Source organism: Cervus canadensis, chromosome 24 (assembly GCF_019320065.1).
Source record: "Cervus canadensis isolate Bull #8, Minnesota chromosome 24, ASM1932006v1, whole genome shotgun sequence".
NCBI classification, from domain to species: domain Eukaryota; kingdom Metazoa; phylum Chordata; class Mammalia; order Artiodactyla; family Cervidae; genus Cervus; species Cervus canadensis.
The window spans coordinates 8,887,634-8,951,947 of NC_057409.1; the positions used below are offsets into that span (position 1 = coordinate 8,887,634).

Below are 64,314 nucleotides of genomic sequence, written 5' to 3' on the forward strand. Positions count from 1 at the left end.
GCTCTCAGCTTTCTTCCTAGTCCAACACTAGTTTAAAAAAATAGTCATTTTATTCCACCTCGCCACACTACAACATGCAGAGGTTCTTAATATAGAATCCGTGGATGGACAGTGGAGAATCTCAACCACCCCTGAAACTTTAGTGTATCAGTGTACATGTTTGTGGGGACAGGGTCTAGAGCTCTCATTGGATTTTTAAAGAACTCCATGTCTTTTAGAGATTCCTAGCAAAGATTCTGGAGGGCGAATACCAATGTCTTAAGTTCCTGTTCAGCCTCAGCGTTGATGTAACCTTGGGTAAAACTCAGCCTGTGTTTCGTCATGTGTAAAATGGGGATAGTAATGTCTACCTCTCTAGGTTAGCTGTGCAAGTTAAATGATATACTGACATTATAATTCACAATATATATGTCATATATATAAACTTCTGTATAAAACATATATAAAACTTCTATATAAAACATACTGTATAAAACTCATAACGTTAAAATGCATAAAAGACTATAAAATGTCAGAAAACAAATGTGAGTTACGATGAAAACCACTTTGTAACTTTTTTTTTTTAACAATACAGTGAATTGGGTACCTGAGTAACCCTCCTGATGAAAACTTTAAAATATTGCATAAAGGGGTACTTAAAAATTGACCTTTAGGTGTTGCTGAGCTGCTATGAAAGCAAGTGAGTGAAATCACTCAGTCGTGTTTGACTCTTTGCAACCCCATGGACTGTAGCCCACCAGGCTCCTCTGTCCATAGGAGTTTCCAGGCAAGGGTACTGGAGTGGGTTGCCATTTCCTTCTCCAGGGGATCTTCCCGACACAGGGATCAAACCCGGGTCTTCCACGTTGCAGACGGACGCTTTACCATCTGAGCCACCAGGGAAGCCAGGAATATGCCCAGCCTCCAAATGAAGTGAAACTGGGAACTGTGGAGAGTGGGGAAGTAAATGCCCAAATTGTCCTTAACCCTCAGGATGCCTGTCAAACCCTGGAGAAAATAATGTCCTCCTTTCCTATCTGGAAAAGATATATGGGAGACAGGAAGTAACTCCAAGGGCCCTCCCAGATGGAATTCTAACAGGCAATCCTGCACTGCGGACAGAAGCTTTACTGTCTGAGCCACCATGGAAGCCTCTATGCTGCTGTTCAGTCGCCCAGTCATGTCTGACTCTTTGTGACCCCATGGACTGCAGCACACCAGGCCTCCCTGTCCCTCACCATCTCCCGAAGTTTGCCCAAGTCAGTGTTCATTGCATCGGTGATGCTGTCCAGCCATCTCATCTCTGATGCCCTCTTCTCCTTCTGCCCTCAATCATTCCCAACATCAGGGACTTTTCCAATGAGTCTGCTCGAGCAGACTCCTGAAATATGATACAGTTCAAAGGCATCATTTCTTTGGCATTTTGCCTTCTTTACGGTCCAGCTCTCACAACCGTACATGACCATTGTGAAGACCATAGCCTTGACTATATGGAAACCCCTATAGGAAATCCCAAAGGATTATAATTACAATGCAAGTGTCAATGCAAAGTAAACTCTGACCCTCATAAGGGAGGAGATATGTAAGTTTCTGATATCAACTCTGGCCAAGGGAAGAGGAGAAAATAAAAATTCTCCTTTAGAAATTCATAATTTACAAATCAGTTTTCTTATAAAATTGGAAGTTAAATCACATAACTTCTATAATCCTAAAACCCTGAAGTGGAAAATTTAATTTTAAGGGGGGTGGGCTGATGGTACCAGCACATTATTGACAGAAATAAACACACATAGTCTATGAAGGAACTAAATTTCAACACAGGCCTCAATTCTCACAAATTTCCAGGCAATTTGGGCAGCTCAGGGTAAAAAAAAAAAAAAAAAAAAGTTGCCAAACACATGAGGTTGTGGGCACCATAATGGAGAACAAGTAGAACTGAGATGTGGTGGAAACAGATCTTCAAAGATATTGGAAGTACCAGACACATAATACTTACTATAAACACACAATGTTTACTGTATTCAAAGAAATAAAAAAGAAACTTGATACTGTGTGAGAACTAGTATATTTGAAGAAAGAATCAACTTTCTTTAAATGTAAAAGTATGTTAATTGAAATAGAAAATTCAGTAGATAATAGGTTAGAATTGCTGTTGTTGCTATTCAGTCAATCAGTCCTGTCTGACTCTTTACGACCGCATGGACTGCAGCAGGCCAGGCTTCCCTGTCCTTCACCATCTCCCAGAACTTGCTCAAACTCATGTCCATTGAGTCAGGGATGCCAACTAACCATCTCATCATCCTCTGTTGTCCCCATCTCCTTCCTTCTATCTTTCTCAGCATCAGGGTCTTTTCCAATGAGTCGGCTCCTTGAATCAGGTGGCCAAAGTATTGAAGCTTCAGTTTCAGCATCAGTCCTTCTAATGAGTATTCAGGATTGATTTCCTTTAGGATTGACTGGTTTGATCTCCTTGTAGTCCAAGGGACTCTCAAGAGTCTTCTCCAACACCACAGTTCAAAAGTACCAATTATTCAACATTCAGCCTTCTTTATGGTCCAACTCTCACATCCATACATGACTACTGGAAAAACCACAGCTTTGACTGGATAGACCTTTGTCAGCAAGGTAATATCTCTGCTTTTTAATATGCTGTCTAGGTTTGTCATAACTTTTCTTCCAAGGAGCAAGCATCTTTTGATTTTATGGCTGCAGTCACCATCTGCTCTGATTTTGGAGCCCCCCAAAATAAAGGCTGTCACTGTTTCCATTCTTTCCCCATCTATTTGCCATGAAGTGATGGGACCAGATGCCATTCTTAGTTGTTTGAATGTTGAGTTGTAAGCCAACTTTTTCACTCTCCTCTTTCACCTTCATCAAGAGGTTCTTCAGTTCCTCTTCACTTTCTGCCATAAGGGTGGTATCATCTGCTTATCTGAGGTTATTGATATTTCTCCCAGCAATCTTGATTCTAGCTTGTGCTTCATCCAGTCCAGCATTTTGCAAGATGTACTCTGCATATAAATTAAATAAGCAGGGTGACAATATATAATCTTGAGGTACTCTTTTCCCAATTTTGAACCAGTCCATTGTTCCATGTCCATTTCTAACTGTTTGCTTCTTGACCTGCATACAGTTTTCGCAAGAGGCAGATAAGGTGGTCTGGTATCCCTATCTCGAAGAATTTTCCAGTTTGTAGTGATCCATATAATCAAAGGCTTTAGCATAGTCAATGAAGAAGTAGATGTTTTTCTGGAGTTCTCATGCTTTTTCAATAATCCAACATATGTTGGCAATTTGATCTCTCATTCCTCTGCCTTTTCTATATCCAGCTTGAACATCTAGATGTTTTCAGTTTAAGTACTATTGAAGCCTGGCTTGGAAAATTTTGTGCATGACCTTGCTAGCATGTGAAATGAGTGCAATTGTGTGGTAGTTCGAACATTCTTTGGCATTGCCTTTCTTTGGGATTGAAATGAAAACTGATCTTTCCCAGTCCTGTAGCCACTGCTGAGTTTTCCATAGTTGCTGGCATATTGAGTGCAGCACTTTCACAGCATCATCTTTTAGGATTTGAAATGGCTCAGCTGAAATTCCATCACCTCCACTAGCTTTGTTCATAGTGATGCTTCCTAAAGGCCACTTGACTTAGCACTCCAAGATGTCTGGCTCTGTCTTAGAATTGCTGCGATAACAATTACAAGAGTCTACAACCTCCAAAAAAATAGAAGCAAGGGTTAGGGAGATCAATCCAAAAAAACAATGTGTTTTAAAAAAAAAAACACAGAGGGGGAAAGTACAACAAATATAGTGCATATTACAAGATGAGAGAAATAAATAAAAATATATCAATCTCAGTGAATGAGCTAAATTCTCCAATTCAAATAAAAGAACAAAAGCCAGCAATGTTCTATTTACAAAAGACAGATCTAAAACATATGAACACAGACTAACAAAGTTTGGAAAAAGAAATACTAGGCAAAAAACAAATAGAAAGGAAAAAATAACTATAGTAAGATGAAAACCAACACTAGAGATAAACAGGGTCACTACAGGATAATAAAGTTCAGTTCACCAGAGAGAAAGCACATTTATAAGTTGGTATGCTCTAATAATACAGCCTCAAAGTATTTCTCCTACAGGGAGAAATGGACAAATCCATCATCTCACAGTGGAATATTTTAACATATATCACAAAATTTGTAACAGTAATTGATAGGTCAAGTGAACAAAAATTCAGGAAGGACATGGAGATTTAAATAGTATGATTAATAAACTCTATGTGTTCCAGTCATCTCTTTGTCCCCACTGTCTATCCCTACTTCACTGTTTTAATTGCTGTAGAATTAAATAAACCATCTCTTAAGCTCATGCTTGTCACACAGTGAGTGCTTACTAGATGTTAGTGATAGCAGCAGCTTATTGTGTAACTTTGGTCGAGCCACTCAACCTGTGAGCCTCAACTACCACTTCGAAAAGTGGCCATAATAATAAATTATTTTCCCAAATTTCTTTGCAAACGGAATGAGCGTAATGTTTGTGAAGATACTTCATGAAATATGGAGGAAAACATAAATGAAGGAATCATTGCTCTCACCAGTTAACTGGTATTACAAAGCACCAAGTTTCAAGATAAATAACATGAGAGCACTCACCAGCTAGGGCAGCGGCCCTAAGGATGTCCAGAGGGTGCACTGTTAGGCTAAGCAGTGGTGTGGACCCTTGGGCTCTTGGAGCTGGGAGCAAAGCTGGCAGATGGAGGCCGATCAGGAAAGCGTCTAAAAGGGCGAAGGCTGCCCTCTGGTGGATATTGTTGTTCAGTCACTCAGTCCTTGAAAGCTGGTGTCCATCACAAACCACCTGGAGCCCTCAAATTCACTGCCCCGTACACAGTCAAGGGGCAGCTCCTCCAGGAGTCCTCTGGCCCTCTTCCTGAGGGAATTCGGGAAGGAAGTTAGTGGGAAGAGCCACAGCTCCCACTGCGGCCGCCTCCGCTGCCCATGCCACATTCCCCTCAGCCCTCAGCGACCGTGAGTGGCTCACTTGGTGGCGTGACCCAGACCCTCAGCGTGCCGGAGCCCGCGGTCACCATGCCCGTCTCAAGCCGGGGTTATCTTTGTTGTTGTTGCTGCTGCTGTTGGTCAGCTGCTCAGTCGTGTCCGACTCTTCGCGACCCCGCGGACCGCAGCGCGCCAGGCTTCCCTGTCCTTCACCATCTCCCAGAGTTTGCTCAAACTCGTGTCCATTGAGGCAGTGATGCCATCCAACCATCTCATCCTGTCGTCCCCTTCTCCTCCTGCCTCCAATCTTTCCCAGCATCAGGGTCTTTTCCAGTGAGTCAGTTCTTCGCATCAGGTGGCCAAAGTATTGGAGCTTCAGCATCAGTCCTTCCAATGACTATTCAGGGACCTTACCTGGCCACTTACAGTTACAACTGGCCTGCGGAGTACCAAGAATCAGCCAAGTAAATTATCTGGGATCCACACTTATTCCTCCGTGCCCCCATGGAGCAGCCTATTCATAATCAGGTTGAACACTCCTGCCAGGATAGTAAGCTCACTTCTTGACTGCTGGTCCCTGGATACAAGGAATCCAAAGCACCCAGGAAACAGACATAGCTTAGAATTCAGTGTAACTTTTTTGGGCAAAAGTGTGCCCCTTTTGAGAACCAGGACCCTTAACCCTGCAGATTGGCCAAGCTGGTAAACAGGAGGTCTCCAGGGGATTATCAGAGTAGGGGTAAGTGGAGTCACACGTGCTTCACCCCTGCGGTTCCTGTATGCCTGTATTCTTCCTTATGGGGACATAGGTCCATGAAGGTCTTTGATTCAACCCAAGCTTTGGCGCCCCTGGAGAAGGAAATAGCAACCCACTCCAGGACTCTTGCCGGGAAAATTCCAAAGACAGAGGAAACTGGCGGGCTACAGTCCATGGGGTTGCAAAGAGTCAGCCATGACTAAGCACATCGGCACATGCTTTGGAGCAAGTACTGCCCATCAGAGTCCCATTTGGGCTAGAACTACTTTATACCCTCACCTCTCTCAATCACTAGATGTGGGCCACCCCCCACAAGGATGTGACCTTGCAGAGGGGGACTCCCAGCAGCCGAGACAGACCTGAAGGAGGTGACAGCCATAGGCAGTCAACTAACTGCAACTAACTGGGGGGCGGGGGGGGCAGCGAGCCCTTCCCCAAGGGCACATTATGGGTAAAGGACTCTGATTATCCACATGTCCAATCCCCCTCCCCCACCAACCCACACACATTTTTCCTTAAACTTGCTGTCCCCATGTCCCAAGATGATAGAATAGTTCTAAGAATCACATCCAGAGAAGGAAAGGGGCCTTTTCCTCCAGTGTCTCCTTGAGAGTGAGAACCCCTTCCGATAACCCTTCATCAGACTTCCCCTCTTGTGTCACTGACCAGAAAGGGAAACTGCATGGTTCTGGAAGGCCTTCTGGGGCCTACAATTCATATCACTCTGGTCCCAAGGCCTATCCTCTCAAGAAACTCTCTGGTCCCCTTCACAGTCCCTCCAGGGGCTCTTCAAAATTCATTCATGAAATGAATGTATTGAGCACCCCCTGGGCACTAGCTACTGTTCCAGGTGTTTAGGATGTATCAGTGAACCAAACTTACATTCGTGTGTGTGTGTGTGTGTGTGTGTGTGTGTGTGTGTGTATGTGGCGAGGGGGGTATTTATGAGCACAAACAAGTAAATTATTCAGTATGTTAGAATGTGATGTTTTTTTAAAAATCAAAAAGAAGCAAAGAAAAAGTGCTGTGCTGTGTTAAGCTGTGTCCAACTCTTGCAACCCCATGGACTGTAGCCCACCAGGCTCCTCTGTCCATGGGATTCTCCAGGCAAGAATGCTGGAGTGGATTGTCATTTTCTCCTCCAGGTGATCTTCCCCACTCAAGGATCAAACCTAAGTCTCCTGCATTGGCAGGTGGATTCTTCACCACTGAGCTGCCTGGGAAGTCCCAAAGGAAAGTAGAGCAGAGTAAAAAGGATCGACATGGACACCCTACTACATATAAAACAAATAACCAACAAGGACGTACTGTATGGGCTTCCCTGGTGGCTCAGAGGGTAAAGCGTCTGCCTGCAATGTGGGACACCTGGGTTGGATCCCCAGGTAGGGACGATCCCCTGGAGAAGGAAATGGCAACCCACTCCAGCACTCTTGCCTGAAAATATTCCATGGACGGAGGAGCCTGGTGGCCGTAGTCCATGGGGTCACAGAGAGTCGGACACGACTGAACAGCTTCACTTCTCACCTACTGTATAGCACAGGGAACTCTCCTCGATGCTCTGTCATGACCTGTGTAGGAAAGGAATCTAAAAAAAGAGTGGATATGTGTATAGCAGATTCACTTTCTGTACAGCAGAAACTAACATACCATTGTAAATCAACTATACTCAAACAAAAATTAATTTTAAAAAAAGGATTGGGAATGCTGCAGAAAGGGGCTAACTGAGTTAGTAAACAGTCAGGGGAGGTCTCACTGGGTGAGATATCAATAAAGTCCGAAAGGAAGTGAAAGAGGCATCAAAGAGGAGACCTAAGGAGTGGGCATTCCAGGCAGAAGATCAAAGGCCCTGAGGTGGATGTAGTCAGCATGTTCAAGGAACAGGCCGGAGGCCAAAAGTACCTTGGGCAAAGTGAATGAGAGGGAGAAGAGTAGGACATCGGGTCAGAGAGCCAGCAGGGCCAGGTCATGGAAAGCCTTGCAAGTCACTGAGGACTCTGGCTTTCTCTCGAGTGAAATGAGGAGACTTTTTCTGGGATTTGAGCAGATCAAGTGATAGAATTGACTTACGTTTTTAAAGGACTGATCAAACTATTATGCTGAGAGTAAACTATTAGGGATGAGGTTAGAAAAAGGGAGACTTAGGGACTTCCCTGGTGGTCCAGTGGTTAAGGCTTCACCTTCCAAGGCAGGAGGTGTGGCTTCAATCCCTAGTCGGGGAGCTGGGATTTCTCAGCCAAAAAATCAGAACATAACAGAAGCAAAACAGTAGCATATTCAATAAAGATTTTTCAAATCTTTAAAAAAGATCTTTTAAAAAAGAAGAAGAAAAAGGGAGACTTACAGACTATTGCAGTAATCCAGCTAAGAGATGGTAATGGTGTGGACCAGGGTGGTCAGAGTGGAGGAAGATAGAAGTGATTAAATCTGGGGAGTTTCCATGGTGGTCCAGTGGCTAGGACTCCATGCTCCCAATGCAGGTGGCCCGGGTTCAATCCCTGGTCAGGGACCTAGATCCCATAATGTCACAACTAAGACCCAGCATAGTCCAATATATAATTAAAAAAAAAAAAAAGATTAAATCTCTTGTCTTTTGAAGATGGAGCCGGCAGATGTTGCTGATAAATGAGACATGGAATGTAAGAGACAGAGAGAGATGTCCAAGATTGCTCAAAGGTTTTGGCCTGAGCAATTAATTGGAAGGACACAGAGATAGAGAGGGATCAACTGAGAAAGGCAGTGGTGGGAGAGATACGGGTGAACAGGAGATAGATCAGTAGTTTCGTTTTGCACATGTTGATTCTTGGGTTCCCAGATATTAGCATCCATTCAAAGCTAATGTCCAGTAATCCGTAAAAGGTCTGGATTTCCCCGCCGCCCTTTCTTGGAGGAAGATTCCCAGCATACTCTTGTGGCAGTGCCACGAAGTCCTCCCTGCAGGGACCTGGCCTCCTAAGACTGCGGGTCTGTGAACTGGCTTAGATGTGGAAATTAGCTGACAGGTTGAGATGCTCTATTGTGACAATTTAAGTTAGGCTTCTGGCCCTAAGACATGGTTTTGTTGTTGCTGTCGTTTTCCTGTTATGTAACTCTATCATATTTATTAAGTTGCTTATCTGTTTCATTCCTAGAGACACTCTGATCAAAGATCGCTACAAGCCAAAAGATTGTAACTACCACTTCACCCTGCCACAGGGAACAGGGAAGGCCCCCACCTCGTCTCTGGCAGTTCAGCCACTTTTCCTGTGTTCCTCTAGGATCCCGTCATCTCCAGTGAAGTCAGGGAGCCCATTTCAGGGGCGCCTCTTTCAATGTCCAAACCACAGAGGACATCTCCCGTAACACTTGTCGAGGTTACTGATGCTGCTGTCTCTCATGCTTATCTCAACACCTAGGTGAAAAACTACCCTCTGAGTCCCCTTGGGAATGTACTTGGTGGGAATAGGGGGTATGTGCAATTTCATGTCCTAAATCTTCTCCAACCTTCCTATCTTTTTAATATGTATTTTTATTTGTTTACTTGACTGTGCCAGAGTTGTATCACACCAGATCTTGGATCTTCATTTCAGCATGCAGGATCTCTCTTTCTCAGTTGGGTCATGTGGGATCTAATTCTCCCACTGGGGAGGGAATCCAGGCCCTCTGTGTTGGGAGCACGGAGTCTTAGCCACTGGACCACCAGGAACGTCCCAACATTCCTATCTTTTTAGATATCAGACATATTCACCAGGTAAATGCTAATATCTCAGCCTCACTGAATACAGGTCACGTTGAATACTAAGTTCAGTCAACTGAATAAGCCAACTATGAGAGCTACTTTCAGCTGCAAGAGATAACATGTTAAATCTAGAATCTCCACTCAGAGCAGTAAAATCAGCCTGAGCAAATGTTGCAGTCTTTCCTCCCTGACTCCACCGCAGCTCTACTCAGTTAGATTCTCCAAGGGTGAAGGCCTGGTGTAGGTCTTGTTAACTAGCACCCCAGGGAGTTCCCTAGAGGCCCAGTGGTTAGGACTTGGCACCTTCACTGCCAAGAGCCTAGGGTTCAGTCTCTGGTTGGGGAACTAAGATCCCCCAAGTCGCCCAACATGGTTAAAAAAAAAAAAAAAAACAAGCATTTCAGGTAAACTTCACGGACCAAACTGGAATCCACCCTAGGAATAGTTTTGGGGGAACCAATGGTCTAATCCACTTTCCTCCTTTTAACACATCAGAACCTAAGGCCAGAGAGAGAAAGTGACTTGCTCCAGACCAAAAGTGAGTTCATGTCCAAGTCAAGACCATAACTCTGGCCTCCTGACTCTTTATGGGAATTTCTGCTGCTCTTCTAGGCCAGCTTTACCACGAACCTGGAGGGATCTGGTCAGCACACCTGAGAAGTTAGGGTGGAGATGGGTCAGAATGATGGGCAAACCAAGGCTGCACCTACTCAATGCTACAGGCACTGTGAGGAAGGGACCTAGTTTGGGAGAGAATGATGGGTTTCCTTCTGGTTGATTTTGGTTGTAAGTGAATCAATCCCCCCACCCCCACCCACCCACACACACAAAATGTACTGGCTTACACAGTGTAAAGCCCATATGTAGGTTTGCTTTAGACATGACAAGATACGGAGGCTCCACTCATCAAGTTTGGTTTTCACTATCTCTGCTCTCTGTTGACTCTGTCCTCAGCAGGCTGTCCTCTCAGGGTCCTGTCTGCCAGGCTTCTGCACATCAGAGAAAAGCGGGAAGTTTTGTTTCAGCCATCGAAGCAGAAGTCCCTCTGCTATAATCAAATTAAATGAAGTGCTGTAAGCCAAAGAGATGTGATAGATTTTTTGACCCAGACCTAGGTCAAGTGCCCCTCTGAGTCATGTTACCCGACTCTGGGAGCACAAGGACTGAGAGTGGCAGAAAAAGTGGCCAAAGATCGAGGCAAGAGTGCCAGGAGAAAGACGAGTAACTGCTGAAAGGCAAAAAGTACAGATGTTCCCAGGCCTAGGCATGATGGGGAACCTGACAATGGCCATGGAGAAGGTGACAGAAATAATCCAGTGGTGATATTAAGGTGTTGGTTATAATGCTATGGTGATATGAGAGGTGGTGTTTATAATGTCCACCTCTTGGGGTGTCTGCCCAGCCTTCAAACTCCACCTTCTCTGGGAATTGCCCTCCTCACATATAAAAGGGTACGTCCTGGACTTCCCTGGTGGTCCAGTGGTTAAGAATCTGCCTGCCAGTGTAGGGGACACAGGTACGATCTCTGATTCGAGAGGATCCTACATTTTGTGGAGCAACTAAGCTTGAGCTCTACCACTACACAGAGCTTGAGCTCTAGAAACTAGGAGCTGCAACTACTGAAGCTCGCACACGCAAAGCCTGTGCTCAGCAACAAGAGAAGCCACTGCAATGAAAAACCCACACACGACAACAAAGAATAAGCCCTTGCTCACCACGACTAGAGAAAGCCTGCTCAGCAACGAAGACCCAGCACAGCCAAAATTAAATTAATACATTTTTAAAAATAAAAATAAATAAATAAAAGGGTATGTTAACATCAGGGCTTCCCCGGTGGCTCAGTGGTAAAGAATCTGCCTACAATGAGGGAGCCGCAGGAGACATGGCTTCGATCCCTGGGGTGGGGAAGATCCCCTGGAGGAGGGCATGGGTACCCACTCCTGTATTCTTGCCTGAACAATCCCATGGAGAGAGGAGCCTGGCGGGCTACACAGTCCATAGGGTCGCAAAGAGTCAGACAGGACTGAAGCGACTTGGCATGGCTCGGAATGTTAACATCAAGTGTGTTCAGTGTGACACAGGACCTCCGTGCCCACAGCTCAGTGCCACCGTTACAAGTGATCAGAGATGCTCCTGCCGATTGGGGGTCCTTGATATCAAAAGTACCCCAAAAGTCATTTATTAAGGACCACATGGGCATCTGCCACTTGGGACCCAGTGCTCCGCGCTGCACGGAGTAAGGCATAACCCTCAACATCTGCTCAGACCTAACTGCACTCGGCCCCAGGGAAATAAACTCTCTTTTCCACATCTCCTGCCTTGTCCTCCAAACAAAAGACGGTTGCATCCCAGTGCCGGTAGGTTTGCACTGCTGCTGAAATTGCCGACAGCCACTGCTTGGAGTGTGGGGGAAGACTGGAGAAAGCTCTTAGGTAAGAGAAAATACAAATTAATTAGCTTGTCAAATCCTTCCTCTCAGAGCACATTAATGCACAGATTCGGGCGTAAGGGGGTATTGTTTCCGAGTAAGGGCTCAGCATCCATTTTCTTGCTTCACTTCGTGTTTCAGCGGGTAGCATGGTGTTTGCAATAGTAGCATATGATGGCTGAGGAACATTCTGCAATGTTAAACAATACATTTTGCACTTAATTTGTAAATGCAGGCAAGACATTACATGCAAGAAGCCTGGCCCCAATTCTATACTGTTATGAAACTAGACATTGCTGTATGAGATGGTAACAATTGTGATGCAAGAGATAGGGATTTATATAATGCCATTAAAATAAATTGTAATATGTTCTATGCTAATGATAATTTATCATATACACACCATTTAAATGTTTGCACATTATGTAACATTCATAGCTCATCTCTAAATTTAAGAATTGTTTTAAGAATTTTATTTAAAAAAAAAAGAATTTTTTTTCCAATTCTAGTTGTTACTACCTCCACACAACAAAGTTTCCCCAAATTGAAATTTTAAAAAACTAAAAAAGACTGAAGAAAGATTGTTTAATTAGGCATTACAATCAGTAGAATACAAATTATGTGAAAATTTAATTATAGCAACACAATTGATCATTTTGCTGAAATCAAAGCAAGAAAAATAGGTTTTATGGAATGAAGATATAATAACATATGAATTATTGCATCTTTGTTTTTTCACTCATCTAATGTTGCTGTTCCTTCAACAAAACACCTGTACATCCTTAATGACAATTAGATACAGTCATCTTTGGTACTTTGATGATGTTCTCTGTATAAAAAAGCAAAACAAAACAAAATATTTTTCAGTGTCTTTATGAAGGTGTATTTGTCAAAGTAGGAGGATAGACCTGTCACTGCATTCTGGGAGAAGCCCCTGATTCCCTTCCGCATGTTCCTCTATTTTCCTTAGTGGAGACTTTTTGTTCCTGGTGCTCAGTCTAAAGGTGAAAACAGTGGTGGAAGGTGGAATGCTGGAGATGGGGGTAAGGATGACGACAGGAGTAGTAGGTGATTGAGGCCCGGAGCAGAATGCAGTCGGGGCCTCCCTCCTTCCAGTCCTGGCTCAGGGTCCTGAAGACAAAGTTCTGTCCAACCAACAGAAAAGCGAAGCAGGCGGCCAGGCGAGCAGGGGGAGCCGACTTGCCCGACCCAAAGGGGAGAATCGAGGTAGGCAGGGCGGCTCAGCGGGTCAGAGCCGGCTCCGGAGTCCCAGCTCTACCCTTTGCAAGCCGGTGACCCTAGGTGAGCCACTCCGCCCCCTCTCTGCCTCCTCACTGACTTCACGCAGGGTTTTGTAAGGAGTAAGCGAGGTACCACTGAGAGTCAGACCCGGAGCCGAGAGCCTAGCACAGAGCAATCGCTCAGTTTGGCTTTTGTTCTTCCAACTCTAGGTTGTCAGTTCCTGACAGCAGAAATCCGATTTTCTTCTCGTGGTTCATTGGCGACTTGTAGGTGCTCCAGGGGAAAAACGTTTAAAGACACCTCCCTAGAAGGGAGGGGGTGCGGGCGCCGGGCTATTGTTGCGGCCGAGATTCTTTCCGAAACGGAAAGCCCTGAATTAGGGGACCGCGGCTCTAATCTCTGTGGGGCTTGCCCGCTACAGGCGGAGGCGGGGCGGGGGTGGGGGGTAGGGGGGCCCCTCCTGGGGGTGCTGGGGCGTCAGAGACGCCAGCCTGAGACCCGCCCTCTCTCCCTGAACCCTCCACGTTTGATCGAACCCCGTGCCCTGCTCTGAGCCCCCCACCCCTTCTCTGACCGCCCCCCTTTCTCTCACTGAGCCGCCTTTGCTCCCTGTCCCCATCCTCGCACAACCTCTCCCCGCTCGCATCCCACCCCCATCAGAAATCCCCTTCAGACTCCAAATCGATACCCTTCCTCTTTGAGAGCTTCCCGCCTCACCCCCACCCACCAACCCCCCCCCGGCAGAGCAAATGCTGTACCCCCTCCCATGGCCCCTGCTTTGTTCATCTTCTGTTAGGGTAGCTCTGCTCTGCCCAGGAGCTGTGATCAGACCTTCACACCTCGGTTCACACCCCACCCCACCCCACCCCACCTTCCTGCAGCAGGCTGAGCTCCTAGAAAGCAAAAGCCAGGTCTGACCCATCTGCAGACCCCCAAGCAGAGGGCAGTGTTCAGAACGACTTGTTGAAGGTGGCTGAGAGTGAGGCTAAGGGATTAGGGGGGAAAAGAGAGAGAGAGAGAGAGACTTGGGCCAAAGGTGTCAGCTAGGTGCTGGAGGACAAGACCTAAGAGGTCAAGACTCCTGCCATTTACCTGCACCTGAGGCCCCAGGTGCTTTCCTCAGGCACCACTTCTTCAGGCCACACTGAAAGCTGGTCTTTTCCCCCTTTGACACAGAAGGGAACTCAGAGAGGTTAAGTTCTTGCTTCAGGCAACACAGCCAGTGAGGGATGGATCAGGTTTAGAATCAAAGGCACCAGCACACATTTCTGCCCTGGGACAGTGTGGATCTGGGGCTTAAAGGTGAATCTGAAGGGTCTCCTGATTCCCAACACTCGCCAGAGCTGTGCCCCCACCCTCCCACCACCCTCTCCTGGAAGAAGCCAGTTCTGACTCAGGCCCATTCCCATCTATCTTCATCCTCGGGGTGATCCGGGAAGGAGCTCAGAGTCAGGAAGGAAATGTCCCTCAGATTTGACCTCCCCCTCAACCAAGGCCCTGGCTCTGGGGCCGGAAGGAATCACTTTAGGGCTCTCCCTGGGGACCCATGACCAGAAAGATAAGCGATCTGGTTCAAGTCAAGTGTGGCCAAGACACAGGCAGGGCAGGCTGCTGGAGACCCCCCTCGTGATGTCCACCACCTCCCCCTCTTTGAGGGCTGACTCTTTCAAGGGCTCTCTCACCCACAAAACCGAGCCTATCTCATCTTGACATCATGACTTTGCTCTCCAGGATCCTGACCTCCTGGGACAGACTACTGTCACCTCTCAGACTCCTGAGAGCAGGCTCTTTGACCAAGCCCCGTCCAGACCTATGGGGGCAGGGCTGTGTCTCCCCTCTCTGACTGGGGGCTCCCAGGGCTGGGATTGTGTCTCCCCAGCTCTTGACCACTCCTGAAGGGAAGTGGGCTCACTTCCACTCACCCTTGTCAGACTGGGGGCCACTCCAGGGCAGTGACCTGCATTGACTCTGAAGGCCCCTCTTTCTGTAACCTGGTGTCTGTCCAGAGCTGAGAAGGAGGCCCCTGCCTGCCCTTCTTCCCAACCCGGATGCTCCTTTAAGACCAAAAGGATGGGGGTTGTATAAGATTCAGACACAACAGCCCCATCCTCCCCCTCCTTCACAGGCCAGGTTTCCTGCCATTGACAGCATCCCAGCTGGGCTCTGCCTGGCCTCATGCTTAACCCCTTCAGGACCAGATCTCAGGGCTACTGGCCTGCACCCCAACCTTCATCCATAAAACCAGGAGAATGAAAGTCCCTATTTCATTGGGTGGTTTTGAGGATTAAATGTGTTAATCATTGTGTGAAGTACTTAGAACAGTGCCTAGCGTATATCAGTTTCAATACACGTTAACTAGTATTCCACTTGATAAATCATTTCACCTATCTGAGTCTCATTCTCTTCAGCAGTCCAATGGAGAAAATAATAAACCTACTTCTGAAACGTAGTCCTGGGGATGAATTCTGATCATGTACATGAGAGCATTTTGTAGAGCAGTGTAACAACACAATATGGATGGACCAAAAAAAAAAAAAATACTCCCTTTAACTAGGTAATAAAATCCATTACCAGGAGATGGGCCTTGTAGTTTTCAGACTTACTACCTTACTTGCCAGGCTGAGGGTGCATTGGAAAGAGTGGATTTGGGGTTGGAATTAGGTACCCCCAATCTTGTTTCCTTGCCTATCAAGTGGTGTGGTCACCACTGCTGGGTCTGCTGTTTAGGGTCTTTGTGGGGGACAAAGGAGATCAGAGAGCAAAGGCATGAATGTGCTTTGCAAACATTAAAAAGTGCTAGAAGGTCCTGACAGGGCTCCGTACCCTTTAAGTCACAGTAAAGCTTCATGTGAAAAAAAAAAAAAGTGCTAGAAGGGAGGGAAAGAGATTTGTGAAAAGTGGAGAGAGGTGCAGGGACCCCTTGGCAGGGGCATTAGTTTTGGGGCTCTGGGTGCTGCAGAGTTTGCCCCATGGGGAGAGAGAGCGAGGTACGCTCCTGGAACCAGCATTGTGGGGACAGGACTCCCCCTTGAGAAGTGAGGTGTCAAATAAGAAACTATGCCAGCTCTAGTAGTCCCCGATGGGGGCAAAGAAGGAAGGAGGTCCTTTCCCCAGGCTTGGACCCATCCCTTCATTACCCTCTTCCCAGCTAATTACATTTGCCATCAGAGGACCTTGGGCAGAGGCCCCTCCAGTGGGATCCCTTGTGAGCCTCCTGCCAAGACTTGTTGGGAAGGGCTCACTCTGTGTATCTGCAGCACCTCTGTCCCCACTTTTAGGTTGCAGATTCCTGGCCTCACCCCTAGGGAGAGCAAGCTTGACACCTTCCACACATGCAGGCCAGGGCAGGTCTAAACCTGCTCCAGAGGGAAAAAGCATGGTGTACTAGAACCCTGCCCTGCCTTCCCATCTGAACGAAGAGGATCCGCCAAGGCCCAGCAGAGCGGACTGACCCCACGTGAATAGCTTGTCCCCACCCCAGGCCTCTAGAGGAAGCTTGGGAACCAGAGACCTTGTTTGGGGTGCTGGCTGTGCCCCAAGCTCACTGTGCCTCTATGCAAACCACTTAAGCTGCCAGGGCCTGTGTGACCACTGGCTAAATAAAGGAGCTGGACATGGTCCAAGGGTCCTCTCCTGCTCTGAGACTGTGACCAGGAAGGAGTTAACAGAGGCCAGGCTCCAGGTCAGGAAGGCAAGGGTTAATCTGGGGGGTGGAGGCTCTCTTGGCTTTTCCTGTGGAGAGTGAGGTTTGGCTGCCACCAAAGTTACTTCCAGTCCCTGCTGTCCCTCCTGCCTTCAGTCTGGACCTGCCCGGAGACCCTGGCATTCAGCCTCCCCATGCAGAGGTGAGTGCATCCTGAGCCCGGGGCTGGGGTGGGAGGGCACCGAGGTACCCAAGGGCATGGAGGCTGGCACCAAGCCAAGGAGCACTGTCCGCCAGCCCACATCTGTGTCTGGAGCCGAAAGCTGGGCAGAGATCATCGGCCCACCAACTCCAGTGCTGGGAGAAGGTGGGCAGAGGGACAGAGGGTACAAGGATGTCTGCCAGGCTTCTAGGGAGGGAACGTCTGCGGTCGGGCACCAAGGAGCCCAGAAAGCCAGGAAGAGGCAGTGGACAGCAAACTATTTTGGTCCCTGTGTTTAGGAACTTTTTATAGCCTCCTGCTCAGGGCTGGGAAGAGGAGGGGACAGGAGGATACCCATGAGGTCAGACAAGCACAGAGCCCTCCTGGGACCTTGGAATCAGACCTGTTGCCAAGTTGAGTCTTTGGGAGGCAGGAAGGAGGGCACTGCCAGGCTCTCCTTGCTGCCTGGGTTCCCAGTCACCAGCTACCTATGGGCTGACCTACTGGACACTAAGTGGGTGTGTGTAAGTGTGTGTGTGTTTATACTCATGCAGGCTGCCCTGGGGTGAGTGGGATTGGTAGAGTTTCTACTCCAAGACCCCTCACCAGGGGTCCCCTCCCCCCATCCCTGGCAAGTTATGTTCCTTCGTTGCCTCCAGCCCAGGTCTCCTCAGCCCCTAGAACTGCTGTGTCCCTCTCAGCTGAATGGAGGATGGGAGGAGTAGGGAAATAGAAGTGGGGTGGAGTGTGCTGGGCTGTGTGGGTGGCCCATTCTATTACTGCCAAGGGAACTGTCAGCTCTTGATTTACAATCCCTCCGGGCCCCCTTCCCCAGCAGAAAAGGGAGGTGGAGGAGAGGGGTCATGGGGGTCTCAGGGTGAGGGACCCAGAGGGCAGGTTTCTGGGAGTACAAGTTCCTGGGAATAATCAGTGGAAGGAACTTTTTAGTGAGGTAAGGGGCCCATCTCTTGCAGAAATCACGTGGTGTTAAAGCAGCAAGAATAAAAGCAAAAGATAGAGGAAAGTTCTGATAGGCAAGTGAGATTCAAACTACACAGTAAGAGACCTGTGTTCCAGTCCTGGGCCCAAACTCTCAGTAAGACCTGAACTAGCCTCTCCTCTCTGCGCCAGTTTTCTCATCTATGAAATGGAAGTGCAAGGGGCAAATAAGGTGATGTTTACAAGTTGGGCATTTTGGAATTCCCTTCGAAGGGGCACAGACTGAGTGGCAGATAGCTGGCTGAAGTGACGTGGGTGACCATCTCTCTCTTTTTCCCTGATGGCTCTGCCGGGCCTGGGCAGGGCAGTTGGCTGCAATTACCGGAGGCTCCTACCCTGTGGTTAATGTCCCTGACCTCTCTGCTTGGGGGCGGGATGGGTGGGTCCTGCTGGAACCAGCGGGTGGCTGGGAAGCCTCCTTGTCTTGGACTCAAAGTTGCTAGGTTGGGAAGAGGTATTTTTTCCGGTTTGAGGCTACTTTCGGGAACCAGGCCGGGGAACAGCCCCATTTCCTTTTCCAAGGGTCTGGCTTGCTGATGCCTGCTTGGCATGGCCCTGTGGCCAGAATGGGGCACGCTCAAAAGGGCCTATGTCTCTGGATGGTCAGAAAGCCCCTGCCCATTGTCTTTGAGGGATGGGGAAGGGATACCTGAGCCTCTGCCCCCTGGGCATGGCACCTGGCTGACTTGCATGGGGGAGGGGTGGCTGGCTGACCTTATTCCCAGGAATGCCTTCAGGAGAGGGGCAGGGTCATCTCTTACTCTGCCCCTGACCATTCCTCTTTCCCCAGCAGGTCCCAGGGAGCCCCAGCCAATTGCTCTCAGCTCTTTCACTACCTGCCTGCCTCCAGTGGCTTATGGAGCACTGTCCTGCCCAGTTCTGCTAAAATGCTCCTGGCGTCTCCCTCCACCCCGTCCCGGGGACGGACGCCCAGCGCCGTTGAGAGGCTGGAAGCCGACAAAGCCAAGTATGTCAAGACGCACCAGGTGATCGCGCGACGCCAGGAGCCGGCTCTGCGTGGGGGTCCCGGGCCGCTCACCCCGCACCCTTGCAACGAGCTGGGGCCACCTCCATCGCCCAGGACGCCCAGGCCCGCCCGCCGGGGCAGTGGCAGGCGACTGCCAAGGCCTGATTCCCTCATCTTCTACCGCCAGAAGCGGGACTGCAAGGTTTCGGTGAACAAAGAGAACGCCAAGGGCCAGGGGCTGGTGCGGCGCCTCTTCCTGGGCAGCCCCCGAGACGTCGCCTCTAGCAGCGCAGGCTCATCGGAGCGACCCGCCGCTCCCGCGGGTTGGGCCGCGCCCCAAGATGCTCCGGAAGCGGCGGGAAAGCGGGCATTGTGCCCCACGTGCTCGTTGCCCCTGTCGGAGAAGGAGCGCTTCTTCAACTACTGCGGCCTGGAGCGCGCGCTCGTGGAGGTGCTGGGGGCCGAGCGCTTCTCGCCGCAGAGTTGGGGCGCAGACGCCAGCCCCCAGCCCGGAAAGTCGCCGCCGCCGGGCTCCGGGGACGCCAGCGACTGGACGTCCAGCGAGGGCGGCGCAGATCGCCGGGACGGTGCGGAGGGCGGCGGCTCGGAGGCGGCGGGCTCGGAGCGGGACGGGCGCCCCCAGGTGTCGGTGGTGGAGCGCAACGCGCGCGTCATCCAGTGGCTGTACGGCTGCCAGCGCGCCCGCGGGCCACCGCGCGAGTCCGAGGTGTGACCGCAGCCGCTCGGGGGCCGGCTCTTCTGGAATTGGGGGTCCGGGGAAGGGCAAGGAGCGGGCGCGGGGCTGGACCCAGGCAAGGGCAGGGACTCTCTGCCTCACGCGTCGAGTGCTTTGGGGCAAGCCCTTCCCTCTGGATCGCGGCGTCCACTCGTGAACCTTCGGAGCTTGTGACCAAACGGTCCCGAAGGCTCTTCCCAGCGCGCACTGAGGACGGGAGGGAGCCGGTCTCGCGGCCCTTGTGGAGGCCGGGAGGCGAGTGAAGACTGGGGTGGGAGATCAGAGAACCTGCTGAATAAAGTCAAAACGTTCTTTAACGGACTCGGAAAGTTGGATTACAGAGCAGATGCGCGAGGGTTTTGGAGTGTGGCTTCCAGACTGACTGTGTGACCCTGGGCCGGCACTCCGCCTCTGGGAACCGCAGCGACACCCCCTCGGTTGATCAAAGTATTTTTGAAATGGTCACAAAGCGCTTGGCAAAGTGGAAGAAGTGCTTAGTATAATACTAACACTAGCACTATTATGATCATCTCTGCCACTGACCGCCCCCCCCCCAACAGGTGTGGGGTCCAAACTATTTCGGGGAATAGCGCCCTTGGGGAGTTTGGAGGAGGGGTCTGCTCCCAGAAATCTGGGGTTCACTAGTCCCTGAAGGCCCCATTCCTGGAGCTTTGCTGCCCATTTTGGTTACTAGGTATTTGAAGGGCTGAAATGCGGTGGATCCAGAATCAGGATAATAAGGGACTTTTCAAACCAGGATTTTGCCAGCCCACAGTCTCACCTATCACTGCCTTTTTTCCCCTTAAAACAAGGTCACCTGTTTTCCTCACATGTTCACACCTCCAAGTCTTTATTCATTTCTCTTCCTTTTAGCTGGGTTACCTTCCCCTTTCTTTCCACTCATCTGAGATTCCATGTATGCATTCTCTCGCTCTCTCTCAGAACTCCTGAATTTCCCAGCTGGCCTCATCTCCTCTGAGCGCCCAAGGTACAGCCTTATTTTTGGGCCTCAACTTATCACCTTGTGTGGGACCCGCTGGTAGTCTGGGTTCTCTCGTTAGTCCCTGACCTTCCCCTAGTACAGGGACAAGGCCACAAGGAAAGTTTGTCGAATTAAAAGTGGCTGGAGAGGGCGGCAGGACTGGTCCATACTGGTAAAATGGTAGCCCAGATTGAATACAATCTGTCCTGATACCAGGGATGTCTCTGGTCATTTTTCTCCCTGTAGGTTTGGGGGGCAGAAGGCGAGAACCACTCCAGTTGGACCCGGGCCTGAGGTTGCCCACCCCAAAGCAGCCTTCTCCGTACTGACAAAAGCACGCGGTCACCGGAGGTGTCAGGCCAGGTTTTTATCGCGGAAGGGGGGAGGAGCGGGCGCCCAGTTCGGCCGGCCAACCGGCCGGCTAGTCGCCCTTGGGCGCCGCTTTCACCCTCATCTCGGCCAGTTTGTGGGTGAGGAAGCCCCACTTGAAACCGGCCACGGGATCGGCTTCGCGCGGCTCGGGGGTCTCGTCCCCGGCTTCGGCGTCCGGTTCCGGGGTGGGCTCCGCTCCGCGCAGCATGGATGCGGCGGCCGCCTGCTGCTGCTGCCACCTGCTGGCTAACGCGTCCCAGAAGCCGGGCCCGCGCGCCTCGGCCGCCGCCTGAGGGGCGGGCTGCGCCGCCAGCGGGCTGCGGAAGAGAGGCGGGGTCAGGGGCTGGCCGGGAGACCCCGGAAAGGACAAAGGACAGGAGGCGGGGTCAGGGGACCTGTCGTGGGGTCAGTGGGGCCCGGGCGAGGTCGACGGCTTGGGGGGGATGGGCAGGGGGGGCGGGGACCCGGGAGACTGGGAGGAAGTCTGGGCCTGGAGGCGGGAGGAGTACTCTGAGGCACCGGGACAGGGGTCAGGGCATGAGGTGAGCGGGTCAGGGCTTCCCTGGCGGCTCAACTGGTAAAGAATCCGCCCGCAATGCGGGAGACCTGGGTTCGATACCTGGGTTGGGAAGATTCCCCTGGAGAAGGGAAAGGCTACCCACTCCAGTATTCTGGCCTGGTCGCAAAGAGTCGGACACGACTGAGCGACTTTCACTTTCACTGGGAAAAAGGGGCCGGGATCAAGATCCGTGGGGAGAGAGCCGGGCTCAGGGGCTCAGGGTAGGTACTCGGGGAGAGGGAGGAGGTCAGAGGAGGGGAGATGGAGGCTGTGGGAAGGTGGGGAGAGGAGCCCTGAGAGAGGAGCGGGCGGAAGGATGGGAGGTGGTGGTGGGACCCAAAGGGAAAGGTTAGATCTGGGGGTGGGGAGGTGTGTGTGGGGGGGGGGGAGGTGTGTGTGGGGGGGTGCGCGGTCAGATTCTGGAGGCGGTCTTCCGGGAAAACCCGCAGCGCCGGGGGGAAAGAGGCAAGGCGGGAACAGGGGTCTGGTTTCCCGGATAGAGGGAAAGAGGGTCCAGAAAAATGGGGGGCGCTGGGGAGAGAACGGGTGCAGCGACCCCGAGGAAGGAGAAAGGCCTAGATCAAAGACTAAGGGGAGAAGGAGACTCGAGAGGTAGCAAAGAGATGTCAGGAAGGGGAGCGGTGATGAAGCTTGAGGTAGGGAGAGTCGAAGGGCAGGAGAGAGAAAAGGAACCCAGGGGCAAGAGAGATGGGCGGGTCGGGGGGAATCCTAAGGAAGAAATGAATGCGGGGGAGGTGTCAAAAGGTAAGTGTGACTGGGCTGGAGGAAAGGGCAGAAATGGAGTGTGTCCCAGAACAGAGCTAGGGGGAAGACCAGACCCTGGATCTGACCCTGTGGCCCCCAGCATCAAGGACCTGCTAAGACAGTGGTTCCTAAACTATTACCCTCAAGTCCTCAGGAAGCTCGCTAAAAGTATAGATCCCGGGCCTCAGCCGACACGCACTGAATCAGAATCTTTGAAGGAAGGTCTGGAATCTGTGTCTGTCTCAAGGGAGGGTGAGGGTTTAGACCAATACTTAAGAACCACTGATCTGAACCACTCCCTGTTCCAAACACCTAAAACTTCTCTCCTGGATTTCCTTATTCTAGGGAGGTGATCCCTCCCACATGGATGGGGAGAGACACGGTAATACCTTGTAGCATCTCAATCCCAACAGCTGGTAAATTCCTCTCGAGATCTAATCTAATCTCCCAGATTGGCCTCTTTCCTGCTGAGAGAGAGAGAAACAGGAACAGCCAGGGGCTGGCCCTCCCGAGTCCTCCATGGTCAGAAAGACAAAGCAGAAAGGACGGACATGGGAGAAGAGGGTCCCCAGGTCTGTTGCAGACGGCCTCCCCTGAAACACACACGCACTGGTCAGCACAGGGCTCCGGTGGCAGCAGCTTGTCCTCATCTTCTTTGTTAAACAGAGATGACATTGTCAGCCAACCTTTCACCCCAACCCCTTGAACCTGGGAGAGAGGGGCTGAGAGTCAAGGAGGGCCCCAGCACACCTCCCAGGACTCCACAGAGGCATCTGCCCAGCTCCCCAGTGTTGGGGCAGAGAAAAGGAGAACTCACCCGGCGGGCCAGCTGTGACATGGGGCTGAAGGCCTCTTCAGTGGGTTCTGCCATCTCAGACTCCACTAACACTGGGTTCTCCTTCTGGGACACAAGACCCCCACCCAGTATGAGAGAGGCCCCAGAGGAATACAACCTCCCTTCCCTCCTGCCAACCTGATGCATACAGACCAGGTACTCCAAACCCCATGGAACAAGACACACCTAGCCCCCTGACACCCTCCCAAACTGCACACAGGTATTTGTACCTCTATGCAAAGCTGTCATACACATTACCTGTAGAGTAGACCTGTGAGCTCACACACCTACCCACCCACACACATTCATACACACTGCAAAACACATGGACAAAGGCTTGCACGCCAATGTAGACACACACCTGTACATGAGTGTGCCTCCATATGGCTACAGCTCTTCACCTGCACATAGATACATGTGCTGTGAGGCACTTACCCAAGGATGCTCATACAGTTCACACCTGTGCTCTTCCACGACTGCAGACAGGTCCACGGAGGCCCACTCAGCACACAAAACTTCTCCACCCATCCACAGACACTAAGACACAGATGTACACACACACCCAAACACGAATACCATACAAAAACAATACCTGCGAATGCTTCCATAGTCTTCTGCCCCAAATGTATACACCTGAAAATGCCTATAACCTGTTCACACCTGCACACACACACACCTTAACTGCGGATTCCACACAGACACCAACCCCTATACTGACCCACAGATACTTCTACAGGGTCAGCCCTGGACACCAACCTGTGTAGACTTACATTTATTCACACTGACATACACACACCTTAGAACTAGTTCCTGCCTCTGCCATGTCTATTTGTGTAATTACCATGCCTGGTGGCTCAGATGGTAAAGAATCCACCTGCGTTGCAGGAGACCTGGGTTCAATCCCTGGGTTTGGAAGATCCCCTGGAGAAGGGAACAGCTACCCACTCCAGTATTCTGGCCTGGAGAATTCCATGGACAGAGGAGCCTGGCAGGCTACAGTTCATAGGGTCACAAAGAGTCGGACACAACTGAGTGACTTTCACTTTTACTTTCCAGAGTAAGACCCTTTTCAAAAACCTTTTCTTTAATGTCAGAACAAACATGATCCTAGTAATGGCTCTGACCTGATGCTGCTACAGGGACCCTCAGTGTAACAAACGCTGCTTCCCCTGCCACCCGTCCCAGGGGCTCCCTTCCTCTCGAAGCAAATCATCCCACTTCTGCTCAGCTCTGCCCGTTAGAAATGTGTGTCAAACTGAGTGTATCTGCATGGGTGCTGCCCGTGGGTCTAAAAGGATCCCTTCCATGTGGCAGCCCTTGAGATCTTTGGAGACATTGACCACTCCTCAGGTGCCCCCCCGCCCAAGGCTTCCCTTCTTCTTTGGTTTTCTGGAATGTCCTGACTTTCTGACACTTCACCGTGCCATTGGTCACCCCTGAATTGCCAGTTGCTTCCACACAAGTCAGTGTCTCTCTCTCCCCTTCCCTCCTCAGAGCCAGTCCCCTCTCCTTCTTCATACCTTTCACTTCTGCTGCCCCCTACGCATGCCCCATCCAGCAAGCAGGATGGCACCCACCTCCTCTGCCAGGTCCTCCTCAGATTCCCCACTCAGGGTCTGCAGCACTTTGGACTTGTAGGTTTTCCAGAAGGCCTGGCTCATGGCTGCATGGGAAACAAGCCTGGCACCCAGGCACGGGAAGCTGGTGGTTCAGGGGGCACCCAGTGGGTCTGGCTCCAGGAAGCTGGTGAGTCTGAGAGCCTGTCCCAAGCATCAGGTGACCTCATTAAAGATGCACCAGGCTCCCCAGATGGCACAGTGCCCAGCAGGTGAACCCGATCCAAAAGAGTCTGTGGTGAGACCCACCTTCTGCCACTTCAGCCCCTATCTTGACCCATATTTGCAAGAATAATGAAAACATAATGAAGACATCTTTCTTCACAGAAGCCTCCTTCCTGGGCCTAGGAATTCTTGAATTTGATTATCTGCAAAGGCTCCAGAAAAACTCTTTTCCATTCATGAATTCTATTCACAAAGTCTTTGGGCTCAGGACCCACAGTGGTGCCTCTGCGGCTGTAGCCATACCAGTTGTGCGGCCAACAGGGCCCTGCCCTATATCTGCACTCAGCCTCTATGGTCTGGAGTGGGAAGGCCCCAAGGCTCCCCGTGGGTGACCTGGGCTTACATTTCACCGCTTTGGGCTGGAAACCGATTCCTCTCCCCAGGGATGCACGTGCTGGTCTCCCTGTTTCCTGGCAACAGGTTCCAAAGAACTGGAGCCCCTGAATTATTGCTGAGTTCCTGTGCTCAACCTGGAAGGAAAAACGCACCTGGCTCTGATGCATGGGGAAAGGCTCTCTGGCCCTCTCCCCAGCCTGAGCACACACCATCTAGGCTGCTCTCGCCCTTTGATGCCAACCCATGCCTGCGAGTCCAGGGCTCAGAGCAAGGGGTCAAAGATGGGAGGTCCTTCTGTGAGACTCTCCTCTTCTCGAGAGAGGAGCTGACCCCCTTGAGTCTCTGACAGGATGCCTGAGCACTGTGATCTCTGGGAGGAATAACTGGGGAGGGGTTTCCAATGGCGAGGGCTTTCTCAAGGACCAGAGGTATCTCGGCAAGCCCTGTGGGAGCCGGGATCCCAAACGTCTCCACTCTTATTCACTTATTCATTTATTAACATCACAGACATTTTTCAGTGCCTCCCAGAGATGCAACATTATTTCCCCCCTCCCCTCAACCGCGGGATCTAAGATGGGGGAACCAGGAAGGTGTGACAAGGCCAGAAGACGGCGCTGAAATCGGTTGGGCCAGGTCGGATGGGCTTGGCCAGCGGACCGGCCGAAATGCCCACAGGGCTCACATCACCGAGCCCCCTCCAGTGACGGAAGAGGACGCTCGGTGAGGCCGGATCCCGAGCTCAGTCACTGACGTCGACGACCGCCTGGGGGCGCTCGAAGCACCGCTCGCGCGAGTGACGTTATCATAGGCGGTCCGATGGAGACCGACCCGTCCGAGAGCGTCATATGACGTCATCTAGCCGTCCGGAAGCGCCCCCACGTGTCCTCCCACCTCGGTTCTGGGACCTCTGATCCCGGTGTCACCCACCATGGGTCGCTCCCGCCGTACGGGCGCGCACCGAGCGCACTCCTTGGCCCGTCAGATGAAGGCGAAGCGGCGGCGGCCGGACCTGGATGAGATTCACCGCGAGTTGCGGCCCCAGGTCGCCGCACGGCCCCGGCCAGATCTAGGCGCTGAACCCGATCCCGACCTGCCAGGGGGCGGCCTGCATCGCTGTCTGGCCTGCGCGTGAGTTCCCGCCAGGCCCAGGCCTGAGGAGGAGAAGGGTCCGCGGTACGGGCCGGGGGTGTGAGGCCCGGGCCCGGGGTGTGCAGTGTTTCCTCTCTTGGGACCTGGGTGGGTCTGCCGGCCTCCCATGCCTTCAAGCCCAGAGCCTAACGTCAGCAATGAGCTAGGGTCAGGGAAATAGGTGTACCTGAGAGGCATCACCTTCTAACTCTCCTCCCTACCCACCTCATCCCCACAGGAGGTACTTCATCGATTCTGCCAACCTGAAGACCCACTTGCGATCCAAAGATCACAAGAAGAGGTATGAAGGAGCAAGGGGAGGATTGATGGGTGGGTTGCCGCGCTGACAGAGCTTGCCGTCCGGTCAGCTTTCAATTCCTATTCTTTTTTCTCAGGCTGAAGCAGCTGAGTGTGGAGCCCTACAGTCAGGAAGAAGCGGAGAGGGCAGCGGGCATGGGTTCCTATATTCCTCCCCAGCGGCTGGCAGTGCCCACAGAAGTATCCACTGAGGTCCCTGAGATGGACACGTCTACATGACCTGGCCTGAGGATGCGAGGCAGAGGAGCTGCCCATGGACAGTGGTACAGGAGCCAGGCTGGGAGAGACTGTGCCAATCTCTTTTGGTTTGGGGAGTGGATGGCCGCTTCCAGATACCCTCCCTTCCAATAAAGGAAATGTATAAATAGGGCTTGCTTCTGACTCATTAACCTCTGGGCCACTCCTCCAAATTCAAGCCCTGTAAAGATTTCTCTACTACTCCTGTGTACAGGACCCAGAGTGTTTACTCCCTGCTCGATTCAGCCTTAGAGCCTGCATCCTTGCCATCCCTCAGGGGTCCTGGCATCTGTGCTGAAGACCCCCATTGGAGCCCAGGTGTGTGTGGGGTGATGGGTAGGATCAGGTTTATACTCTTGCTTACAATGAGGGCAGGGAGTGACCCCCAGGAAAAGAAAGAAGGAGGCTCCTGAGATTGTAGCCCCTGTGAATCCAGGGGCCGAGGTGAGAGGCTGCCTGCTTCGTCATGGAGCCTGTGGCGGCCGCCGCTGCCCCACCATCTTCCAGACAGCGTAGCAGGAGCCGCCCAGCCCGAGGACAGCCAGCACTGCAGCCACAATCCCCGCCAGCGGACTCCGGGGCTCTGCCTTCAGCTCCCCGGCTATCTGCATCTGGAGATGCACAGAGGGTCCGCCTGAGGGGTCAGTCGAGACTACTGGGAAGGCGGGTGGGGTGGAAAGGGGCTCAGAAGCTACAGCTGGGGGAAGGAGATATGGATGTCATCGCTGCCCCAGGGAGATTCCACCCCAATCCCTCTCGCTTCACTGCCCATCTGGGCCCTGGTTGCTCAGGCGGCCGGGAACGTGACAGCCTGGTGGCTGGGTATCATCCCGGCCGTGGTAAGGGGCGGACGGGGTCTGTGCTGGAAGCCATCAGTTGGGGTGCTTACCTGTAGCACTCGGAAGTAGCCAGGGGTCAGGCGTCGAAATCGCATGGTGGGTGCCGCTCGTCTCCCAGGTGTCCTGTGGGGTGAAAACCGGAATGAGGACCAGTGGCGTTCATTCATGATACCAAGAGGCGGAAATCAGGGCATAGAGGTTCCTGACTCTCATACGTGAGAGAGCCTTGCCCTCAGAGGATGCTCACCAGCGTCTGCCTTCCCAGGTCTGGCAGGGGGCGGGGCAGCTAGACCTTTAAATCTGTCCCTTCCCCCGCTGGCCCGCCCTGCCAGCCTTAGGAGCAGCTGTCAGGAGAGATCAGCATCAGGCCTGAGCAGCTCCTCCCCCTCCCACCGGGAAGTGCAAGCCAGGGAGGCAGGAGAGGCCTTGCCTGGCAGTGTGGACAAGTCTCAGGCCTGGACCAGGTGTGGGAGGGTCTCCCCGGCCCTGGTCTTGGCCCTGTCCCTGCCTCAGGTAATTGGATGTCACCTCAGCAGAGGAGGGGTTGGGTACCTTTAGCACCCCTTCCAAATAGGGGCAGGCCTTTTTTACTTGATTTCTCTTAGATCAACCACACCTACCTTGGGGGAAGGCATATTTCATCCCTTTCCCCAAGATGAAGTTCCTATAGGAACTTCCCTCCTTTCAATAAAAGATCTGCATCTACTGATTGAAAAAGCTGTTAGAGGTGTACTAACAAAAATTTCCTGGAGTTGCCTGGTGGCCTAGTGGTTAGGATTCTAGGCTTTCACTGTCGTGTCTCGGGTTCAATACCTGATCTAAGAACTGAGATCCTGCAAGACCTAAAAGCGTGGCCAAAAAAAAATAACTGTGCTGGGCATTATTCTCAGCACTTTACGTGTATGATTTCATTTGGTATTGACCATCTCATAAAAATGCAGAAAAGCATATTTGCAGAATAGCATGTAGAGTGTCTGCATATACTATAGAGAGAAGGGAAGAACACCCAGAAAACTTAACAGTGGCCCATTCTGGGCAATGGGATGGGAACTTGCTGGGGAAAGGACACAACCTCCTTCCATTTGGGCTTCTCTGGTGGCTCAGCCAGTGAAGAATCTGCTTACAATGCAGGAGACCCTTGTTCGATTCCTGGGTTGGGAAGATCCCCTGGAGAAAGACATGGCAACCCACTTCATTATTCTTGCCTGGAGACTTGCCAGTATTCTTTCCACGGACAGAGGAACCTGGTGGACTATAGTCCGTGGCATCACAGAATTGGCAGGACTGAGTGACTAACGCTTTCACTTTCCTTCCACTTAATGAGCTACTATTACCTTTGACATTTTTGCCACAAATAAGTTCAAAGACCTTTTATAAACTCATAAAACTACCTTAAAAATAGAAGCTGCAGGAACTTCCCTGCTGGCCCAGTGGTTAAGACTCTGAGCTCCCAATGCAGGGGGCCCAGGTTCAATCCCTGGTCAGGGAACTAGATCCCACATGCTGCAACTAAGACCTGGTGCAGCCAAATAAATGAATAAATATTAAAAAAAAAAAAAGAAGCTGCAGGACTTTCCTGGTGATACCATGGATAGGAATCCTCCTGACAATGCAGGAGACACAGGTTCGATCCCTGGTCCAGGAAGATCCCACCTGCCATGGAGCCACTAAACCTTTGCACCAAACTACTGAGGCCATGTCTAGAACCTGTGCTCCACAAGAGAAGCCACTGCTGTGAGAAGCCCGCGCACCGCAACTCTGTATTAAACCCCACTCTCAGCAACTAGAGGAAGTGCATGCAGTGAACACCCAGTGCAACCAATAAATAAATTTATTTTAAAAATCAAGATTAGCACTGTTTATAATAGCCAGGACATGGAAGCAACCTAGATGCCCATCAGCAGATGAATGGATAAGGAAGCTGTGGTACATATACACCATGGAATATTACTCAGCCGTTAAAAAGAATTCATTTGAATCAGTTCTAATGAGATGGATGAAACTGGAGCCCATTATACAGAGTGAAGTAAGCCAGAAAGATAAAGAACATTACAGCATACTAACACATATATATGGAATTTAGAAAGATGGTAACGATAACCCTATATGCAAAACAGAAAAAGAGACACAGAAGTACAGAACAGACTTTTGAACTCTGTGGGAGAAGGTGAGGGTGGGATGTTTCAAAAGAACAGCATGTATATTATCTATGGTGAAACAGATCACCAGCCCAGGTGGGATGCATGAGACAAGTGCTCGGGCCTGGTGCACTGGGAAGACCCAGAGGAATCAGGTGGAGAGGGAGGTGGGAGGGGGGATCAGGATGGGGAATACGTGTAACTCTATGGCTGATTCATATCAATGTATGACAAAACCCACTGAAATGTTGTGAAGTAATTAGCCTCCAACTAATAAAAATAAAATAAAATAAAAACCATGTACCAAAAAAAAAAAATCAAGATTAAAAAATTGAAAGAAAAATAGAAGCTTCCACTTACCATGTCTCTAACTTCTCAGCCCTGCCAGGTGCTCCAGGCGGAGAGTGGGTGCGGGGGGCAGTAAAGGCATCAATATGCCTGTTAGGTGCCCAGGCCTTTTCAGGGAGGATCTGAGTACAAGTGGTGAGTTCTTGTTGGTTTCTCCTCTACAGGATTGTGAGTTCAGGGAGGTCAGGCTGGCTGACATCTCACCTCTAGATCTTGTGCCAGCTCAGGGTAGGTGTTCGATGAAATCAGGATGATGGGGACACGTCTGTGTTTATTGCGGCACCACAGGGAAGCTAGTGTGGGAAGAGGCAAAAACATTACAGGAGGAAACAGCACAGAGGATGTTAGAGGGATACACGGAGAGCAGGGTAGGAGGACGTGAGACCAAGGACAAAGCCAGAAACGTGAGGGCCAAGTTGTGAATTTGCGCCTGCTGGTTCACAAATGAGGAAGCAAGGCCTCTGGGGACCTGGCGAGCTGGCATCCCTTGAAGGAAGCAGCTGACATTCTGCACTCATGCTTGATGCCACGTGCGAAGGTAGAACGGGGTCAACAGAGCTGGCCAAGTTCCAGAGGACTCAGTTTGTATGTGAAACTGTTGAATGATAATTAACACACACACATACCACATGCACACCCGTGGACCAAATTCAGACTTTGGGTCTCTGACGATTCAGTTCATGACAGGCTTTGGAGGCAGTGGTAGAGAGTCCAAGTTAGGTGACACAGAGAGGGCAGCCCTCCCAGGCCCCTCCCCACAGAATTAAAGCAATAATAACTCAGATCTACCTCATGTTACAGGTTTCAAATATTAAAGGACATCCTCAGAGCTAAGGTCTAATTCCTTCCCTGTTCTTCTAGAGACGAAGAAACAGGTTCAGAGAGGTGTAAAAGGTGGACTCAGTCACATAGCAAGTGGAACTGATTTTTTTAAATTGACACATAATTGATTTACAATGTGTTGATTTCAAGTGTATAGCAAAGTGATTTTGAAAGATACAGAATATAAGAATATATATATTCAGACTCTTTTTTCCCTTACAAGTTATTATAAAATATTAAGCTTAGTTTTCTGTGCTATATAATAGGTCCTTGCTAGTTATCTGTTGTATACATAGCCATGTGTATGTTAATTCTAAACTCACGTGGAACTAATTCTGCCTGATTCCAAAGTCCTGGGAGTTCCCTGGCCTGGGATGATAATGATGAGGATAACTGCAGACACTTAGTATGTGTCAGACATTGTTCTAAAAGGAAAGCTCTTAACCTGGGCTTCCCATCTCATCAACTTGGATGGCAAAAAAATTATATATTTATTTCTACTGACCTCTCACCAAAATTTACCATCTCCTTCTTCATGGATTGAAGTATTAGTTAGTATCTGTGGTTTTGTCTCCAGTAGACGTCAAAGATATTTTGATATCAAATTGTGGTTATCACAAGTATCTCAAAATGTTACTTATGCTCATTAACAATTTCAAAATGCTGACAGTTATTAACCCACTTCTAAATCACACTGTTTCAGACGCTCCTAAAACAGAGCTGCCATTGACTGTGGCCAGTAGAGGGTTAATGGCCAAATGGTGAATCCACCTGCTCTGGCATTGATGACTCAGATTCTCAGTCTCTCACATGCCTATCTGTAGTTGTTTGCTGACCAATAGGTATAAGGAGGTGACTCAGAGACCACCCCCACAATTCAATGTTATTCATGCTGAGTAACAATACACTGATACCATTAGAAAAGGAAATTTTAATTTGCCAGTCCTGTTATTGATACATATTAAATGCATATTACTTTATGTACTGATAAATACATATTACTCTATCATAAATTTGTGGGTTTTAATATATTTTGATAGTAATTGTCCTCGCAATCTTCAGCATTTTGCTTTATGCTTTTAAAAGCAATGTTCAGAGAAAAGGTCTAAGGTTTCCACCAGACCGTCACAAGGGTCCACAGTGCAAAACAAAGTGGGGGCTGGAAACCAGTTCTAAAGGTTTTAGAGCTATTAATTCAGGTACTCTGCACAGCCCTCTGAAGTAGGAGCTAATACCCATTTTACAAACAGGGAAATTGAGGCCCGGTGGGTCGGTTTAGGCCTTGTCACACAAACTAAAAAGCTGCAGCGTTGGGGTTTGGACCCAGGCTCTGGCTTCCTAACCTTTCTGTGCCTCGCTGCTGTGATCATTGCTCATTTTTTGGTCCCTTTTTGAGAAGGCCCGAAGGTCAGGTCGCATCCTGCCATTTGAGGCCAGTTTTGGGCGGGGATCCCAGGTCAGCTCCGAGGTCACCCGTGTCACACACCAGGGGCACCACCCCCAGGTTTGGCAGCCCAGATATTCTGGGATGCCTGAAGGGCGGGGCAGGAGATGGAGCGGTGGCCGGCCAATGGCCGTGAGAGCGCCTCACCTGGCCTGCTTTGTGGGCCCAGGTATGCTGGTGGCTCCGCCCCCGGCCCGGCCCAGCCCAGCCCCTCCCCAGGTCGGGGCTCCGGGAGCGGAAATTCCTGCGCGGGCGAGGCGGAGCAGTTGCCGATCCGAGGGGCCGAATTTGGCCATGGAGCCAGTGGCGACCTGGACCCCCAGGAAGGTGGCGGCTTGGCTGAGAGGTGGGTGGGGCCGGGGCAGTGGTGGGCCTGAGGGTCCCTGGGCCGGGGAGAGCGAAAGCAAAAAGGACCTGCCGAGTTTGTCAGTCGGTTAGTCAGTCCGCAAGTATTTACAGAGCGTCTTCCGTGAACCCGGCAGAAAGGTAGTCGAGATGACTCCGGTGGCGTCCCCCGAGGACCTAGAAGGGGTCTTCCTTCCCCCCAGTAGCCCAGGCTGTGGTTCTGTAATGAAAACAGAAAGTGTAGCCCCAGCCGACCGCCTGCAGTGTATCTCATCTTCCCTCTGCCCCGGGGGCGCAGTGGGCTGTAATTAATCCCATTTTTCAGATGCTGAAAACTCTACACCAAGCCAACGAGTGATTTGCTCAGGCTTTGGACTAGGGCCTGCCGGAGGTGTCTTTTCCCTCCCCCTACCCTGAGGCTCCCAGGGAGAGCAGAAGCCCAGGCCCAGCCCCTCCCGAGACCTCCAGGGAAGATGAGCCCAGGTGGGTGGGAAAGGGCCCAGGGTGCTCGGACTCAGAGAAGTGTGGACGGTCTGCTGTGGAGCCGGGAGATGGGAGGTGAGGACCACGTTCCTCCCAGGGGGAGCCAGAGTTGGAGGGGGGCAACTGGAGTCGTCCGGGGACAGACTCAGGGTGACCATCCCTGGGAAGAGCCGGGACTCAGGGCTGGAGTCAGACTCCCAGATTGAGTTCCAGGCCCAGCCCCTCCGCTCGTCAGTTCGATGACCACAAGTCTCCGTTTCCCTATCCACAAAATGGGAAAGGCAACTCTGATCTCACGAGGTGGGACCAAGTAAGAATCGTGATGAGGGCCTGGCTCAGCCTCACAGCCTGTTGGGAGGGAGGCAACACAGCGCATTCACCATGCACGGGAAGCGGGATGCGTGAGGCCCACGGCCAGGAAGTAAAAGCTCATGAATTCCTAGTGAAGGGCTCCTGATGTCACACAGGGGATGGGGGAGGGCTGTTGGTCACACAAACATACCCCATAAAGGACTCTGGCTTGGAATGGCAGGGGTTCCTTCAAAGAGGGAGAAAGCTAACTATTAACCTCTCTGTGTATGTTTTCCCATCTGTAAAATGGGAATAACAATATCTCTACTTTCTAGATTTGGTGAAGATTAAATGTGTTACTGTGTATAAAGTCCTTAAGTTTTTCCTAGCACATAGTATTTATTTTTGAGTGTCTGCCTTATGCCAGGCCTCAGCCGGAATTAGAGATGAACACTTGTTTTAAAGCCCAGTCCTTGGAAGAGCTCGTGATGGGAATAGGAGAGGTTGGTGCTCTGGTGCAGGAGTCTGTGGAGGCGTGGGGGCAATGAGCCCAGCAGGGGGCCCCAGCCCAGCCTGGGGAGTTGTGGAAGGTTTCCTGGAGGAAGTTAGATAACCACGGACATTAGGGAGCTGGAAGAGCAGTTCAGGCAGAAGGAATTGCGCCTTCGGGGACCATGAAGCAAAAGAGCCTCCCGAGAGCTGCAGGGAGTTAGTGCTCTGGATCGATTGTTGAGCTTGACGGGCTGTGCCAAGAGATGAGACTGGAGAGGCAGTGGTGGCCGGATCGTAAGGGGCCTTGCAGATCATGGTAGAGAGTCTGGCAACACATAGTGTGGGGGCTGTTATTGACTGAACCAAGGGAGTTGCTCAAGCTGTTGACATGTGTCATGTCATTTAATAGACATGAGTAGAAGTGACGTGTTTTTATTTTCCCCATTTTTTTAGGTGGAAACGGGCACAGAGTAGTTCAGTTACTTGCTCAGTTGCTATCACTCAGGTCTCCCTGACTCCAAAGCCTCAAAGCATCAATCATGACTGGCCCAAGCATCAGAACCCCTGCAGGATTTGTTAAAAAGCACATTGCTGGACCCTGCCTCTAAGCTCACGCCACGCGGCTTGCAGGATCTTATTAATAGTTCCCAGACCAGGGATTGAACTCAGGCCACAGCACTGAAAGCTCAGAATCCTAACCATAGTCACCATGCTGTACATTCTACCCCCCAAACTGACTTATAAATAGAAGCTTATACCTTTGGACCACCTTCACCCATTTCCCCCACTCCCTAATTCCTTACCTCCAGCAATCATCAGTCTGTTCCCTGTTTCTAAGAATTTGGGTTTTTTGGATTCTATATATGTGAGATAATACAGTATTTGTCTTTCTCTGATTTATTGCACTTAGCATAATGCCCTCCAGGTTTATCCATGTTGTTGCAAATGGAAAGATTTCCTTCTTCCTGGCTGAATATTTGTGCGTGTGTGCACGTGTGTGGGTGTGTGTGTATGTGACATTTTCTTTATCCATTCTTCTGTCAATGGACACTGAGTTTGTTTCCATGTCTTGGCTATTTTTCTTTTTTATGGCCACACCACATGGCTCATGGGATCTTAGTTCCCCAACTGGGATCGAACCCAGGCCATGGCAATGAGAGCGCTGAATCCTAACCACTGGACCACCAGGGAATTCCCAGAACTTGTATTTCTAACAAGTCCCCTGATGAGGATGCTGCTGCTGGTCTGGGGAACCATCCTTTGAGAACCACTCCCCTGTGTGATCCTACTTCTCAACTCAGTAGTAGCCTTATCTGTGAAATGGACAGGACAGAACACAGCCTTGGCCTTAGGGCTGACATTAGGAGAAGGGCTCTTCCACTGACCGGAAAGGCCTTGACACCCCCCTGGGTCCCCCGCGCTGACCCCTGCTCTCCCTCCAGGCCTGGACGATTCCCTGCAGGACTACTGTTTTGAGGACTGGGAGCTGCCTGGCAAGTACCTGCTCCAGCTTTGCCCCCGCAGCCTGGAGGCTCTAACCGTGTGTCCTCTGGGCCACCAGGAGATCATCCTGGAAGGGGTGGAACAGCTCCGGGCCCTGGTGAGTGAATGGCGGCCCAACTGGCTGCAGCTTCCGCCCACCCTGGGGATGCTGATGGGGGCTGGCCCCTGCCAGAGTTAACCTGCCCCCTCTCTGTACAGAGCGCGGGGCTACAGTCAGAGAACCTGCGGAGCCTGACAGAGGGGCTGCTGGAGGGAACCCGGGCATTCCAGAGCTTGGTCCGAGGCCACTTGGGGGGCTGTGCAGAGCCCCCTACAGATGTCCTTGGTGCGGCCGTGCAGCTGGTACACGAGGCCCGTTCCCTCCTCTTCTGGCTCAACAGGTACCTTTGTCTCCTCCCAGGGTCTGAGTGACTGGTGAGGGGACCCTCCACATCCATGGCCTCCTCCAGGGACCTGGGAGAGAAAACGAGAGCTTGGGTCTTGTTCGGATATGGTTCAATTCAGTTCAGTTCAGTAGCTCAGTTGTGCCTGACTCGTTGCAACCCCATGAACCACCAGGCCTCCCTGTCCATCATCAGCTCCCGTTTACCCAAACTCATGTCCATTGAGTCGGTGATATCCAACCATCTCATCCTCTGTCGTCCCCTTTCTCCTCCCACCCTCAATCTTTCCCAGCACCAGGGTCTTTTCAAATGAGTCAGCTCTTTGCATCAGGTGGCCAAAGTATTGGAGTTTCAGCTTCAACATCAGTACTTCCAATGAACACCTAGGACAGGATGGACACCTAGGATGGACTAGTTGGATCTCCTTGCAGTCCAAGGGACTCTCAAGAGTCTTCTCCAACACCACAGTTCAAAAGCATCAATTTTTCGGCACTCAGCTATCTTTACAGTCCAACTCTCACATCCATACATAAGTACTGGAAAAACCATAGCCTTGGCTAGATGGACCTTTGTTGGCAAAGTAATGTCTCTGCTTTTTAATATGCCGTCTAGGTTGGTCATAACTTTCCTCCAAGGAGTAATATGGTGGGACTAGCCAAAAAAGGTTAATTGGTCTGTGTAAGGGGCTTCACATTGGTCTGTAATGGGGCTTCCATGGTGGCTCAGATGGTAAAGCATCTGCCTTCTATTCGGGAGATCCAGGTTCAATCCCAGGATCCCCTGGAGAAGGAAATGGCAACCCACTCCAGTACTCTTGCCTGGAAAATTACATGGACAGAGGAGCCTGGCAGGCTACAGTCCATGGGGTCACAAAGAGTCGGACACAACTGAGCGACTTCACTCACTTAAGGGCACTGGGTTCCCTAGGTTCCCACCCGACCTCCAGCTTGTAACCACGTCTCATCAGCAGCACTGCATAAGGAGCTGGCTCCCCCTTCACTGGCCACTGCTTGTCCCAGAGGCCCCAGCTCTAATGTCACCTCCTCAGGGGAGCCTTTCCCGTTACACATTCATAGCTTCCTACGTGTCACAGGAGTAGGAGTTAAATCTTTTTTGAATTTTTATTTATTTTATTTATTTTTTGGCTGCACTGGGTCTTCCTTGCTGTGGGCAGGCTTTCTCTAGTTGTGGGATGCGGGGGCTGCTCACTGCAGTGGCTTCTTTTGTTGCAGAGCACAGGTTTTAGGGTGCATAAGCTTCAATTGTTGTAGCTCACGGGCTCTAGAACTTGCGGACTTCAATAGCTATGGCACATGATTGCCCTGTGGCACGTGGGATCTTCTCAGTCCAGGGATCGAACCCATATCCTCTGCATTGGCAGGCAGATTTCTAACCACTGGACCACCAGTGAAGTGAAGTGAAGTGAAGTGAAAGTCACTCAGTCATGTCCGACTCTTTGAGACCCCATGGGCTATATGGTCCATGGAATTCTCCAGGCCAGAATACTGGGGTGGATAGCCTTTCCCTTCTCCAGAGGGGTCTTCCCAACCCAGAGATTGAACCCAGGTCTCCTGCATCACAGGAGGATTCTTTACCAGCTGAGCCACATGGGAAGCCCAAGAATACTGGAGTGGGTAGCCTATCCCTTCTCCAGCAGATCTTCCCCACCCAGGAATTGAACCCGGGTCTCCTGCATTGCAGGCGGTTTCTTAACCAACCGAGCTATGAGGGAAGCCCATAAATCATTATTGGACCACCAGGGAAGTCCCTAATCGTTATTGATGCAATTATGTATTTAATATCTGTCTCTCCAGTGCCTAGAACTGGGCCTGGCATTCATTAAACACTTGACAAATAAATCCTGTGCTAAAGTCTTTTGATGTATCAGTCATCTCCTTCAGTTCAGTTCAGTTCAGTCGCTCAGTCGTGTCCGACTCTTTGCGACCCCATGAATCACAGCATGCCAGGTCTCCCTGTCCATCACCAACTCCCGGAGTTTACTCAAACTCATGTCCATCGAGTCGGTGATGCCATCCAGCCATCTCATCCTCTGTCGTCCACTTCTCCTGCCCCCAATCCCTCCCAGCATCAGGGTTTTTTCTAATGAGTCAACTCTTCTCACGAGGTGGCCAAAGTATTGGAGTTTCAGCTTCAGCATCAGTCCTTCCAATGAACACCCAGGACTGATCTCCTTTAGCATGGACTGGTTGGATCTCCTTGCAGTCCAAGGGACTCTCAAGAGTCTTCTCCAACACCATAATTCAAAAGCATTAATTTTTCGGTGCTCAGCGTCCTTTATAGTCCAACTATCACATCCATACATGACCACTGGAAAAAGTCATCTCCTTCACCCCAAACCAAAACCCATCAGGGCCTTAGATGTGTAGTCGGCTCAGGGTGGTTCAGTGAGCTGACTGTTAAGCTCAGTCCCCTAACCACTGCTCCATCCTCCCCTCTGCCAGGTACCTCTTCTCCCACTTAAATGACTTCTCATCTTGCCAGGCGATTGGGGAATTATGCGGGGAGCTGGGCCAGGCCTTGCAGGAGGTAGGAGATCCAGAGGCCAGGCTTGGCCGAGGCTATAGAGACCAAGTCAGGCTAGAGCTTTTTATAACTTGTGAATCAGCACAAGATCGGGGGTGAGAGCAGGGAGCGGCGAGCGCAGGAAGAGAGGAGGCCCGGCCACTGGGTAGGGGGTGAGGGGGTGTGGGGGCTCCTAACTGGCAGGGGCAGCTCAGCAAGTTTGATCTCAGGAGGGTGTGGAGCGGGGGAGGGCATGTGTGCTGACCTCTGGGGGCCCAGGGTCAGGGAGATGGGACCTTGGGGCCGAAGCTCTGCTGCCATGTCGTTCTGGGAAGGGACCAGGGTACGGGACATGCTGGGAGGGACAGCAGGGAACCCCCCTGCCCTCAGGAGAAGGCAGGGCACCCTGCTGAGGGCCGGCCCCCCCACTCTCTCTCTCTGCTTCCAGGACTGTCCACCGGCTGAGAAGGAAAGCAAAGTCCTGAGGATTGTGAGTCGGGGGCTGAGTGGGCCACGGGGATGGGGTGGGATGGGACTCAGGCTGCCCTCCATCCTGCCCTCCACCTGCCAGAGCAGCCACGTGGCCGAGATCTGCTGCAACATCCTGAGCTGCTGCCCGGAGGAGCTGCTGGAGCAGAAGGCTGTACTAAAGCGAGTGCCGCTGGACGATCCTTCGGTGGGCCCTGACCTCTCACCTCTCACCTCTGGTCCCCTCAGGCAGCCTCATGTGGGCCTGGAAATCTGATTCTAGGTTCCCACAGAGTCCTATCCTGTTACAGCTGGATGGTCCTTTCTGTACAGACAAAGGTCCAAAAAACTTCCCCTGGGGTCTCACCGTCATTCAGCCCCTTCTCCAGACCAGAGGGGCTGCAGTGGGTGGGGTCTTGGGTGACACATGCTAGCCCCCGGGACACAGACCTGGCAGCTTAGGGGAGAAGGGGAGAGGACATGAACTTTTTTGCTTCAATCCTTGACCAGTGGGAAAACCCCAGCCCTGCCCTGTCCTGCTCCTGTCCCTGCTTAAGCCTTCGGGAGAGTTGCTGAGAATCTGAAAGCTCAGAAGTCAGTAACCTGCCCTTAGGGGAAGAGGAGGCAGGGCCCAGAGGGGTGCAGCAGCAAGCCCTAAGTCACAAAGCAAGTCGGGCGGTGCCAACTTGAGACCAGCTCTCTCCCCCTTTCCACCCGCCTGTGAGTCCTGGTGCCCAGCGGGGGTCCTGCCCGCTGGCCCTGCAGCCCCCCGGCCCTCAGTGACCGCAGCCTTCGCCTTGCAGGGCCTGGAAATCCACACCACCAGCAGCTGCCTACACTTTGTGTCTCGAGTAGGCACCCAGGTGAGAGCCCTCCACCCTTCTCAGCCGCCCAGCCCCATGGTCCTCTTTACCTGCCGGCAAGCCCCGTGAGGGTGCACCCCTCTGAACCCCACCTCCAACACCAGGTCCCCACCGACCCCCAGCTGCAGGTCCTGCCTGGAGACGAGATTGTCCAGGTCAACGAGCAGGTGGTGGTGAGAGAAGGGACAGGCACGGTGGGAGGAAGGGGTTCCTGAGTAGAACCCTGGTTGGTGGGTGGAGGGGTTCCCTTCCTTCGGGAGACCAGGGTGGTGAGCTGCTTGCCGGGAGGTCAGCCAGCTCACATGGGTCCGAGGGGCTCCGGGAGGCTTCCTGGAGGAGGGCGAGGGGAGGCTGAGCGCGAGGTTGAGAGAGTGATCTGAGGGGAGGGCTGTTGGGTTGCCCCAGAGGCTCCCATCCAGGTCAGTCCAGCCCCATGTCCCTGTCCCCTAGGTGGGCTGGCCCCACAAAAACGTGGTGAGGGAGCTGCTGCGGGAGCCGGACAGGGTCAGTTTAGTGCTGAAGAAGGTCCCGGTGCCGGAGACCCCACAGCAGGTACCTGCCACCCTCCCTGCCCCCAGTCTGCTCTCAGACCCGGGTGTGGGCCCCAGCTCCATCAGCTGTTTCTGGCTGTTCCTTAGACCCCTCCTCGGCCCCTGGACTCACCATGCCCAGTGAGCCCATCACCGGCTCCAGCCTCCGTGTCTCCCAGGTAACAGCCTCGGGCCCCGGGTGGGTCTTGGAGGGTGAGCCACGGCTCACCTCATCTCTCCCCCATCGCTCCAGGACCCCCTCTAAAGACATCTTTGACTTCGACCTGTCTTCAAACCCAAGTCCTGGACCCAGCTCTCCTGCCTGGACAGGTAATATCAAAGCCCCACGTGTTAGCAGGTGTCCCCAGACAAGGCATGTGGGGTGTCTGACTATGACCCTGGGCTCTTACACCCCCAGCCTACCGCTGGGCCTGGGTCTGAAGCTCATGGAGCCTCTCTCTTCTCCTCCCGCCCTGACAGACTCAACCTCCCTTGGCCCCGAGCCCCTGCCCAGCCCCCCTGCAACCCCAGCCACACACCCGGCAGAGGTGGCAGACACTCCGGAGCCCCCAGAACACCCTGATAGGGTAAGTTCAGGGGCTCAGCGCGGAGGGGTGTGTGGCTCTGGATGCAGACTCTTTTCTAACTGCCTGTGGCCCTTTCAGAGTCCTGTCCCTGGCTGCAGGAAATCAAAAGGTATGAAATGCACCTGACTGGGTAGGTTGGGGGGTTTTCCTCTGATCTGAGGCACTCTTAGAAGTCTTTACAAGGCTGGGCAAGACCACCCTCCCAGCACACACATCACACACTTCTCTTCCAGACAACAGTTCTGTTTTTGGGGTCAGACAGACCTGTGCTCCCAGCCTAGACCTCTCACCAGCTCTGTGATTTCTGGGCAAACAGCTCGTCCTCTGATCTTCACCTTCGTCATCTCTTAAAATGAGAAGAGTCACCCCCCACCCAGAGCTGACACTTGTTACAATCCAAGCACAGAGCATGGGTTCAGAAACATCAGCTGGGGGTGCTCGTGGGGGGCCAGGGAGCAGCTTTAGGGGTCTGGGATGCCCCGCCAGCCCCTCACTGACCCTTGTGCCCTGCTGCTGCAGGCGTGGCGACGCGCCGGCGGGTGTCGTGTCGGGAGCTGGGCCTGCCCGACTGTGATGGCTGGCTCTTGCTCCGCAAGGTGCCCGGGGGCTTCATGGGCCCGCGCTGGCGACGCTGCTGGTTCGTGCTCAAGGGACACACACTCTACTGGTACCGCCAGCCCCAGGTGAGACCCCATACACACAGGACCGTGGCTCCTGTTCCTCCTCCACTGTCCAGGCCCATTGGTGGTCACAGGTGGGCCTCAGCGTTCCTATCTGTAAAATGGGGACACTCTTCAGAGAGAACTGGGGTGTGTGCAAAAGCAGTTTGGAAAAGTTTATCACAGGCCATGTAGAATCACCGATTCTGCCCGCCTTTCCTTCCCCTTCTGTTAATCTGTTCATGCCAGTGATAGGTGCTCAAGCAATTGTCTGCTCATTCCACTAACATTCAAGGTGCCTACTGTATACCCAGCTCTGGGCTGGGCTCTGGGACATGGGGAAGAACTAGACCTTTTCTGTTTCTCAGGCCAGTGGGGACAGGGATGAATACACAGGGACAATACGGGAACATATAATGTGATGAAGGAAGAGCCCAGGGGTGGGTGGGATCCCTGCAAAGGTGACCAGTCCACCTGAAGAGTGGCGAAGGCTTCCTGAGAAACTAGTGCCTGAATGTTAGTTAGAAAGATGTAAGAAAAGCAGGCAAGGAGAAGAGCATATTGCGAAGCAGCTTGGTCTGTGTCTGTGATGGAGCAGATGTATGAGCAGGCTCCTCTTTCCTGTCTCTTGCTCTGGATAGCTTGCCTCCCATTTCCAGGCACAGAGACACCCCTTGGTCACAACCCTACCCCAGCTTCCTGCCCTGAGCCCTGGGCATTGAGAGATGAGCAGTTAGACAGCCCAGGAGGTGCCCTCCCCCACCCCACCCCTGCCCTTAGGAGCTTGCCTGGGCCTCAAGGGTGTTGGAGCTCCAAGCTGACCCTCACACTGTGATCCCCCAGGATGAGAAGGCCGAGGGCCTCATCAATGTCTCCAACTACAGTCTGGAAAGTGGACAAGATCAGAAGAAAAAATAGTTAAGTCCTGGGCTGTGACAGGCTGGGGGTGGGGAGAGAAAGGGAGAGGCAGGTGACAGGAGGGGCGGGGTGGGGACAGCAGGTGGCTGGGATTCCCAGGCCAGCCTCCCTGGGCTCAGGATGGGCACCCCCAGGTGAGTGAGGCCCCTCTGCTCCCCGGCAGTGTGTTCCAGCTCACCCACAACGTGTACAAACCCTTCATCTTTGCTGCTGATACCCTGACGGACCTGAGTATGTGAGTGCCACCCTCTCACCCCTCACAGCTTGCATGTGAGTGCTCGGGGCCTGGGCTCAGGAGCCTGGATTCAGATCCCAGCTCTCTGAGAGGGCTGGTCAAGACACTCCCTTCTTAGCCTCAGTTTCACCTTCTATAAAATGGACTAATAAGAATGCCTATCTCTCAGATTGGCTCTGAGGATTAAGTTAGAAGATGATATAAGTGAAAGCCCCACCCAGCACTCTTGAGAGTCCCTTGGACTGCAAGGAGATCCAACCAGTCCATCCTAAAGGAAATCAGTCCTGAATATTCATTGGAAGGACTGATGTTGAAGCTGAAACTCCAATCCTTTGGCCACCTGATGTGAAGAACTGACTCATTTGAAAAGACCTTGATGCTGGGAAAGATTGAAGGTGGGAGGAGAAGGGGACAACAGAGGATGAGATGGTTGGATGGCATCACCGACTCAATGGACATGAGTTTGAGTAAACTCCAGGAGTTGGTAATGGACAGGGAGGCCTGGCACGCTGCAGTCCATGGGGTCGCAAAGAGTCAGACACGACTGAGTGACTGAACTGACGACTGACAGACACCCAGCATACTGCTGCTAAGTCACTTCAGTTGTGTCCGATTCTGTGCGACCCCATGGACTGCAGCCTACCAGGCTCCTCCATCCATGGGATTTTCCAGGCAGGTGTACTGGAGTGCATTGCCATTGCCTTCTCCAACCCAGCATACTGACTCAGTGGAAACTCTGAAACCCATTTGCCTCTCCACAGGTGGGTACGTCATCTCATTACCTGCATTTCCAAGTACCAGTCTCCAGGCCGGGCCTCCCTGCCCCGAGAGGAAGGTGGGTGTCTCACAGGACTGGATCCCACTGAATCTCACCTGAGCCTCTGCTTTCCTGGGGTGGAGGCTGGGAATCCAGTTCCCCAAGCCCACCCCATGGCTTACCCAACCCTGTGAAGCTTCAGTGGGTCCCCCCAACGGCTCCTGTCCACCCCAGACTGCTACAGCGAGACGGAAGCCGAAGATCCTGACGACGAGGCTGGATCCTGCTCTGCCTCAGTGAGTCGGGGGCTGGTGGATGGGGTGGCGGGGTGAAGAGCAGGGCGTGGAGCTCAGACTGATAACCCTCCTCTCCTTCCACCCTGCCCGCAGCCCAGCCCGGCCCAAGCTAGGAGTTCGCTCCATGGAGATCCATTACCTGCAGCCACCCCGCAGGGCAGCCCGCGGACCTCCTTCAGTCCGGCGGCGGCAGGTGCGGAGCAGAGTGGGGGGTGGAGGCGTGGGGGTGGGGGTGGGGGAGTTGGGGGGGGGCACGGAGCTGAGACAGGGCTGGGGGCAGGGGGGCCGGCACACCCTCACGCTGCTCCCCCCTCCCACAGACAGCAGCGAAGGGGCCCTCGAAAGAATGGTCCGGGGGCTGAGGCTGGGTGGCGTGACCCTGCTGGGCCAGCAGCAGCCCCTCACTCAGGAGCAATGGCGAAGCTCTTTCATGCGGCGCAACCGAGACCCGCAGCTCAATGAGCGAGTGCACCGTGTGCGCGCACTGCAGAGCACGCTCAAGGTCAGCAGGGGGCGCACAGGAGGCTGGGCGCTGGGCTAGATGTCTAGCTGGGCTTGATGTCCAGATATCTAGCCCTCTTGGGCTCGGCCGCGGACCCGGCCGAGTTCTGGGTTCCTGGGGCCAGGCTCTCGACTTTGAGGATGGGGGCTGGAGCTGGCTGGGATCTGGGCGCTGGGCCCCGGAGCTAGCTCTGGGCTCGGGCTCTGCCCCTTCCCCGGGTGGTCCTGGCCCCTTAACCCCGACACCTCTTCCAGGCAAAGCTGCAGGAGCTTCAGGCTCTGGAGGAAGTGCTGGGCGACCCCGAGCTCACCGGAGAGAAATTCCGCCGGTGGAAGGAGCAGAACCAGGAGCTCTACTCGGAGGGCCTGGGGGCCTGGGGAGGGGAGCAGGCCGAGGGCGGCTCCCAAGTCCTGAACTCTGACCCCAAGGAACGGTCTTCCCACCCGCCACCCTCTGACCCCGAGGAGCACTCCCCTCTTTGCCCCCTGACTCCAGAGAGTGACCCCCGACCTCCTGACCTCTAACCTTGGCCAGTACCCTAAGTTTCCGACCTCCAGCCTTGAGGACCACCTCTGACACATCTAGGACAGAGCATCCCTGCATGCTATTCCGAGTTGGAGGTAGTGCTTGTCCGTGGTTCTGCCCCAAGCTGACTGCCTCTGCTCCACCTTTCGCCATTTCTGCCCCTCTACCCGCCCTGGAATGGGGTAAAGTGAAGTGAGCTGTGTGCCAAGGAAGGAGCTAGAGGCAGGGGTGCAAGAACTCTTTCTTACCTGTGCTCTACCTGTGCCCCCTCCGCCCCTCAGCACGTCTCCATTCCCCAAGCCAGTCTGTACAGAAGTTCTTCATTGAACCAGTAGATACTTTTCAACTAAATAAAGTCAGTTTCTTTAACATGAATCTGCATGTGCCTTTGACTTCTGTGTTAGAATCTGGAATCTGCTTCTGGGAGGGAACGGGGATGAAATGCTGTCAGATGGGGGTGAATGCTCTTGGTAAGTAGCCCACTGCACAGCCCACCTGCTGGGTCTCTACCTGAAGCCCCATGCCTACCAGGATGGTGGGGGCTTCTCCTTAACATCCATCTCTCCCCAGCCCTTCAGAGACCTGATGGTGGTGTCCTGCCCCATCTCCAGGGGGGAACAGGTGAGAAATAGAGACCACCCTTTTCCTCTACAGATGGGGAAACATACCTTCCATGGAAAGGCGGGTGGGAGGGCAGCTCTGGAGACGGGTGGTGGGATGGGGTAGCCGGTGGGCAGGGTTGCAGGGTGAAGTCTGCTGGGAGGAGGACCCCAGAATGAAACACCTTTCTCCTCTTCTCTCTCCTTGGCTGAGTCTCACCTCCAGCTCCTGGACGCAGAGCAGGGACCTGCCCCTGTGTCTCCATCCAGGCTGCACAAGAGACCCGACCTGCTCTCACCAGCCTCCGGCTCTGACCTCCCCGGTGCCTCCTCTGCGGCACGCCCAGGAGTCAGTGGGAGGAGCTTCTCTTGCTCCGGGAGTTCCTTGGTGGAATGCGGACAGCTGGGGGGGTCACAGAGGTCTCTGTGATATCACCACGAGGGGCGGGCAGGCGCACTTGGAGTGACGTTTCTTTGAGGAGTGAGGGGGGAGACTGAGCAATATGACGGATAACCAGAGGAGCTGGTGGCAGCAGTGGACCGACACCACCTACATCAAACCTTTGAACCGCTTGGTAGGCGGCCCCTGCCTGGCTGCACTGCCCAGGCTGGGCATCCCGGGGTGGGATGGGGCATGAGAGGACTGGACTGGGTCTGGAGGGGCACAGGCTGCCCTGATGGCCCCCTCCTCACCCTTGCAGAGGGCCGCTCAAGAGCCCTACCAGCGGCCAGAGGAGCAAGTGCTCATCAACCGCCGAGATATCACCAGCAGAAAGGTAAGGCTGAGGCTGGGCCTGCAGCCTGTCGGGGGGCTTGCAGCCATCCTCACCCCCATGGTGACCCCTCTGCTGCGGTATCCATGGGGCAACAGGCCCTCAGGATAACTGCCCCTTCTGATTCTAGACATCCCAGCAGGGATCCCTGCAGTGACCCACTCCCCAGCCATGATATGTTAGTAACTGCCTGGCTGTGACCCTCACAGGAGCTCCCCTATAGTGAGAGCCACTCCCCAGCAGAGACCCCCAAAAGAGTCTCCCTTGCAATGACCCCAACAAAGACCACCCCCCGACCAGGAGTGACCCACTTTTAGTGACTATTTAGGTAGTGACCTCTACACTGATGCCCCTGATTCCATGATCCCCTCTCAGGCAACTTCTCCCCCCAGAAGTGGCCCCCATGGGTCCCTATTCACTGAGAGCAAACTTCCAGGCAGAGGCCTCCTATGGTGACACCTGCCTGAAGGAAGGTCCCCCATCCTCTCCCAGGATGCCTGGGACATGCAGGAGTTCATCAAGCGCATGTATGTCAAGCAGCTTCTCCGACACCCAGCCTCCAAGGTGCTGCTGGCCATGCTGCTGGTGGTCAACGCCATCACCATTGCGCTCCGCACCAACTCCATGCTTGGCCAGGTGGGACTCCAGCCTGACCCCTGCTCTCACTCATCTCACAGGGGCTGGGGCAAGGCACCTCCCTCCCTGGGCCTCAGACTCCTCATCTTTTCATGATGGTTGGATTGGATGCTTTTCAAGGGCCTGTCAGCACTGAGATCAAGGAAGACTTTGTGGTGGAGGGGGCCCAGCTTTGAGAAATGCTTTGGATTTGCAGAGGAAGGAAAGGAGAAAAATGTTGTGAGCAGAGACAGGCCAATGGGTGTCTTGTGGGGAAGGGTATCCCATTTTAATCAATAATCACTGAGCAAGGATCACTCTGCAGCAGATACTGTGCTCTGTGCCAGGTATAAATACGACAGACCAAGGTCTGTCTCAGACAGACACCACAAACATGTCATTGCAAATGCCTGGGTGTCACAGAGTGTGTGGAAGCTCAAAGGAGGCATTGGACCTAATCTTGGGGCCAGGAGGGCTTCCTGGAGAAAGGGACATTTAAGTGGAGAATAAAGAATGAGCAGGTGTTGGCCAGGCAGAAGGAGGTGGAGAAGAATGTTTTGGGCAGAAGAAGTGAGTTCTGGGTACCCAACTTGAACTCCACTATGACTTGGGTCTCACCCTTGAGGTTTTAATTTCTTACAAGGAGTCCACCACATACATGAATTGTCCTATTGAAAGCCAGTGTTTTTAAAATGTTCCTATGTGGTGACTGGTAAGTTCAGAGAGGAAGTCAACAGCCAGATCACACAGCATCTTCAAGTTATATTAAGGAGGATGTCTTGGAAAGCCAAGGTTTATTTTTTTTTTACTTTTATTTTTAAATTGAAGTATCATTGATTTACAGTGTTGTGTTAATTTCTGCTGTTCGGCAGTGATTCAGTTATGCATGCATATATACTTTTTTATATTCTTTTCCATTAAGGTTTATCATAGGATATTAATATAGTCTCCTGTGCTATACAGTAGGACCTTGATGTTTATCCAGGCAAGCCCGGCTTTAAAGTATGGCAACGTGAGAGTGATTGGCATCCAGGGAGCTGGTTGCCAAAGCTCAAGGAATGGATGAGCTTGCCTGGGACTGAGTACTGAGTGAGAAAGGGGGGCCAAGACAGAGCTCTCTGAGAAGAGCCTCTAAGTTAAGGGCAGAAAATAGGAGATGCAAAAGGGTAGTAAGGAGGAGCGGCCGGAGGAGTGAGAGGATCCCCGGGAGAGTACGTTACCAAGGGAGCAAGCACAGCATCAGATGTGGCTAGGATAGGAGGCCAGAAAAGGACTCTGAAACATCCCTTGGATCTTGCCCTTGTGATCTTGACAGGAGCTAACTCTGATGTGGTGGAGGCAGAAACCCACTTGCCAGGGTTTTCAGAAAGAGTGACTGGAGGGCAGATCAAAACCCATCAATGGATCATGAAAACAATTCAGAATGCAGGTAGTGGCATTTTGGTGTAGAATGAAATAAAATGAAACAGAATGAAGTAGAAACTGTGGTGGGGAAGAGAGAGGGAGGGGAGGAGCCAGAGGGAGAGAAAGCATTATGGAGTAAAATATGTATTTCTTTGAGTCCAAGTCAAAAATGCTAAGAAAGCCTGGTAGAGGGTGTGTGCCGTGAAGCTCAGATCCTAGAGACCTGTGAACGCCAGACTGGTTTTGTACCTCACTCCGCAGGCCATAGGGAGTCATGGAAGGTTTGTGGGTAAAGAAGGCAACTCTGATTTAGCCACAGATGCTCGTGACTTGGAGAAGGCAGGGAGACTGCTCAGGAAGCTCTTTCAATAAACAGTAAGGAGAGCCTATTGCCACCTGTGGCCAATGGGGTAGAGCTGAAGGGAAAGACAAAGGGAAGGAAAAAGCCTTTCCTTGTTTTAGGTAGACACCTCTAGCCCATGATGCCGTTTGGGAATTTGGAACAGGCTGGAAGCCCATAAACTTCAGCTCCCATCTGAACTTAAGAAGCTCTGCCCAGGGAATTCCATGGTGGTCCAGTGGTTAAGACTCCATGCTTCCACTGCAGGGGGCATGGGTTCAATCCCTGGTCAGGGAAGTAAGACCCCACATGCTGTGCAGCGTGGCCAAGAGAAAAAAAAAAAGTTCTGTCCAGCCTCACGCTGGCTGGTGGATGGAGCTGGTGGCAAGGTGTGGGGAGCAGGAGGCTTGAAGTCCTGAGTCTGTGGGCCACAGAGGTAAAGAAAAGGGGGAGTCAGGTGACTTTTGTAACTGGCAAAGTGGAATCGGGGGGCTGGGAGCTGTTCATGTCACAAACAACAGCAGTGTCACAGCTGAACAAGAGATGGCGTGAAAGTGAGTTGTTTTAAACAGAATTCAGAATCATGGAGTCATCCATCCATCAATCCATCCACCCCGGGAGCATGTCTTGGACCCACGTGTACGGGGATACTCAGGAGTTTGGTCAAGCCAAGCCTGGGGATTTGGGAGCTGGTGCAGCCGGAGTGGTGGAGACAACCAAAAAAGCAAGGATGGGACCTGGTGTCCTCCAACTCAAGGGCCAGGGCTTTTCCTCCCAATCCTGGAGTCTGTTCTGCCTTTCTCCACCTCCCTTTTCCTACTCTAGAGGTTAGGGACAAAGGCTTGTAGTCAGACAACAATCTTTATCAATAAATGTTTGACCTTGGGCACCTCTCTGATTCCTCAAGTGCAAGATGGGAATAAAACCTACTTTGCAGGACGATGGTGATGGTAACATGAAATAAGTTTGTGGTTTTAAGAATGGCGCCTGGCACGTATGTGCAAGGGATAGTCTAAAGGGAACTACAAAGATGCTGAGGCTGAAGAGCGATAGGAATCTGGGCCTCCCCTTCCCTACAGATGTCCTCTGTCCCTGGTCTTGCCAAGGCCCTGCTCCACTGACCTTCCTGCCCTTCTTTCTCTCTGTCTTCCGTATAGAAACACTATGAGTTGTTCTCTACCATAGATGACATTGTGCTGACCACCCTTATCTGTGAGCTTCTTCTCGGCTGGTTAAATGGTTTCTGGATTTTCTGGAAGGTGAGATCCTGGGCCCTCCCTGCCATCACCTCTACTCCTCCTTTGGGTTGGTACCCCATCCTGTCCCTACCACTGTGTACCTGGCCCTGAAACCTGAGGAGTGTGTGTGTGTGTGTGTGTGTGTGTGTGTGTGAGTGCATGTGTATGTTCATGCGCGTGCATGAAGAAAGACCGACTTCTGAGATGTCTGTGATGTGACAGTAATTTGTACTGGAAGTGCAGGCTTCCTGGGTCCCCATTCCTGATCCAGCTTTCCCTAGTTCTGTGCTCTTGGGAAAACCTTGATTTCCTTATCAGAGAAATGCAACTGAGAGTATCCACCTTAATTTACCCCTGGGTGGGGAAGATCCCCTAGAGGAGGGCCTGGCAACCCACTCCAGTATTCTTGCCATGGACAGAGGAGCCTGGTAGGCTACAGTCCATAGGGTTGCAAAGAGTCAGACATGACTGAAGTAACTTAGCACACACACACACACACACACCTTAATTTACAGGGTTCAAGAGCAGAGGGGTCAGCAGAGATTTTCTGTAAAGGGTGCTGACCTTAAAAATAATTAAGTCAGTTATTTTACCAGCAAAACAAAACGGGGGCTTTATATGGGAATAGAAGAGGATTTGCAATTCAGGACTAGCAAGCTATAGCAAAAGCCACAGCAAGTCCAAAAATGGAGAGGAATGTCCTTTTATGAAGAAAAAGGAGGCAGTTAGGAGAGGTTGATTTGAAACAAAATCTGTTGGAGAAAAGTGAGAGTGCAGGGTGAGATGGTCTTATTAACTGAGTTGCTAGAATGTTAGATTTCTTGCAGGAGATGCTATGTACCTCTTTTCCTGTGGGGCCTATAATTGACGATTCTTTCCCAGTTGGTGATTATTCCGTTGAGTCTGTAATTGACAGTTCTTCCTGTAATCGACCAGTAATCTAGTGGTACTGCATGGGAGCGCCCCCTTTTGGCCATCCTATTGCATTGCAGGGAGGTTTCCCTATGATTTTCTCAAGGGCCAGGTAAATATTTTTAAGTTTTGCGGGACATATAGTCTCTGTTGCAAACACTCATCTCTGCTGTGAGAACACAGAGCAGCCATAGACAGTACATAGACAAATGAGCATGGCTATGTTCCAGGTAAATTTTATTTGTGGATACTGACTTTTGAACTTTAAATTTTACATGTTATGAAATATTATTTCCCTTTTGATTTCTCCCCAACCATTTAAAAACATTAAAATAATTCTAAACCCATGAAGAGGCTGCTGGTCAGATTTGTCCTTGAGCTATAGGTTGCTGACTCCTATTTGGGAGAGTATCAAAAAGATATCTGGGTAGGAACAGATCTTAACATTATGTAAAATGAAACAAAGACTCAAATTCTTCGTTTAAATAGGACTTCTAGAGTCAAAGGATTTCTGGATTTTCTGTCAAAGGATTTATCTTGCCTTTGGGCATGTGCAAGAAGAATCTTTAAAAAAAAAAGAATCTTTAAAAAAATTACCCATCAAATCTTTATACCTTCTTAAAAAGGAAGCATCATTTAAATACCATTATCAGGACAACCAACTAGAATTACAAGCTTTCCAGGGCTTAGAAGTGTCACTTCATAGAACATAGAATGTAGAACCTAGAACAATATTTCTAAAGTATGGATGTCTTAAAGCCTGCTTTGTGAGAACAACACTTGGGAGGATGTTTATTAACAGAAAATAGAATAGGATGATGCATATTTACTTGTCTCCATGGTGGAGGGGAGAATAGGTACCATGATTTTGTGAATATTTCAATGTACACTCTTCAAGATACAGGCAGATATTTGTTCCCTAAGAGAGAGCATTTCTTATGTGAAAGTAGCCCTGAGATTTCTTTTGTTGCCAGTAGAAATTGTTCAGAGGCTAGATAAGAAATTCAGGCAAGGCTTTGTTAGGGCCTCTGCAGTAGCAGTGGGGAGTGAGAACAAGTAACAGTTTCCTTTGCTCATCTTTCCCGGATTCCTTGTATGAGGTGAGGGTAGTGGTGTGACCAGGGGTCAGACTGGAGGGGTGGTCTAGGTGGTTTGCCTGCCCTTTTGGTGGTGGTGTGTGCAGGAGGCATGTGCAAGTACTGCTTTTGACCCCTTGTGTTTGCTCCCAACCCCCTGCTTTTGCTCGCTCTTCAGAAGTGGCATTTGGACTGTTGGTCTTTTTGTATCTTGTTGTCCATAATTTGCCCCAACTGCTCGTGCAGGCAGTTATTTTTAGTCTCTTACAGTTTATTTGTACTGCTTGAGGAAGTCTGTCCAGGTGCAAGCATTGCAGCAAAGGGCCCCAGGTTCCAGCCTGTCTCAATTGCAGGAGCAGTTAGGAGGGCCTGCACTTTCAAGGCTAAACTCTAGCGTTTCATCAGCACAAGAGAATGGGAGCAAATTTTGTGTTCCTCCCAGCCAGTCTGCGTATCTCCTCAAGGACAAGATTTCTCACCCTTGGCACTGTTGACATAATTGGCCTAGATAATTCTTCATTGGGAGGGGACTGTCCTGTGCATTGCAGAATGTTTAGCAGCATTCTTGGCCTCTACCGGTTAGATGTCATTAGCATCTTTCTAGCTGTGACAATCAAGGATATCTCCAGACACTGCCAAATGTCCTCTGGAAGGCAAAACCGCCCTCCAGAACTAATGGCTGAAAACGAATGTTCCAAACCCTAACCTTTATCTGGGGCCAGCCTCCCAGTGCCAAAAGCCAAAGCTTGTTAGAGACCCTCTGCTGTCTTCTTCCCCACTCCCAGCCCCTCTCCTGGTCCCAGTGTACAAGGACTACTCCCCACTTAATGGGTGGATGGAAAGGGAGAAGTCAGGGGAGGGAGGAAAATCTGCAAGTTAATATCTCAGATATTACCCAGCCACATGGGGATCCCCAAAGTTTTGCCCCCAGCGCCCCCAGTGCTCATGGGGCTCCTGTCTCCTTACCTCCACAGTCTATTAATTACTATTTTACCACCTATTTCTCAATTTTCTTGCCACCTCTGCAGCTCTGGTACCCCATTCTAGTTCCTGTCTCGTCTTCTCACCGGGGTGTTGCTATGGCTTCCAGTGTACCCCACCTGCCATCAAAATAGTTTTCCCAAAGCCCAAGACAGAGTACCCTTAAACATTCCAGTGGCTTCCAGTTGTTTATAGGATCAGGTCTAAATGCCTCATTGTGATACGACCCCCGTTCTTGGCTTTCTCCAATCAATGGAAACTGACTGGAGGCCAGACAAGAGATTCAGGCAAGGCCTTTTAGGGCCCCTGCTGCTGCAGAGGGGAAGGAGAACGTGTAACAGACTGTCTTGTTCCCTCAATCCCTGACCTGTGAGGCAAGGTTGTTCCTTACACGGGGTGGGGTAGGGGTGTGTCTGGGGTCAGACTGGAGGGGTGACTTAGGTGGTTTGCCCATCCCTTGCCTACTGTTGTGTGCAGGGGGCATGTACAATACCCTGATTTTGCTCCCAGCAACCTGCTTTTGCTCCTGGCTCTTTAGAAGTGGCAAATTGAGTTTTTTGGTCTTTTTGTATCCAGAATTTGTCCCATCTGCACATGCACTTAGTTATTTTTAGTCCCATATAGTTTCTCTGTATTTTGTTGCTGGAATGGAGGTGTGTCCAGGTGCAAGCATTGCAGCACTGTAGCAAAGAGGGCCAGGTCCCAGCCTGTCTCAGTTGTGCTTAAGGCTTTCTGTGAAATGGCTCCTATCTGCTTTTGCAGCCTTATCACCCCTCGCCTCACCCTTGGGTGTTCCAGCTACATCAAGCTGCTTGTAGTGACATTCCTAAAGACACACTTACAAGTGTGCACACATGCACATACACATATATACGCACACTGCTGTTGCACACTTTCATGCCTTTGTCCATGCTGACACCTAGTCTATGAAAACTCCTTACCACTTACTCACTTGCTTTTCTCCTACTTATAGTTTAAGACTCATTCAGATGTCTCCTCTTCCAGGAAGTCTTCCTGGTTCTCCTAAGCTAGGTTAGTTGTTGTTCTGTTTTCTTAACACTGTGTACTCACCTCTCAGTTCAGTTCAGTCACTCAGTCATGTCCAACCCCTTGTGACCCCATGGACTGCAACACGCCAGGCCTCCCTGTCCATCACTAACTCCCGGAGTCTGTCACCAGGAGTTAAAATTTACTGTCTGTCCACCTCCCTCAAAATAGCCTATGAGCTCAGCAGGGCAGAAATCCTGTATCTTCAGGATCTGATCTGAGGTGTGGCATATAGTAGGAGCATAATATTGAATGGATACAGGGATGGATCTGTAGGCAGGCAGCCTTGTGTCTCCTTGTGTATGTTTAGGCACCAACAGTCTGAATGTGACATACCAGGAGGTTTTGTGTTTATTGGACTGCCCAATAAATTTAAGAACTTTTTTCCCATTAAAGTAATTTTTTCAAAATAAAATAGTTTTCTTTTTGGAACTTCCCTGGTGGTCCAGTGGCTAAGATTCCATGCTCCCAATGCAGGAAACCCAGGTTCAATCCCTGGTCAGGAAACTAGATCCCACATGCTGGAACTAAGCCCTGTTGCAGCCAAATAATATTTTTTCAAAACGGAAAAGAAAATTGTTTTCTTTTTTTTTTTTAGTTCTACCACTTTATTGCTACCTACCCGTCTCCCTCCATCCTCGTGCACCCATGCTCAGTCATGTAACCCCATGGACGGCAGCCCGCCAGGCTCCTCTGTCCATGGACTTTTCCAGGCAAGAATACTGGAGTGGGTTTTCTTTTTGAATATTTAATGCGGCTACATATTGGTCAAAACTGTCCTGGAAGGAGCAAACAAAATCCTTGTTTCTACTCTGTCCCTTCATCCCTTTCCCCTACCCCCACCCTCTTCAGATAATCTTTGTTATTTATAATCTCGTTTATCCTCCTAGTGTTTATTTTGCAATCATAAGCAAATATGTGAATATTCTTAGTCCTCCCTTCCCAGACAGTAGTGTAGTGTAAATGCTGTTGTACACTTTACTTTCGTCATTTAATGGGTCTTTCTGTGTCAGTACATGGAGACCTTTCTCATTGTTCTGTACTCCACTGAATGAACGTACAGTAGTTTAGCCAGCCAGTGTTCTATTATCATTGCTGGACACTTTAGTTATTTTCAGCCTTCCACAAATGTCATTTTGTAGTTGTACCAGAGTTTGTGTGGGATGGATTTCTAGAAGTGGGATCACTGGTCGAAGGTAAAGGCAGACTGTTTATTAGAGAAAAATCTCCCCTGTAGTGGTTGTGTTTGAATTTGTCATTTCTGTGAGCTTCCCTCCTGCGTCCGTATTCTAAAGGAGTTTGTGCCGTGTTGGACACGGGGCTTGCATACTGTGCCTTTACAGTGAGAGTTAGCTCACCTCTGAAGTGGCTATTGAAGCCCTGTTCCTTAGTGTTTTCATTTATATTCATTTTATTAACTGTAGTCTGTGTCCCACAAAGCTGGAGCATCCAAACACTCTCAGGTCACCTAACTGCAGGGCAAGGCCTTTGTCAACGGCACACTAGCCAAGGTGGGCGATAATCGGCTTAGGAACTGGCGTGTGTGAGGGGCTCGACTGTGTGTTCAGACACTGCACTGTGGACACGTGTATGAGACAGCGAGCGCGTGGGTGTTTTGTGGCATGTTTGGGGGGCGACAGCAGGGCCACAGTGGATGGCACGTGACTGGCCCGGCTCTGAGAGCACCGTGGAGCCCCCCATCCTGAGAGTGTGGGGAGGGCAGACCCAGGATGAACCCACGGGCTGGGCCTGACAGACCCTGCTGGGGCTGGCCCACCCCCCCAGGACGGCTGGAACATCCTCAACTTCCTTATCATCTTTATCTTGCTCCTGGGGTTTTTCGTTAGTGAACTCAATGCCGTCGCCATCACCTACACCCTCAGGTAAGCTGGGGACTCGGAGTGAAGAAGGGACCTGTCTGGATCCCAGGAGAGAGGGGAGGGGATGGTTGCAGGTGGGCATCAGCTCTGCCTTTCTGGGCAGGTGGGGCGATGGTGAGGAGGAGGGGTTGGGGAAGGGCCGAGGGGCGCCCCTGAGAGGCTCTGCCGCAGGGCGCTTCGTCTGCTGCACTTGTGCATGGCGGTGGAGCCCCTGGCCCGGATCATTCGCGTCATCCTGCAGTCGGTGCCCGACATGGCCAACATCATGACCCTCATCCTCTTCTTCATGCTGGTCAGTGCCCTCCCCTGCCCCCAGCCGCACCCCCCCCTTTCCTGAACAGGCCCCTGGGTCACTGGGGATATGGGGTGTCTGGAGCAGAGAGGAGGAGGCTTTGGAGATGGGAGGAGAAGAGGCCCGCCTCCCTGTGATTCCCCTGGCAGCTTCTTTGCGTGTGCTGTGTCCTAGGCCCGTGGGTGAAGTCCAGGGTGGGTCTCCTGTCTCTCCGGCAGGTGTTCTCCGTGTTTGGGGTCACTCTCTTTGGTGTGTTCGTGCCCAAGCATTTCCAGAACATGCAGGTTGCCCTGTATACCCTCTTCATCTGCATCACCCAGGATGGCTGGGTGGACATCTACAGTGACTTTCAGTGAGTGCCCGTGGGGCTTCCGGGCCCCCAGTCCAGCTGAGCTAGGCAATGAGGGGCTGGGGCATCCAGGGGCAGAAAAAACTACCTGGGGAGGGAGAAGGGCTCTCAGGTGGGAATGAGGCTCCAGGGCTTGGGATGAGGGTAGCAGGATGTTGTGGGGAGGGTGCCTGGGGCTTTAAACTGGAGAAAAGCAGACTCCTGGGGCTGGGACCTCTAGCTTTGTAATCTACTTGAAGCCTTGTCCCTATGAAACTCCATGTATTCAAAGTCCCGCGGCAGTCTTGTTCGTGGACCGCGGTCTCCCTTCATGCTCAGCAGTTGGGCAGCTTGGCCTTGGGCCAGGCAGCAGGCCTGTGGTTGCATCTAGGGTCCCAGGGCAGCTCCCAGTCCACACTGGAGCCCACCAGACTGCCTCAACTCCTAGGAATGTAAGGTCTCATTTTATTCATTTTGAGACCCACTGTCCAAGGTCATGTTTGGCCACAGAGGGCTGCTGGGTTCTGTTCTTTATCTCTTTCCATTTAGCCCAAATCCTACTTGTTTCCAGGCCATTTCAGGGGCTTGGTCCCCCTGACTGATTTCTTTTTATCTCCCTCGTGTGAAAGTAGAAGCCCAGTTGGTAAAGGGGCTTCTACTCTCATTCCATTATGTTATAGACAGTGAACAAGTCATGGAATGTGTGATAAAGGTGGCCTGGGCTTTTGAGTCTTTGCTCCACTGTACTAACCATGCAACCTTCTGAGCCTCAGTTTCCTCATCTATCAACTGGAGCTGATAATACAATATTTAACCATGTCATGGGTTGCTCTGAGGATTAGTAGAGACTGGCATTGTGCACACACATGCACACATACACATGTGTAGCAAGAGAGAGAAAGCTATTATTTGGGAAAATATTTTATGGGAGGTTTGCAATAGGTATTAACGGTGGTGGGATCTTTTTCCTGTTCATTTTCCCTCTGATTTTTTTATAATGAACCTGAGTTATAATAAGAATGACATGATAAAGAGTACAGCCAATAGATTAAATTTGATAATGCTGGTGTGTGAATCCTCACCTTGCAGGGCTGGCTTGAGCACGGCCCACTGTCTGGCAGTACAGCGGGTGCTCATTCAAGAGCAGCTGTGGGGACAGTTAGGAGTCAGGCCTTAGATCTGCACAGCAGCAGGGAGGCGGCAGAAGTCCCAGTAGGCTTTGAGATAATTTCTCCATCTCGTAGATGAGGAAACTGAGGCCCAAAGGGCCAGGGAGGTGATAGGCCCCTGACTGCCATCTCCAGGATGGAGACAGGGGAGTACGGAGTGGAGATTGGGGGCGCCATCTACTTTGCCATCTTCATCACCATCGGTGCCTTCATCGGCATCAACCTGTTGGTCGTCGTGGTGACCACCAATCTGGAGCAAATGATGAAGGCAGAACAGGGGCAACAGCATCAAATAGACTTCAGTGAGGTGAGTGAGATAGGGAGGGCAGAGGGGGGAAGGGGAGAGTGTATATGAGTGCTAACTTGAGTGTGTGTGTGTGTGTGTGTGAGTGGGTGAGTGTGCTCACACACTCGAGGGCCTAAAGAAAGCCAAGCCTGAGGCCTAAAGGCAGCAACCCTCACTTTGATTGCCAACTCACCAACTGGGGCTTCTGAGGGGTATGGCGTTCCTAGATGTCTTGCTCTGTGACAACTTGAAAGTGAGCAGCTGGGTGACCTTAGGGCATTTAAACCAATCTAAACCTCAGTTTCTTCTTCTATAAAATTGAAGTGATGATAATTCTATTTACTTCATGGGGCTATTATGAGAATTTCATGGGTCAGTGCACAGTACTTGGCACATATTAAGAACTCGATGAACATTAGCTATAGTATTACTCATCCAGGGGTAGAGCTTCTGAAAGGTGGGGAGTATTGTGTAAAGTGTTGAGGGCTGTGGACTGTGACCCGAGAGTATTTAGGGTTTCAGAGGTTTGCTGGGTAGGGTTTACGGGAGGGAAATGATGGGGGATACACTAAGTTGTGGAAAGGGGTGAGAATTTTCAGAGGTGAGGGACAGACTGCTGCATTTCAAGTTGAGCTCCCACAGTCAAGGAGGGGAGGCTAAGACTGGTTGGAGCTGAAACGAGGGGCATGAGAACCCTGGCGTCCTGAGACTCGTCTCCCCTGAAGTCGAGCAGGAAGGGGCCAGGGGAGGGGGTCCCGGCAAAGCTATCCTTCCCTCTCCACTCTCCCTTCCCCAGGTAGACGACAAGGAAGGAAATGGGAATAACAAGCTGCCACTGGTGCACTGTGCAGTAGCCCGTTCAGAGATGCCTGGGGTCCCCCAGGAGCCATTTATGGGGGGCCCCCTGACAAACCTCTCGGAAAGGACATGCGACAACTTTTGCCTGGTGCTCGAGGCGATACAGGAGAACCTGATGCAATACAAGGAGATCCGCGATGAGCTCAACACGTAGGGCGGGTACTGGGGGTACCCCCCGAGTCTCATGAGTCAGGGCTGAGTGGACCCTCAGATTCTTCTGGCCTCACACCCACATTGATGATGGGGACCCTGGGACCCAGAGCGGTTAAGTGACTTGCCCAGCCCCCGCCCCCAGCCTCTCTGTGCAGGATATATACCTCCTCGTAATCTCACAAGCGGCCTTGAGCCTTGGCCTGGGTCTCTATCAGAGTCAAGGAGGGGAGGGCGCAGGGGGCTGGACCCCAGGGAAGAGATGGAAGGGCCGCCCCCCGGCCCCCTCCCTTGGAACGCACTCACCCCTCCACCTTCAGGATAGTGGACGAGGTCCGCTCCATCCGCTTCAACCAGGAGCAGGAGGAGGAGCTGCTGCAGAGGTGCTTGTCATGGAACATGTCCTTGGAGAGCAAGTCCTCCGTGGACATCCGTGAGATGACTCGAGAGCAAGACTTGATCACCGCGCTCGTCAACAGGAAAAAGGTGCAGCTTCTCAGCTTCCCTCTCCTGCCCAATCAGTGCTCACCCCCCACCTCACCCAGCCCAGCCACCACTCCCTTAGTCAAGGTTTCTGACTCTGTCAAGGTCTGGCCCTCCCCCCTGGGCTCCCAGGCACCCCAGCAGTCACCGCCCATCTGGTTAGATTTCAGCTTTTCTGGGAGCCCCTGCCCCTCCTGTGGGGCTCCACACACTAAGCCATCTTGGTCTTCAGCGCCCTCAAGCTTCTTCTTAAGGGGGCTTGAGCAGCTCAGTTCCTGCTCGGTGGCAGATGCTTAGGTCCACCAGGGGGGCATAGGACCCCCCAGGTCTTGTCAGGTACGTAAGAGGAGCAGCCTCCTGACGGAGGAAAATTCTAGGGAGAAAAAGGCCATGCCCCGCTCCAGGGATCTTCCTGAACCAGGGATCAAACCCACATCTCTTGCATTGGCAGGCGGGTTCTTTGCCCCTGGCGCCACCTGGGAAGCCCCATAGAACAAGGCACATTCCCACACATTTCGTTTCCTTCTCTGCTTCCCATCCCATCTGACCTGGGAGCCTTGTGGGTGTCTATGGCCTGAGAGGAAAGCTCCATGGTCAGAGAGGAGACTAACAGATGAGAAGGACTTCCCTGGGAAGCCAGGATGAGCCGCTGTTGAGCTGGAGGAGGGGAGTAAGGGGGCGTCTGCCATGTCAGGGGTGGGGGATTGACAAGAAGACCTCTTGGTTTGCAGGTTCAGGAATCCAACACAAATGTTAACAAACACAAGACCAGCCGCTGAGAGGGCAGTGCAGGAGCCAATGGGCATGAGCGCACACCCAGCTGCTGCATCTTCCTGCATCGCTAGCATGACTTGGCACATCCTGGCCTGAGCCCATCCTCTGCCTTACACCTGGGCAGATGCCTGGGGATGGAAGGGGGCGGTATCTCTAGGACTTGGGCCTGTGAGGCCCCAGGTCCAGAGGAGCATGGATGGAGAAGGATAGTGGATAAGAGTGGGAGCCTTACAGCAAGGATGAGCCCACAAGGGGGTGCTGGCCAGGGCAGCCAGGATTTGCCCTCAGGATGGGCATCCCTGGTCCCCTGCTAGACCAGAACTAGATGGGGTCTAAGCGGGCCCAAGTACCAAGAGGAGAAAGATGAGGCCGGTGGGGCCAGGTATCATGTATCGACAATAAAGTTTTGCGTTGGGATTAATGTGTCTGACTGGTAGACCTCCAAAACCTTTGGGGGCAGCCTTGCCCCCTCAAAAGCCTCTTTCGTTGGACGAGAGAGTCACTGACTGTCCCGCAGAGCTTCCAGTCTAATGGGAGAGAAAATCTACAGCCTGAAAATTTTTGATTTAATGGTAGAGAGATAATTCCTGCCTTAGAGTCCTAAATTTGGAGGGTGAAAGTCTGGTCTTCAGGATTGGGAGTGCCTCTCTGATGGAAACACCTACCCTCTCTCTCTGTCTGAAGGTGTAAAACACTGGTCCTCATTCTGGAGAGCTCTAGTCTCATGGGGTCACCATTGACCAAGTCATGCAGGTACAGAAACTCCAACCTGGGTCAATGGAGAATGAAATGTGGGTCCTGGCAGGCTCTCTGGAGGAGAAGAGCGTGGAAGGCAGCAGGAGGAATTTGAGGGTCAGGTGAATGAAGTCTGGTAGAGAACTTGGGACCTGTGAGACCTCTTTGGGACCTTCACAGTAAGACCACTGAGAGCCACAGCAGGTCCCTGAGCTAGGCAATTCAGTCTGACAAAGTGGCAGTGGTGGACACTGTGAAGAGCTGCCTTGATGGATTCTCATTCCATTTTGCCTCATTTTGCCCATTGGTGCAATTGGGAGAGGATAAGATTGAGTGCCAGCTCTAAAATCAAATGGCCAGAACTCAACTCCCTGGAGTTGGGAGTCTGATGAGATCAGCCATGTGACTGAGACTCAGGTTCCCTGCTGTTGTGTGAGAGAAAGGCTGGAAGGCCCAGAGTTCTGCCTGGCTGTTCAGCATACACTGACAATTAGGGGCCTTGGGGACAGTCACCAGTTGGAATGGGAATCCCCAGAGGTCTACTGATTGCAGCTGATGGGAAACTCCACCCTTCATTCCCTCCCATGGGCATGGCTTCCAGCCCTGAAAAGCCCCCTGGGGCCTGCTGGGAAGGAGTCTGGACCACCAGGGCAGAGGTGGGACACTCAGCAGGCAGGTGGGAGGTGACACCAGCACCAGCAGTTCCTCACGGTCTTGGAGCTGCTGTCGGTGCCTCGGTTTGGACCAGGACTCCCTGCCAGTGACCTCAGGGACTATCGACCAGCAGAACGATGGGCGGACAGTGGCTTTTGCTGCTGCTGCTGTTATTAATTGGGGATGGAGCCCTCCATCTTCCTGGTGAGTATCCACACACACCCTTTCCATCCATCCTTCTCTGGGGGCTCTCACAGCCCATCTTCTGGCTCACCGGGGAGGGGAAGCAGGTGGTGGAAGATGTTAGTGTCTGTCCCTAGGAAGACCTTATATGAGTATAGCCATCTCCAACCCACCCCTAAATGATCTGAAGCCTTAGGGCACCCATGAGCTTGAGGGGCAGGGCGGGAACATGATGGGATGACCTCCAAAGAGCTTCTGGCTTGGCCTTTCCATCCTCACTCAAGACGCTATCCTCATCTACTTCCATGTCGTCTGTCATCTCAGCTGTCTCCCCTTTTCTGTCTGTCTTTTCCATCTGCTCTGGGCCAGTAGCTAGGGGTTTCAATAGGCTAGTTCCCCCTCAATTTGGCCTAGAACTGAGGGCCCCTGCAGGGGCTTGGACCCCTGCTGCCCTCCCCTGCCCTACTCCCAACTGCCACCGGCAATGTCTCACTGAGCCCAACGGAGGAGTGCAGCCCTGGATCCTGAGTTCATGGGACAGTGCAGGGGAAGATATGGGGAGCTGTCAGGAAACTATGTGTCATCAATCTCCTGAGTCACGACTTTTTCCAAGACCGGGTGTTTCCTTGGCAAAATAATACCCAGGAAGCAGATACCAGTTTTGGTGAGAGGCACAGAAGGGGAAATCATGACCAGCAGCAGGTCCTGCTTATTGAGCACCTCCTGTATGCTCAGCACAGTGCCAAGCGCTTCCTATGCATTGTCTCATTGAATCTTTATGAGCACCCCTGGAATAGGCACTGGTATCACCGCTGTTTTACAGTTGAGGAAACAGACTTGGAGACACGAAGTGGTTTGTCTGCTCATCACAGCACTAGGAGTCTGTCCCAGGTCTGGCTTTGGAGTCCAGGCCAGGTTCCATTGCTTCTCAAAGGAGCTGCTGTGGGCAGGAGACCTCCATATCATATACATGTGAATTCTTGCTGCTGCTGCTGCTAAGTCGCTTCAGTCGTGTCCGATTCTGTACAACCCCATAGACAGCAGCCCACCAGGCTCCCCCGTCCCTGGGATTCTCCAGGCAAGAACACTGGAGTGGGTTGCCATTTCCTTCTCCAATGCGTGAAAGTGAAAAGTGAAAAGGAAGTCGCTCAGTCGTGTCTGACTCCCAGCGACCCCAGGGACTGCAGCCTACCAGTCTCCTCCATCCATGGGATTTTCCAGGCAAGAGCACTGGAGTGGGTTGCCATTGCATTCTCCGTGTGAATTCTTAGCAAACCTCTAATCGCAACACACTTCCAATCAAAATCACAATGGGGTTTTTTGCAAAAGCTGATATGCAGATTCCAATACATATGAGGGAGAACAAAAGCTCAACAATAGCCAAGGTAACTTTGAAGAGCAAGATGGGAGACTTGCTCCACCTGATACTGAGACTTACATTAAAGTAACAGATAAAAAAAAAAAAAAAGTAACAGTAAGATAATGTGGTGTTGCAGCAATAGACAAGCGAACCAAAGGAATGAAAGAGCAAGAAAATCAGTCTTGATGCATAACAATGGTAGCCTGACAAACCAGTAGGGAAAGGACAGACTTCTCCAAAAGGGGGCAGAGACAACTGGTTAACCACGTGGAAAAAAACATAAAATCAGATCCAGTGGAAATATCTGTCCCTGAAAATAAAAACAGGGGACCCCTGTAGCAGGATCTCTCTTCATTTCAGCCTGGAATTTTGTTGCAAACAGACCTATGGATCACTAGGGTTAAGAGAGGTCTTGTGATACTAAGTCCAAGTCCCTCACTGTGCTAAGTGGGATGTGCAAGGACTGAGAGAGGTGTGGTCTTCCCCAATATTACACAGCAAGTCAGTAACAGAGCCAGGTCCAGAGCCTAGCTTTTCCTTTCATGCATCCTGGTCACCACTCCTGTCCTTTTGTGGCCCCGTAGCTCCCTTCAGGGGTAGAAGAAAGTGAGGGTTGGAAGAAGCAGATGCCAGATGTGGGTGGGGTTGGGGAGAAGGTTCAGTGCCTCTTCAGAGCTAACTGTGGGAAGGACAAACCCATCACCTGGGCTAGGTCACCTCTGCTTTTCTGAATTAGTCCCTTGACAACTGCCAAGGTTACAATGACAGGGCATCAGGTGATGGACCTATTTCTGCCTATTGCCCAGGAGAGAGAGGAAGGTTTCCAAGGGATACAGCTTAGTGTAACTGACTTGGGCCTTTTTCTCTAGAGAGGGTAGCTGGCTCAGCCATGAGAATAGAGCTGTGTTTTTGTGAAGCAGTGCAGCGTATTAGGGAGGACATTGGGCTCTGGAGTCTGATGGATCTGGTTTCAAATCCAGTGCCACCACTTCCTGGCTGTGCGACCTTGCACAGATGCCTTCCTCTGGTTGAGCCTCAGTTTCTTCACCTGATAAATAGAAATAATAGTCCTTACCTCAGGGTGGATGTGAGGATTCAGTGTGCCAAGGCTTGCACATTGGAACAGCACCTTACTCAGACAAGGTGAAAACTGAAGGTTGTCAAAACTATCCTTGACTGCTATTGCAG

General features: G+C 51.6%; 6 protein-coding genes across 17 annotated transcripts; 4 read left to right on the forward strand and 2 right to left on the reverse strand.

Annotated features, from left to right (window-relative positions):
* Positions 1-16,810: 16,810 nt before the first annotated feature.
* On the forward strand, positions 16,811-19,986 carry FAM110D (family with sequence similarity 110 member D). Of its 5 annotated transcripts, none has more exons than XM_043445793.1 (2): positions 16,811-16,963; positions 18,756-19,986. In XM_043445793.1, exons 1-2 carry the CDS (start codon positions 16,956-16,958, stop codon positions 19,660-19,662), a joined length of 915 nt encoding a protein of 304 aa, XP_043301728.1. In that variant the 5' UTR covers positions 16,811-16,955; the 3' UTR covers positions 19,663-19,986. The 5 variants fall into 5 exon arrangements, with proteins under 5 accessions (XP_043301728.1, XP_043301727.1, XP_043301726.1 ...); XM_043445792.1 differs by having other exon boundaries at positions 16,815-16,963; positions 18,753-19,986; XM_043445791.1 differs by lacking the exon at positions 16,811-16,963 and adding an exon at positions 18,112-18,134.
* Positions 19,987-21,068: 1,082 nt separating this feature from the next.
* On the reverse strand, positions 21,069-24,839 carry C24H1orf232 (chromosome 24 C1orf232 homolog). The gene is made up of 4 exons (XM_043445904.1): positions 24,756-24,839; positions 23,161-23,244; positions 22,954-23,051; positions 21,069-21,336 (listed from the first exon to the last, which is right to left on the reverse strand). The coding sequence occupies exons 1-4, from the start codon at positions 24,837-24,839 to the stop codon at positions 21,069-21,071; spliced, it is 534 nt and encodes a 177-aa protein (XP_043301839.1).
* A 948-nt stretch (positions 24,840-25,787) lies between these two features.
* ZNF593 (zinc finger protein 593) lies at positions 25,788-27,170 on the forward strand. The gene is made up of 3 exons (XM_043445811.1): positions 25,788-26,483; positions 26,722-26,784; positions 26,879-27,170. Exons 1-3 carry the CDS (start codon positions 26,284-26,286, stop codon positions 27,018-27,020), a joined length of 405 nt encoding a protein of 134 aa, XP_043301746.1. The 5' UTR covers positions 25,788-26,283; the 3' UTR covers positions 27,021-27,170.
* Positions 27,171-27,502: 332 nt separating this feature from the next.
* LOC122426698 (putative transmembrane protein ZNF593OS) lies at positions 27,503-27,972 on the reverse strand. The gene is made up of 2 exons (XM_043445812.1): positions 27,928-27,972; positions 27,503-27,649 (listed from the first exon to the last, which is right to left on the reverse strand). Exons 1-2 carry the CDS (start codon positions 27,970-27,972, stop codon positions 27,503-27,505), a joined length of 192 nt encoding a protein of 63 aa, XP_043301747.1.
* Positions 27,973-32,854: 4,882 nt separating this feature from the next.
* CNKSR1 (connector enhancer of kinase suppressor of Ras 1) lies at positions 32,855-45,356 on the forward strand. Of its 8 annotated transcripts, none has more exons than XM_043445897.1 (21): positions 32,855-32,975; positions 35,683-35,840; positions 35,942-36,123; positions 38,589-38,673; positions 39,098-39,139; positions 39,221-39,325; positions 39,921-39,980; positions 40,085-40,153; positions 40,431-40,532; positions 40,619-40,689; positions 40,764-40,840; positions 40,991-41,097; positions 41,176-41,206; positions 41,617-41,780; positions 42,600-42,673; positions 42,838-42,909; positions 43,671-43,744; positions 43,901-43,962; positions 44,056-44,155; positions 44,283-44,464; positions 44,719-45,356. In XM_043445897.1, exons 1-21 carry the CDS (start codon positions 32,924-32,926, stop codon positions 44,986-44,988), a joined length of 2,139 nt encoding a protein of 712 aa, XP_043301832.1. In that variant the 5' UTR covers positions 32,855-32,923; the 3' UTR covers positions 44,989-45,356. The 8 variants fall into 8 exon arrangements, with proteins under 8 accessions (XP_043301832.1, XP_043301829.1, XP_043301830.1 ...); XM_043445896.1 differs by adding an exon at positions 33,300-33,457 and having other exon boundaries at positions 32,889-32,975; positions 39,098-39,325; XM_043445894.1 differs by having other exon boundaries at positions 39,098-39,325.
* A 15-nt stretch (positions 45,357-45,371) lies between these two features.
* CATSPER4 (cation channel sperm associated 4) lies at positions 45,372-60,535 on the forward strand. Its single transcript, XM_043445903.1, has 13 exons — positions 45,372-45,459; positions 45,560-45,610; positions 45,815-46,163; positions 46,290-46,364; positions 46,854-46,997; positions 49,878-49,979; positions 55,760-55,857; positions 56,026-56,146; positions 56,365-56,498; positions 57,779-57,950; positions 58,726-58,937; positions 59,258-59,423; positions 60,152-60,535. Exons 3-13 carry the CDS (start codon positions 46,092-46,094, stop codon positions 60,197-60,199), a joined length of 1,344 nt encoding a protein of 447 aa, XP_043301838.1. The 5' UTR covers positions 45,372-45,459; positions 45,560-45,610; positions 45,815-46,091; the 3' UTR covers positions 60,200-60,535.
* The last annotated feature ends 3,779 nt before the right edge of the window (positions 60,536-64,314 follow it).

Excerpts from the sequence above, each read along its gene's own strand:
- FAM110D (XM_043445788.1), top strand. The coding sequence starts at position 18,512 with ATGGCCCTGTGGCCAGAATGGGGCACGCTCAAAAGGGCCTATGTCTCT. Across the intron at positions 18,565-18,752 it reads AGGGCCTATGTCTCTGGATG|CAGGTCCCAGGGAGCCCCAG; the intron begins GTCAGAAAGCCC and ends CTCTTTCCCCAG.
- CATSPER4 (XM_043445903.1), top strand. The coding sequence starts at position 46,092 with ATGACGGATAACCAGAGGAGCTGGTGGCAGCAGTGGACCGACACCACC. Across the intron at positions 49,980-55,759 it reads GTTTCTGGATTTTCTGGAAG|GACGGCTGGAACATCCTCAA; the intron begins GTGAGATCCTGG and ends CCACCCCCCCAG. Across the intron at positions 57,951-58,725 it reads ATCAAATAGACTTCAGTGAG|GTAGACGACAAGGAAGGAAA; the intron begins GTGAGTGAGATA and ends TCCCTTCCCCAG.
- ZNF593 (XM_043445811.1), top strand. The coding sequence starts at position 26,284 with ATGGGTCGCTCCCGCCGTACGGGCGCGCACCGAGCGCACTCCTTGGCC. Across the intron at positions 26,484-26,721 it reads CATCGCTGTCTGGCCTGCGC|GAGGTACTTCATCGATTCTG; the intron begins GTGAGTTCCCGC and ends TCATCCCCACAG. Across the intron at positions 26,785-26,878 it reads TCCAAAGATCACAAGAAGAG|GCTGAAGCAGCTGAGTGTGG; the intron begins GTATGAAGGAGC and ends CTTTTTTCTCAG.
- C24H1orf232 (XM_043445904.1), bottom strand. The coding sequence starts at position 24,839 with ATGAGCCAGGCCTTCTGGAAAACCTACAAGTCCAAAGTGCTGCAGACC. Across the intron at positions 23,052-23,160 it reads TGTCACAGCTGGCCCGCCGG|GTTCAAGGGGTTGGGGTGAA; the intron begins GTGAGTTCTCCT and ends CCTCTCTCCCAG. Across the intron at positions 21,337-22,953 it reads CCGGAGCCCTGTGCTGACCA|CCCGCTGGCGGCGCAGCCCG; the intron begins GTGCGTGTGTGT and ends TCTCTTCCGCAG.
- LOC122426698 (XM_043445812.1), bottom strand. The coding sequence starts at position 27,972 with ATGCGATTTCGACGCCTGACCCCTGGCTACTTCCGAGTGCTACAG. Across the intron at positions 27,650-27,927 it reads GCTACTTCCGAGTGCTACAG|ATGCAGATAGCCGGGGAGCT; the intron begins GTAAGCACCCCA and ends GTGCATCTCCAG.
- CNKSR1 (XM_043445894.1), top strand. The coding sequence starts at position 32,924 with ATGGAGCCAGTGGCGACCTGGACCCCCAGGAAGGTGGCGGCTTGGCTG. Across the intron at positions 35,841-35,941 it reads TGGAACAGCTCCGGGCCCTG|AGCGCGGGGCTACAGTCAGA; the intron begins GTGAGTGAATGG and ends CTCTCTGTACAG. Across the intron at positions 39,981-40,084 it reads TGTCTCGAGTAGGCACCCAG|GTCCCCACCGACCCCCAGCT; the intron begins GTGAGAGCCCTC and ends CTCCAACACCAG.